The sequence below is a fragment of the Anser anser genome (genome assembly GCF_964211835.1).
Source record: "Anser anser genome assembly, chromosome: 1".
Lineage (NCBI taxonomy): Eukaryota > Metazoa > Chordata > Aves > Anseriformes > Anatidae > Anser > Anser anser.
The window spans coordinates 201,546,282-201,618,370 of NC_139720.1; the positions used below are offsets into that span (position 1 = coordinate 201,546,282).

At 38.9% G+C, this 72,089-nt stretch overlaps 1 protein-coding gene across 1 annotated transcript; it reads right to left on the reverse strand.

The window, feature by feature from the left end:
* Positions 1 to 1,975: 1,975 nt before the first annotated feature.
* MTNR1B (melatonin receptor 1B) lies at positions 1,976 to 29,851 on the reverse strand. The gene is made up of 2 exons (XM_083848749.1): positions 28,944 to 29,851; positions 1,976 to 6,160 (listed from the first exon to the last, which is right to left on the reverse strand). The coding sequence occupies exons 1-2, from the start codon at positions 29,158 to 29,160 to the stop codon at positions 5,292 to 5,294; spliced, it is 1,086 nt and encodes a 361-aa protein (XP_083704875.1). The 5' UTR covers positions 29,161 to 29,851; the 3' UTR covers positions 1,976 to 5,291.
* Positions 29,852 to 72,089: the final 42,238 nt, after the last annotated feature.

Below are 72,089 nucleotides of genomic sequence, written 5' to 3' on the forward strand. Positions count from 1 at the left end.
CTCTACAGCAGTATGATTTGTAGTGTCAGCAGATTTATAGAGAGCAGTGAAAAGAGAAAAAAAAGGCAGAAAATCGGCTTACCTGGGTTTCATTTTCAGCCTGCCATGTAGGGATAGTTTCAGTAAGAGATTCCTACCGCTCTGGAGTGTATTCAGTATGTGTAAGTAATAGCATGTGCATGGTGTGTAAGGTCTAGGAGGTTCCCATGCCATGGAGATGCCCTTCCCAGAAGGGTCTGAGTACCAGAGATGTAGTATTTAACAGGAACAAAAAAGATAAATGCCCTGTCTTTTGTATATTGTCCTGTTTGCTGCATACTGACTAAAGACAGATGGGATGGATTGAATCACAGAAGTGATTCCTGCACAACTATGGGGATTTTGAGGTATTATTGAGATTGAGAGGGAAAATTTACAGCTACTCATATACTGATTACCACAGAGATGTTAATGTTTCAAGCCATAGGTAGTCTTTATTTTAAAGTCTCTTATTTTTTTTTCTTTTAATAATAATTGTCCAAAAATATAGAAAAAGTGCTAACACTAAAAGCAAGAGGCTGAGAGAGAGGTTGTCCTTCCTAGAAAGCTGCTTGTATCAGGTGTAGAGACAGCTTTCAAGGCCCCTCAGCCATGTAAGCAATATGTCTTCCTCAAGGCTGAGGAAGCAAGGCTGGACCAAGTTATTACCGACATGAAGAATGGAGCAGCATGAGAAAAAGGTATAAGTGCAGGGAAGAGCCCTGGAAAAGAGCCCTGCAGGATAAAGCCCTGGAAGATTGCTGCCAGTAGAGGATTCTCATCCTCATCTTTTGGGTTCACAGTAATCAGGCAAGCTCTGTTCTGAGGAGAAAATAAAAAGCAGTGAAATTCTCCATATCTGGAGACTGTTGTGTGTCCTTGGGCAATCGTTCACATTTTAGTCTCATGTTAATTTCATGCATGTCTTCAGTGTTTTATGGGGACTTCTGAAGGTTAAAAATTCCAAAGTGCGGGTGTCTACGGTAGAGTACCTTCTGTCTTTCAGAAGGATTACATTATCTTATTGTGTGGACTTTTGCAAAACATTTTGGATTTTTTTCCATGATGAAATGGTTATGTTTACACTAAACGCATGCAAACAGGTGATTTGCCACAGGATTTCTTTGTAAAGCAATTTAAAATTATGGTCACATGGTTTGTTTTCACAGGCTTGGTTTTTGTTTTGTTTTGTTCTGTATTTTATTTTATTTTTTCTAGGGGAAAAACACCAATGTTCACTAGTTTGTAATTAAAAAACACAGCTGGCATCAATGGATCTCAGTTGTCACTACCTATAATTTCAGTTGACATGCATTTAGTTAATTTTATCACATGACTGTAGGTAGAACGGAACGTCAGCAAGTTTACAGAAGAGTAAAATTAATTGGTATGTATTTCAGACATAAAATACAATTTTTAAATGTTGTTTCTGTGGCAAGACCTTCTTTATTCTCGCAAAGAATAATTATTTATGCAGCAATTCCAGGATTTCCTTCTGCAGCCACTGAACAATTTGGAGTTTTGCCTACACAAGAACAAGAAATTAACTTGTTCTGTGAGTAGACGCCAAAAATATTCCATGGGATGGTCCCAACTGTCATAAAGGACTAAAGTCCTCAGGGCTGATCATGAGTCTCTGCAGTTAGAGTGTGACAGTCCCACCTCTGTGACCAGGTCCAGAGAGACACAGTTGGTTGTGTTCTTTGTGGTTTCAGCCTCCAAATCTAGCTGTTACTTTCCGAGTATCCTTTTTTTTTGACAAAGCAGTTAATGTGGTTTTTACCCCAAAATACATTATTTACAAAATTATTTAGAAAAAGATAGATTTAAAAAATATATATTTAGCTATTTTTCTTACTATGACTGAAGGTGTTACTAACAAGAGAATGAGCAGGAATCAGTTATACCTGCTACAACTGACATCCACAGCAGTCTCTATGCATGCTCATTATAACTGGATGCAAAATTTTGATTTATTATTATAGACCATGTGCAAGATACACATAAAATAGCAACATATCAACAGATGACTGAAAATAAATTGTCTTCCATAATTTCCATTAAGTCTGCAAATGTCTTTAAATGACAGAAATTGTTCAGATGATGAACATGTTGTTATATACATATAAAGAAATACATACAATCTTCCACAGGTATTCATTCATTGTGAAATTCCCAGACTTGTGCAGTTCTTTAAAAATAAGATCAGGAAATAAAAGTAAACATTTTTAATCCAAATATGTACTTAAAAGAAGTAATGGAGAGACTGGAGTGCGTTTCTACCCCTGAGAAAGAGCCAGATAGATTTGTTCTATTTAGCCAATAATTTGGTACGAAAACCTGATCTCACCGAAGTCAACACCACTATGATTGCATCCTTAGCCTTAGTTTTAATTCTTCCTTGAGCATGACATTTTCACTTGCACAGAGAGACAGCATAAAGCTATTGCATCTCTTCAATCTGATTTAGACTTTACCACATCTCCATTTCCCTCTTCACTGAAATAGGATTTAGGAGTGGTCTTCACCCACGTACATAAGGACAAGTTTTCTTCTAATAGAGCTCTATTGTAAGAAAAAAATCTAGAATACAAGTATTTATTTTAATAAACACAAAATACAGTGCTTTTTAATAAAGATAAAATTAAGTATTTGAAAACATACCACATTTTCTACAAACAGACTTTGTCCCTAAGGCCCTGGTTTTGCATTCACTAGTTAGCTGTGCAGAACATAGGGTCTATGACTTTCTTCCTTCTTTTGCTTAATGTATCTATGTCTGCTGGTAGAAATACTTCTTAGTCTTTATAACTGAAATAACAACTTCCTCAAAGATGCGTAAATCTGTACAAAGTTGATATATTTTTCCTGAGTATACTTTCAAACCATGTTATAAGCTTATCACCTATATTGATGGTTAGTTATATTTTAAATTGCATTTATAATTTTTTCTTTGAATATAAATTGAAGGAAAATGGATTTTAAATTGTAATAAGTGAAGGGAGAAAAATAATTTAAGGCATTTTATGTAGGTAAATGGATACATTACAGTATGAAAAAATACTGTTACATAAAGAGGTTTCAGCATGGAAGAGCTGTATTTAGTCATCTAAATTAATTTAAATTTTATAATTTTTTTTGATTTCCAGGTCAAATCAAATACAATTATTTGGAGTAATGCCTAATATAAAAACTTACTTTAAGCGGCATGAGTTATTGTCCACATGTCAGCACTCATTAGGTAGCAGTATCTGTCACACTACATTTACATTTATTTTGTGGCCACCAGGCAGAGCAGGATCCCATTCAGGCAATGTCGTGGTGTAGAATCCACATGTAATAATTTAGAATTGTTTCAACAATATCCTATCATTTGTGAAGAAGGATCAAATTTTCAAGCACTTCTTTCTCTGAACAATTATTTGTATAAGCTTCGTTTAGGATAGTTGAGGAAATACCAGCATAAGATTCATAGAATCATAGAATCATAAAATGGTTTGGGTCAGAAGGGACCTTAAAGCCCATCCAGTTCCAAACCCCTGCCATGGGCAGGGATACCACAGACTAGATTAGATTGCCCAGGGCCTCATCCAACTTGGCCTTGAACAGCTCCAGGGATGGGGCATCCACAACTTCTCTGAGCAACCTGTTCCAGGGCTTCACCACCCTCTGAGGGAAGAATTTTCTCCTAATCACTAATCTAAATCACCCTTCTTTTAGTTTAAAACCATTCCCCCATGTCCTACCATTATCTGCCTAAGAAAAAAGTTGCTCTCCGTATTTTTATAAGTTCCCTTTAAGTACTGAAAAGCTGCTATGAGATTGCCCTGGAGTCTTCTCTTCTTCAAGCTGAAGTTACCTGACAAATTGTCATAGGTCCTAATTAATAACTTCTTGTAGTGGATTGTAGATCTCTAGACCTTTAATCTAGAGAAAATAGTTACATTTCTTTATATATCTATTCACAGAGTTTGCATTACTCATTAGTCTACATTAGGTTACATTAGTTTAGACACCAAGGGTGGATTTTGTTCAAGATTACCTTTACATGTGAGGCAAGTATCTAAGTTGCAGTTATAATCAAAAGGATTTCCTCATTTGGCCACACACTGGAGTCTAGTGTCATCCAGGGTATCCTGCTTGGCATCCTGTTGCCATTCCAGATTATAATTTCCAGCATGTTGCAAATGTGTCAGGTATGTCAAAGTGCATCAGATGATATTAGTTGTATATTTTTAGGAAAAATAAATGGGGCAAAATGAAAATTAATTCTTCTCTAAAGGAAGAATTTTGCCTAAAGTATATGTTTAAGAAATCAAACACTTGTATTATATTCTCTCCCATAAAATAAACTACAGAAGATAAACAGTAAATACATTGAGATGGGGAATACAGTGTATGTAATTAAAACAAAGAAACAAACAAACAAAAAACTGTCAGGAAATGTTAATATTTGTGATCATACCAACATTCTTCTCTCCAATTCACAAGTTTGATTCAAAGATACAACTACTGCCACCAGTACATGCACAGAAATCTGATGTTTGGCTTACGCATGAAAATAGAGTATCTGTTTCACCCTTTCACAGAATCACAGAATGGTTGGGTTTGGAAGGGACCTCTGGGTTCATCTGGTCCAACCCTGGCTCAAGCAGGGACACCCAGAGCAGGCTGCCCAGCACCATGTCCAGGCAGCTTTTGAAGATCTTCAGCGAGGGAGATTCCACAACCTTTCTGGGGAACCTGTGCCTGTGCTCTGTCACCTGCACAGTAGAGAAATGCTTCCTGGTGGTCAGAGGGGAATCTCCTGTGTATCAGTTTGTGCCCATTGCCTCTTGTCCTGGCAATCGGCACCACTGAAAAGAGCCTGGCTCTGTTCAGTTAAAATAGTAAGGAGAATATTACTCTGCATCTTGGACAAGCTGGTATCCCTATAGACAAGTACCTTCACTGCACCTTGTAAGACCTGAATCCTGACCTTGGATAAACCACACAAAGCTCCTCCTGGAGAAAAAAATGCCTCATGTCTCGGAGCAGAATTCAGCTCTCAGAACTAAAACAGCTTGCACTCACTTGTTACTTTAATTTTGAAATGTATTTTCAATTGATATCCTGTATAAATTATGAGCTGAGAGCAATGTGCTTTATCAAGAAGACAATATTACAAAGTGCTATCCAAATGGAAAGCCCCCAAGCAAGCAAGAATGATGAGAACATTACAACTATATTATTGGAGATCTCCATGACAGACTCTTGCATTGACTATCACACACTTACAAAGTATCAGTTTTCATTTGGTCATTGTTATTTAAAGCAGGAGAAGGCTTGCTCTTCTGACCATCAGTTCCTCCTTTGGATGTGTCCTGGAAGAAAAGCCTTGGCATCCACAGTGACATTAAAATTCGTTTGTATTCGTTTCGAAAATTCTGGTTAAGAAGTCCATATATTATTGCATTAAGGCAGCTGTTGAAATAGGCCATGAAGTAGCTTATAATGAATAACCATTCAGGAACTTTTGGTGCCATTTCCAAAGGATCGATGGCTACAGCCAGTCCTATGAAGTTCAGAGGTGCCCAGCAAAAGGCAAAAATCACAAAAACCACAAACATGGTAAGAAAGTTTCTGAAGTCACTTGGCTTCAGTCTCGGCTTTGTTTCTGACTTGACTCGTCTTCTAACTTGAAGCACTAAAACCCAAATTCGAAGGTAGCAGAAACTCACAACGGTGATAGGGACGATGAAATGAATTACCACAACAGCTATTGTATAGTAGGAGCTTGCAGTCTGAACAAATGTGCATGAATAGATGCGTGGATCATACTTTAAAGAGCCAACAAAAAAATTTGGTACAGTTGCAATTACTGTTAATACCCAGACTAAGGAGACGTAGAGCATTGTGTTCCAACAGCTATACACTTTGTCATAGGCAAAGCTATGACATATATAGCAATATCGGTTTATTGCAATTGCAGTGATGTTGAAAATAGAGCCTATTACACTTAGTCCCATCACAAAACCACTCACTTTACAGTGCATTTCACCCAAAGTCCATCCATTGTGGAAAATAGCTAAGAGCACCAGTGGGTATGGATACAAGGCCACAACCAGATCAGCCAAAGCCAAGCTCACCACAAATGCGTTACCTAGGGGAAAAAGAAAAATACATAGACATAAGTCTGTAAGCAAGCGTAGTTGTGAACAAGAAAAACATGTATTACTTTATTTTGGATATCTGCAATATTAAATTATTGATGATGTCAGCAAGCAGCAGCTATATAGCACCAATAGGTCTGTAGGGGAAATAATTTTGTCATTCTACTTAGACCACCACAGAAATAGCTACAGCAACAGGATGTTTCAGATCTTTCGGTGACTGGATTATACTCTCCTTTCTATTTCGATCTTCAATCACAGAATCACAGAATCGTCTAGGTTGGAAAAGACCTCCAAGATCACCTAGTCCAACCTCTGACCTAACACTAACAAGTCCTCCACTAAACCATATCACTAAGCTCTACATCTAAACGTCTTTTAAAGACCTCCAGGGCTGGTGACTCAACCACTTCCCTGGGCAGCCCATTCCAATGCCTAACAACCCTTTCAGTAAAGAAGTTCTTCCTAATATCCAACCTAAACCTCCCCTGGCGCAACTTCAGCCCATTCCCCCTCGTCCTGTCACCAGGCACGTGGGAGAATAGACCAACCTCTACCTTGCTACAGCCTCCTTTAAGGTACCTATAGAGAGTAAGGTTGCCCCTGAGCCTCCTCTTCTCCAGGTTGAACAATCCCAGCTCCCTCAGCTGCTCCTCATAAGCCTTGTTCTCCAGAACACTCACCAGCTTCGTCACCCTTCTCTGGACTCTCTCGAACACCTCCGTGTCCTTCTTGTAGCGAGGGGCCCAAAACTGAACACAGTACTCGAGGTGCGGCCTCACCAGAGCCGAGTACAGGGGGACAGTCTCTTCCCTAGACCTGCTGGCCAAACTGCTTCTTAAACAATAAACATAACCATCAACGAGCCATTACATAAGCACGTGCTGAGGTGCTTCAGTATCACTAACTTTGCAGCTGGATGGAAAAGGAGAAAAAGAAAAAGGTCTAAATTGCTGCAGGTAGGAAGGCTACTATGTTGTTCTAATCTATAACTGGAAAACTAACATGCTTGACAGTTATCAAGGGCAAGGGTACATAAAGACGAGGCCTACAGGGATTAGAAGGATGCATTGTTTTAAGTATATCCTGAATTGCTACACAATAAACTGTAATAAAGAAATTTTCTGCATGAATGTCCTACCCTGCAGTTATTTTGCCGGTGGATTGACTAAGGAAAAGTGAATTGCCTTCATTACCTCCTGTAGAAAGGCATATTTAATTATATGCACATGGTAAAAATGTGCAATTACAAGAGAAAGAAAGTATTCAAATGCATAGAAGGAGCCTTCAGATCATTTTCTGCTGATTATGTTCAAAGAGATTTTAGTGATATGGTTGAAATTTACTGTCTCTCTTTAAATGGTGAGCTGTTAATCAGTTTGAAACTTCTGGATGCTGTACTTAAAGTAACTTTAATAAAACAGTGAGATATTAAACTATGTTCCTGAAAAATGAGGTTCTTACCATGGCAAGTAGTGTCCCCCTTGCTTTCTTGGAAAAATAGGAAATAACTCTCTAGGAACTTCCCAGGAGACAGAAAGGAGTGGTATGAACTTTAGATTCTTGGTAGCATTAAACATATTTCTGGTTCCCAAACTCACTTTTTTGCTTCAAATCCTTCACAGTATGAACTGAAGTGCAAAAGACACAACACCTTTTAAAACTGTGTGGGCAACACTATTTTTTGAAAAAGAGTAATTAGGTGATTAAACCTACAAATTCTGAGCTTTCTAGTCCTCATCAAACAAAATATTCTCCACACATTTAATTTTAAGCACATAAATACTGTTGTGGATAAGGAGGCCATTAGATGGGAGACAGAAAACGCAGAACCCGGTAGGATTGCTTTTTAAAAAATGGCAGAATTTCACTTGTATACTATTTTTTCCACTTGCTTGTGCATCTGTACATTGTTTAATCAAAATGAAAGAATAGGGAACCCTCTTTTCTCTCATACAGTTTAGGAAAGGGGTGAGCATCAGAATTTCCACACCAGATAGGGAGCTTAATGGAAAGCGGGATTATCAACGCATAGCCACAGAAACTCAGCTCATCTCAAGACAGGTGTACAGTTTTAGAAGTTTCCTTGTTATACATTTGGCAGCCTGTCTCTCACTCTCTTTATACTTCCAAGGCCACACGAGTGTTTTCACAGCTACAATTCACTGACATGGTAAATCCTAATTAGAGCTAATTTAGAGCAAAGCAAATATCTATTAGTTTTATGATCTGTGAGGAAAGATTGAACAAACTAGAGAGAAAAATGAGGGGTAGATGATAACAAACTTCAAGTAAGTGAAAAAGGAAGGATGTAATATATTCCTGTGTCTGCAGTGAGCACAATCTTCATTTACAACAAAGACACCTCAGTCTAGACATGGACAAAAACATTTTAATGGCATGAAGAAGGCGGTGCTGGAACATCTTTCTTTATGCCTGCTGTTGGAAGTTGTAAGAAAAAGTTAAATAAACAGTTCTCAGTACTGGCCTACTGGCCCAGCTGACCCCTGTTTCGAGCACAGGAACGATGAAACATGACTTTGAAGGTCTTTTCTAGCCATATGAAAACTATGGTAAAATACAAAACTAACAAAGGAACAGGGGTATCTTCACCAGCATCTACTTACATCACAGCAACAAGGATTACTCTTACCCTTTTTTCTTACTGTATCTGACAGTAGAAAATAGAGAAGTCAGGAGAAACAAACTTTTCTTTTCTTTTCTGTTTTTTTACAAGAATGAGTGATTAAATGAATATATCAAATCTCTCAGGCCTCCTAGCATCAGCTAATAGTTAAAATATAAGTATTCAGTCAAAATCAACTGAGCAGGCAGCTCCTTCAACCATATTTGGAAGGCAAGTGACTTTCCAAATTATGTATGTAGTTTAGAACTTCTTGAAAATTCCATCTAGCATGAATAGGGGCAGTTAGCAACGAACTTGTCAAAAATATAATATACCACTTTGCAACATAGAAGAAAGATATTGCAATATGTATAAAGTCCTCTAGCAATTTGTCACTTTTACAGCTGTTTACAAGTTTGGTTGTTCTCACTGTGCACCACAAAGTAAGGTCCAAAGTTTTTTTTTTTTTTTTCCATGTGTCTGACTGCAGAATGAAGTTTAATATTATATTACTGAAATGAATAATCTACAAAAAAAAAGCTAATTCATAAAAAATATGTCATCATCATTTTGGGAAATTAAAGGTCTTAGAGGCTTTTAAAGTGCTTAGAGAAAGTAAATATTCCTTGATATACCTAAGAAGCAGCATTTGGAATGACTTCAATGACATTGATAAGATAATCAGAGGAAACTTTTGGCTATCTCTCATAAAATAGAAACCACAGAATGCTCATCTCGTTGGAATGATTATCATTGTTTGTTAATTTACCCAATAGATTAAGCTCCTAGATTTCAGTTTCATCAGATAGAAGATTATATTCATTTATAAGAAACACATTTGCTCACTGGAATGGAAAGACCACTTAATTACAAGAACTAGCTAGCAGAAGCCAAATATCTAGCCAGGGACTCAAAAAGACACATATTTGTACTGTTCTAAATGTTGATAGCTGACTTGTCCGGATGGTTTGTAATTGTCTTTGATTTCTAATTTCTAATTGAAAAATCTACTGGTGTTCTGTCCACCAGGTTATACAAATGCCATGGAGCTCCTTTCTCTCCAACTGGGGAACCTGGGACAATGTAGCAACAAATAGAAGCAGTAGGGACAGGCAAGACAGAAAGTGAATGAATGTCTGTAAGGTAGTGGCACATTTTTTGACACACCAAGGATCGATGACTACAGATACTTCTTCTATCCCTCCATTTTCATATCTAAGCACTTTTCCCCTGGGAAAACTCAGAATTACTCTTGCAGACTTCTTACTTCATTATGTCTTCATGTGGAATGTTATTGGGAAAGCTTTTTGTTTGGACCTAGGTCTTAAAAACCTCTATAATAACCAGCACTGTGTCTATAATTAGCCTTTTATACTGGCTGAGAGTGATATAAACCAGAGCTTTTTGTGATATTACCCTGACAATTACCTAAAGGTATTTATCCATACTATTAAGAAGAACAGCAAGATCTTGACTTTAATGAAGTAAATAAGAGTTTCATCATTTTAACAAAAATCAGCCAATCATTCCTTGGCAAAGTTCACAGTAATAGATAGTCTCAAGAAAATGTTAGACTGACAGACTGTACAGGAATATCTCAAGTGCTAGCTCACTCTTCAACCCTCTTTTTTTTATTCATCTGCCAGACTCTCATAACATGTCCTCAAAATAATCTAAAAAAGAGAGTTCTGGAAGGCTTCTGATAGCTTTCTAGTTGTGGTTGGTGTATAAAGATAGCATCTGGGCTCAGTTTGCAGACAGCCTTCTAGTCAAAGGCACAAGGTGCCACTTCAGGGATGTGTGGTTTAATCCACCTTTAAGTTACTTATATATAAACATTAAGCATATACAGTATTTTTTTCCACTGTTTTTTGAAATGGTCACAAAATACACAAGGTGTGTCTAATCTTTTATTTCATTCCTGTAATTCATTAAAGGGGAAAAATATATTTTACAGTCTCAATCACAGTTCCAAAGTTCTGCAAAAGATATTCCACTTGCATACAAAATCCCTCCTCAGTTGTGACATCACCTCTTTCTAACGAAGATCCTGATATGAGGCACGGTATGAAAGTTGCTGGTTGCTTACAATTTTTGTTTCTGACTACCAGAAATGGAAACAAAATGTTATTTTGATAATGTTGAACTCAATGTTATTTCCTTTACTTAAATTATGTTGGTATAAATTATCTGCCTTTTAAGTATCCTTAATGACTGCTGAAGTTAATGGGAAAATTGCCATAGACTTAAAGGAGTCATTAATCATACCATTAAAGATATAATAAATAAAGACCTCTTATTAACAAGAATGTGAATCATTGAAACATTTGGTCCATATAACAAGAGCAATAGCAATAAAAAAGCAATTCCTAGAATTATGTTTGGATATAAAAGAAAAAAATAAATCAAAGTCTAACCCCCTTTCATAGCTCCTACAAGTTTTAAAGGAGCAGATTTTACCATCAGACAAAGAGAAATAGGAGTGTGTTAATCCCAAGGCATGTCAGCCAGGATCCATTACAGCAAGTGGCTGATTTGATCCGTTGTTTGAGTCTAAACCGACATGGATGGAGATCAAAGAGGCTTATGCAAAAACCTGAAAAAAGCAAGCAGTCCTTCAGCCAAGATGACTGTCCCTCCTTAATCTCCCCTTGTCTGTATTAATAATAGAAACTATGTAGCTCTATTGCATGGAATTTCTCTTGTGCAGGGTCATCTTTTTAGGCCCAAGCCTAAATACCTTTTCCATGCCCCAATGTGGAAAGAAAAACATGACTGGAGGGACTGAAGAACTGGCACCACGTAAGTAGTCAGAACTAAGGATTGGATAGATTTTTGTTTCTGTTTCCAGAGTGTCCCCAGTAAATTTGGATCAAACAGCATGCCAGAAGATGTTAGCTGCTCCTGGAAACAGGCTGATGCTTCTTACATCCCAGATGAAGGAAAAGAGAACAGGGACTGAGTGTTAACCCTACACCATGATTTCATTCTCTGTTGTTCATGGGATACTGCAGATACTAACAGCCCTGGATTAGCAAGTGCTAATCTGGGACATAACAAACCACAGAAGTCAGAGCATTACATAGTTAGTATCAAGAAAATTAAACTGGAACTTATAAACAGAATGTGGATGTCTCATCTTCCTCACTGATTTTTTTCCCCTCTACTTTTGGCTTATTTGATTAGTATTTTTAAATGTATTTAAGCTCTCGCAGTATATTTTTAAAAGCATTTAAGCACCAGCCTCTTAAACTGTTTAAAATCACCTGTGTCAACTTTTTTTTTTTTTTTTTTTTCTCACCATCTATTAGGAAGAATAAATCTTAGAACCATAGAAACATTTAGGTTGGAAAAGATCTCCAAGATCACCAAGTCCAACCATCAACCCAACCTCACAAGTCCCACCACTAAACCATGTCCCTTAGTGCCACATCTGCATATCTCTTAAACACCTCCAGGGATGGGGACTCCACCACTTCCCTAGGCAGCCTGTTCCAATGCCTAAACACCTTTTCCATGAATAAATTCTTCCTAATATCCAGCCTAAACCTCCCCTGGTGCAACTTGAAGTCATTGCCTTGCGTCCTATCACTTGTCACCCAAGAAAAGAAACCAACACCCTACTCACTGCAGCCTCCTTTCAGGTAGTTGTAGAGAGTGATTAGGTCTCCCTTCAGCCTTCTTTTCTACAGGTTAAACATCCCCAGTTCCCTCAGTCACTCCTCATAACTCTTGTTTTCTAGTCCTTTTACCAGCTTTGTTGCTTTTCTCTGCACACACTTAAGCAACTCAATATCTTTCTTGTAGTGAGGGGCCCAAATCCAAACACAGTACTCAAGATACATACAAGTACCCATGCCATGTACAAGGGGACAGTCACCTCCCCAGTCCTGCTGGCCACACTAGTTCTGATGCAGGCCAGGATGCCGTTGGCCTTCTGCCCACCTGAGCACACCACTGGCTCATGTTCAGTCGGCTGTCGACCAGCACAGCCAAGCCCTTTTCTGACAGGCAGCTTTCCAGCCTCTCTTCCCCAAGCCCATACCACTGCACGGGGTTATTGTGCCTCAGGAGCAGGACCCAGCTCTTACCCTTGTTGGATATCACACAACTGGGCTTGGACCATTGATTTAGCATACCCAGATCCTTCTGCAGAGCCTCCCTACACTCAAGCAAATCAACAGTGTTGGCTAACTTGGTATCATCCACAAACTTATGGAGGGTGCACTCAATTCCCTCATCCAGATCACTAATAAAAACGTTAAACAAAACTGTCTCCAATACTGAGCCCTTGGTAGCAACACTGGTGACCAGCTGCCAAGTGTACTGAACTCCATTCACAATGACACTTTGAGCCTGGCCATTCAGCCAGATCATAACCCTGTGAACTGTATAACCCTGACTGCCCAATGCAGATGAAACTCCACACATATCAGTGGGAATGAAGGCAGCAGAAGTGGACACCAGCAGCAGGCAAAGTAGTAGATTAAGTCTTTCACAGACTGACATTTGAATTCCCTGTGACACTACAAGTCACTATGGTGATCTTTGATTTACTGACAAGTGATAATAGTGCAGTGTTCAACAATGTGTTACTAACAGAAGGTTTACCATAATGCTCCAATAAAGTGTCAGACAGGTTTTTATTTTCTTTGAATATGACTTTTTGAAAGCAGTGACGCACTCCTTTGTAGTCTTTTTTCATGATTTCAGACATTTGTGGGATATACTGCAGATCTAAATGTAATGGGAAGGGACAGGTGATAAGTTTTCACTACAACTGCAGTATTTTGGAGATTCTGGCAAAACAAACAAACAAACAAATAAAAAAACATAAACAGTGAATCGAGGCTGGACCTTTGACCTATAGAACGTTCAGCTTATTTCTTTTTAGGAAATGCATGTTCTCTGAAACTGTTTAAAACACTTGATGAGTTTGGAGAATTTGAGTTATATTACGCTATGTGTAAGGGAATTTCTCTAACATTGCTAGGAGATGCAGAACAGAAGGAGAAAATTTACTGTAGGAGTTATCCTTTTCATGTGAAGCTACCTATGGGCTTTGAGAGAGCTTTCTTTTCAGAAGAAATTCAGGCTTAGATACCATGAAAGTCAGAAGTCTGTGTTCCCCAGTAGTTTTCACAGAAAAGTTTGGAATCTAGACCAAATAGGGTTTAAACCCTAGTCATCCACTTTCTGGATGATGTTTTTTTCCAATCTGATTCCACGCTGTTATGCAGAAGATGAGAAAGGCACTCCTCATTTTTAGATAAATAAACACCTGACTTTATTTTATTTTAGTGAAGAATGCTCTGCACGCTCCTTTTCAAACTGTGCGCCAATGTAAAGAATACAGGATTCAGAGGATTAGAAGCTCAGAATGTAAAAAGTAGTTTAAGATTGTAGGTTAGTGACCAGCAGACTGCTGGACTGGGACAGGCTGGTCTTGGCTCCACATTTGCAACTATGAGTTGAAGCTAGAAGCTACATTAGAAGGAGCTGAATTTTAGGCCAGTAAGTTGTAGGTCTCAGTTGTCAACATGGTCCTGATGAAAAGAGGCACCTAAGTTGCACTGCTGATTAGTATGCCTTTGAGATCATGACTTTGGCATGCTTGGCAGCTACGTGTTAATATAATTTAAGTGAGCAACGCTTCAGTTTTTTCTGTGTGCCCAGACTTCTCCCTGTGGTTAAACATGGGATCACTAGTACCTGTTCTGAGTTTGCCATCTGCAGGTTCAAAAAAATGTTTATAATGCTGTGCTGTTAAAAACTTAGTAAGCGCTTGAGTTTTGTAACCTGCAGGTTTGTAATTTTGCTAATCTGTGCTTTCTCTGGTGCAGTTATTCACAGCAAGTAGGGACGGTGGTGACTCTCTATTGCCACCTACTGCACCAGAGCTAGCCAAACCAGAGACAAGAAATTGTACCCATTAACACTGAAAAAAAAATTTTTTAAAAAATGTGTTTGTTCTTTCAGAGCAAAAATATGATCGCTACTCAGACAGTACATTTATGGGGTGACAAATATTTTTCTGAATTTCTGATACTTTCTGAGACTGAATGAACTTTCCTTTTTCTGAGAGAAAATGTGAAGCCAAAGATGCAAGACAGTCTCTTCTAGAGAATCCGCTATTACCTTAGTGGTTAGGACATTTCTATGGTAGAAGACCCTTTCTTTGTAAAAGGGCTTGAGACTATGTCTCCCATAGTCCCAAGAGAGTGCTCTACTCACCAGCCCAGCTGCTCTTCTGGTGTTAGCCTGCATGTCTCTCTCTAGGTTATAATCAAGAATTCCACCCTGGAACCATAACACACAGGTTATCGCTTATACTGTAGAGTGCTCTTTATCACTCTGTGTGAAAGCAAAAAAAAATTCTTATGATTTAACAGGTGGGAGACTGAGATGGACAGATGCAGGGACTCTCGCAAAACAGAACTTTGGAGGAACACTCAAGGTTCATGAGCCTTTTTCTTCTCTACTGGATAATACCACATCTATTAGGCACACCTTGCAAAAAAATGTGTGCCTGTCCAGCACACTGCTCCAAAATGACACCACAGTGGGTTACCGGTACTGAGGAATGGGGTGACAGAAGAGTCAGAGCTATTAAGTAACGTTAGTAGGATTCAAAGCAGACAAAAGGAGTGGTTGCTGCAATAGGTAGTAAACCTGTGGAACTCCTTAACAGTGGAACTTGCAGATGCAGAAAGTTTACTTAAATTCAAGGGAAGGCTGGAAAAGTACTTGAAAGAGATATAAATTGAAGGTCACTGAACAGATAGAACATACTAGGTTCAGTAAATCCTCTGAGCTGCAAGGAATCACAAACTGAGAGCATAGGGGTGGAAGTATTATTATGGTTGTTTTGTTCTTTTTTTTTCCCTGAGTATTTGGTTACATCTACAATTAAAGAAAACGTACAAGGCTAGCTATGACCCTGGTCTGTATCAATAGCCCTGCTTTTATGATGAGAACACTAGGTTTCAGTGACACTATTCAGAAACACAGCTCCTTTTAAGCCTCCATGTTTTGCCAATCTCAGTTGTATGGTGCAACATTCTCATTCAGATCCTTACCAGCCCCTCCTCTACACAACCAGCCCATTTTTTTTGACAAAATATTTGAAGGGGCAATACCCTTTTTTGTATCTCATCCATCTGCAATTGAGCTGCATTTTGCAGTGATCATAGGGGTGAAGTTCCCTTACACAACTGCCCTCACACTGCAGTTAGGATCTTGCCTTCATTGTAGTCTGCGAAGGTGAAAGGCCTTTCTTGTTACCAAGAGAATGTCTCTATCTAGGGGTACAGTTGCTTTTCAGGTAGGGGATGAAGGGAAGCTTACCACTGTGGGCACCCGTGATAGGCCCAACTTAAAAACCTCCAGTTGCTGAGTGCAGTAACTGAACAACAACAAAAGAGTGTTGTTTTTTTTTTCACTAATACATGAAAGAAGTTGTGTTTCCTGCATCTGTAAGTACATATCAGCTTAATTTTCTTCACTTGAAGTAATCACAGCTGTTGGTTGCTTCAACTGAGGAAGAATAGGAAACCTACAGGAAGAACAGCAAGTACGAAAACTCATTTGCTGCTGACAGAGTCCAATATGGAAAGGTGTAAAACACTATGGTGCAATCTAGTCAGACCCTATAAATTGCTAGATAACCTATTTTTCTTAATAATGTACATTTTTTTTAGTCTTCCAACTCTATGTTGTATTTCATATACAAAAAGTGAAATGTGTAGCATTTTGTAGTGCATTATTTTGTTAAAAAAATAAACAAAAACCCTGAAGCCTAAAACCTGATTCAGATCAAGACTTTCTGTGGTAATTTCCACAAAGATTTAGTCAACTGCTCTGCGGGACTCCTAATAATGATCAGGTTGTATGGGACTTTGAGAAACCTGGTCTAGTGGAAAGTGTCCATGCCCATGGCAGGGCGGTGGAACTAGATGATTTTCAAGGTCCCTTCCAAACCAAACCATTCTAGGATTCTATAACTTGCAGTATGTGGCAAACACACAACCAGTAACAAACACATGCAAGCCAGTTACAGCTGCAAAAAGAAATCAAATCTAAACTAGTTATTGCTGCTACATATTTTAGGGGTTTCCAGACATGGTGGGGGATTCTAAGGCAATCTTGGAATTATTAAAAATGGTATCTGATACACCGCAGTCAATATGGTGTCTAGAAACATCTAATATTAGGATCATGCAGGTGGAAAAGTTCCCAACACTTCTAACATTCTCTGGAGTCCCTTCATTATGATCTTGTTTTCCTATTTTTTTTTTAAATCCCCTTTTTTTTTTCTCTCCTGTTTCCTATTTTGCCAAGGAATAAAATCACAGAATCATAGAATCATTCAGGTTGGAAGAGACCTCTGAGATCATCTAGTCCAACCTTGAATAGATGACACTTGATTAACAGAGCCATTATAAACCTTTCAGTAAGGAAAACTCTTACCCTTTTCATTCTTAGCTTTTAGAAGGCCTCATCATTGCACATGCATATGGAGTTGAATATCTTCAGAAGCTGTTGTCAGTCTGTGCCATCTGCTTCTTTTGGGAAAAAGGTCTTAAAGTAAAGTACACTGACATGATTCATCTTATAATGATACTCATAGGTTTGTAAACAACATTTAAACTGATGAGTAAATAAAATGCTTTTATAAAAAGTGATCATATATTCTCTTCTAAAGCATTGGGTGGTTCGTGTTTCAACTCATTTTAAACAAAGTGTGTAATGATCACTTCCTCAATTAAGGTCTTTCCTCTGAGACACTAAAAGTGTTGTAAAAAGACTGGGAATATACTCAGTTTGTTCTGAGCCCATGAGTCATGATATTGGTAAGCTAGTTAAATGAAGGGTGGTAGACATCAGCGTATAACCAGAGAATCACTGAAGTTGGAAGAGATCTCTGGAGATCATCTAGTCCGAGCTGCCTTCTCAAAGAAGTGTTCCTAGAGCAGGTTGTTGAGGGCTCTGTCCCGTCAGGTTTTCACTGTCCCCAGTCATGGATACTCAACAGGCTCTCTGGATAACCTGCTCCAATAAGGTACCTGCTCCAGGTAGGAGTAGGTATACAGCGCATTTACTGTTCTCACTAGGGAATAGGGGAAAGACAAAAAGACTTGACCCACTAAATAGCAGAGGACACCTAAGAATCTACCAGTTACTATATAGGTAGAAAAAAGACATACTAAAAAAGATAGAGTTCCTTGGTCAGAACAACAGGTCCTAGTGCAGATTAGAGCAGGTAGGACTTTGTTTTGACTGTGCTTCTTTCCTCACATTCCTTATGACAGCAAAATCCGAACAGTCTCTGTCTGGATATAATGGTCTGAGCCAAACAGAGAATCTGTACCAAGAAAAATTTACAGACCTGGGAGGCTGGGGGTGGGGTGTGGTGAGGGCTGCATAGAAAGAGGGAAGAAGCACCAGATCCAAGCTAAAAGACTTTTGAAAACCAGTTCCCACTGGCTTGGGAAGGGCCAGAATTTCCCACCTCATCTAGATATTCAAATGCTAGGTTCAGCTTACCCAGTTTGCAGAACCCTTTCCCATATGCTACTTTGATCATCTTTGTGCACTGTGAACTTGCTGAGGGTACACTCTGCCTCATTTTCTAGGTCATTAATAAAGATATTAGTGAACCCCTGGGCACACCACTAGTGACTTGTCTCCAACTGGATTTTTTGCCAATGATCATGACCCTCTGGGTTCAGTCATTAAGCCAGTTTTCAATCCACCTCACTGTCCACTTATCTAACCCCAGCGAGTCTTAAGAATATGTTATCGAAGAATGTCAAAATCCTTACTAAAGTCAAGATAGACAACATCTAGCGCTCTCTCTTCATCCACCAAGCTGATCATGTGTTTGTAGAAGGCTATGAGGATTGGATAAGCATAATTAGGCACTTGTAAATCCAAGCTGGTTATTACCAATCATCTTCTTGTCCATCATATGTTTGGACATGTTTTCCAGGATTAGTTAATTTACTATTCTTTACCTTAATGCTGAATCAAAAGTGTTACCTTCTTACAGCATCCTGTAATTTTATTGACTGCTTGTCTTCCAAGAATTAATTAAGTCAAACTTTGCTTAGGTTATGATATAATTAACCTAAAAAATGACATCCAAGAACAGGAAAATAATTAGAAATGTCACGTATTCTCATAGGCTGATGCTACCCACAGATCTGTCTTGTAAATTATTATTACAAATAAAATTTCTGGAAGTGATATGGAAGTCATTTCAACTCTTCAAATAAGTTCTGTTGGCCTCAGTGGTACTGGCAGTGTTTGGGGGTAAAAGAGAATACACAGTTGCATTTCTTAGAGTTTCTGAAGTATTTCTCTCTCAATTCTTTGCAGATGATTTTTATTTACATTTCATGAAAGAAGCACAAAGAATCCAATAGTATAGCATTTTACTGAAAACAGAATGTATGATAAACTTTGATGGAGCTACTACATATTGGATAGTGTAATTATCTAGTTTCTGTAGGAAGGCTTTGGAAAAAGTAATCTGCTTCAGAATATATACAAGTATTCCTTTGTAAGGAGATTGACATCTGGGTTTTGTGAATTCTAAGTCTGTATATAATGGAGTTAAGCAATCTTGCATATAGCTGTAAAGTGGGGGCTACAGTTTCTGAACAGCTTGACATCCAACATTGGGAAATCTATTACATCATTTCATACTTATCCAGAAGTTGTGTACTGCTGACTCCTTGTGCAAACCTCTGTATTTGATATGGTGGGTAACACATGCCATTCTTAGCTCTTGGCTGTGTGAGATGAAGTCCTCAAGCCAGAACCCAGAATTGATAAGTCTCAATGAATGAGGCTAAAAACACCTGCAGTGATGAGTGGCTTTATTTCAGAGCAGCGTAGTAGTACATTTTACTACATCAGAACAGATTTGCTGAGATGCTTTTAAGAAAATATAGGAATTAACTATACCTGAGAATCTAAAAAGGATGGTCGTTTATTTTTAAAGGACAACATGGAAGAATGTACAAAGGTGTGTTAAAGTTGCATGCTGTTTTGCATTTGCAAACTCAGTCACAGGTGGTTTGTCTAAGTGGAGACAGAAATTCCAGTTTAGGTGCTGCGTGAAACTTTTCTTCTCTAACAATCCAAAGTTTGCACTCTGTGCATTCCAGTGGGTAACATCTGACTTCAAATGAATTTGCCGGAACACTCAATCTTCAACTTAGATTCCCAAGAGTGTTTCAGAACCACAAGTTGTAGTTCACGTAAATAACTCCCAGTTGGCACACAGTGATTACACCACCTATATATCTTGTCTGATCTTGAAGCGAAGCAACATGTCCTAATAGAACATTCTCTTATTTGTCAGTAGGAAAGCTGAATAGAGTTGGCTACTTATAAGAACATCCTAAAAATGAGCCCTAAAGACTACATTGCTGATGAACCTCACCACAGGCAGGATCACAGTGTGAGTAGATTAAATAGCCACATTCTTTTTAAACTATGCAGATAACATTCAGTAAAGTAGATTATTTTTACTTTAATGAAAAGGACTGTCCAAGCTATGAGTCAGAAGGAAATAAAAATGCCTAGATTGATCAGATAACAATATTCATAGGTGATAACCATAAGGTCCTTTTCACTATTTGAACTCAAATTAAATATTGTGTATACTGATATAATTGGAAAAAAAATAATTGTTTTTAGTATGAGAGGACACTGAGAATTTCAGGCAGGCTTTAAGCAACCTTTGGGATATGAGGATGTCCTTTATAGGTCTCTGTCCTTTATACAGGGATATATTTTACTCTTTAATGTTAGCTCTGAATTTATACTTTGTTAACATAATGATATTTACAAGGCCGATGTATTAAGCAGATATTTTTTGTTATTAGCTAGACTGCTAACTCCAGTGGCTGCATGTGATTTCCTGATAGCAGGTGTTGCCCTCACTGTGCAAATACAGCAGTCTAACAGAACAGATGAACAGATGTTGTTCTATAGCAGAAAGAATACGATGCCTGTGGAAGTGATGCAATATTGGTATAGACTTCATATGGGTATTTAAACACTGAAAATTAGTCCAGTTAAAGTCCATAAATAGTGGCTGAATAAAATTAGTATCTTTGTGAGAACTGGTATGTTTTTCTCTAGACATAGTGTAAGCAGAATTTATTAGACAGTATAATCAAACATCTCTATAACTAATAAATAATTAAGAAAGAATCACAGCAGTCCAGATACCAGTGATCAATAACGCCATTCAATGAATGTGTTTAGGCTAACATCATCGCTTGTCATACCAAGACATGACTGTCCCATACTCAGCTGTAATGTCAGGAAAACATTGATTGATACAGCTCACTTGCTACCAGTATCGAGACAAGCAGGACTCCAGAGCTACCAAAGCAGCTACTCTTGTTAAAGAGTCCAATGGAGCTACACCCACAGTGATTTAGACATATTTTTGTTAGCTTTTGCTGGAAATTTTTTTCATGTCCCTATGAAGGTGGAAGTTTAAAGACCAGAGCAACCACTCAGACTGATTTTTAGGAAGATGTATGCTACCATAGCCTTTCTTCCTCTCCACAAAGGAGAAAAATGGTTTTATCAGCCCAGGATAATATAGCTGTTCTCATAGGTATTCTTGCGAACAAGGTAATGTATTTGACACTCTAAATCTAGGTACCAGTATTTGCTTCTAAATGATAATTTAGAAGAAGCTAAAATCTGGAGCATATCTAAAGATAATGTTACTCAGAATAAGTCTGAGTTGGAGTAGGAGTAGGATTTACTCCTAGAGGCAGAGCACGGTTTGTCACTGATGTAATGAATTGACTATAGTCTCCCATAGCAACCTCAACATAATGGTTCAAGCCACCTGGTAAATATATGTCTCCTAAGAATACTTGAAAAATTATGGCCTTTTAAAATGAGCTGTGCTGGCTCTCTGTGAGTAGATTTGGTCTCTTAGCTCATTGGATAGTTGTGTCAAAGAGCACCATAAATCCTTGAAGATCTTCTGCTGGTCCATCCAAGAATAGAGCTTTCCTGCAGGGAGGTCACGCCTCATGCAGTCAGTGAGTCTTGAGAAGGAAAAGCCTGTCCAGAGTCCGGGAGAGAGCTGGCTGCACAGGGAGTACTGCTAAGAGACATAGGAATTTGCATTCTCAGCTGCCAAGAGGTCTTTCTAATTTCTTAACCCTGAGGGTATGTTTGCACTGTATGTTTCAGGGAGATTAAAGCAAGCTTACTCATACTGAGCTGATATTTAAAAAAAAAAGAAAAAAAGAAAAAAAAAGGCTGTGTGACTGTGTTAGAGCTGGATCTATGGAGAGCCTGGTTATGGTACTGCATGCAAAGCATCACGCTTACATCATCATTTGGCTTTCCTTCAGCTCAGAGTATGAGCAACGTAAACTTGTGCCAACTGAAATACACAGTGTAAATATATCCTTAGATTCTTCTCTTACAGGTTCAAGTAAACCCTTATACCTCTCCAGTCCAACTAAATGCTTATTATTCTGTTTCCTCTAAGGATAAGAAAACCAATAGCTCCATTTACCCAGTAGAATAGAACTTGACATTTTTTCCTAAAATAGAAGTATCTTGGAGTTGATCTTGGTGATATGTTTCCTATTCATTTATCAATAAATAGATCACTTTCTGTAGAGGATTAAAAAAAAAGAAAAAAAAAAAGATTTGGAGCTGTCATCTAATATGGTATTGCCAGGTGCTTTGAAAGAAGATACAAAGCACACTACAGTTGTACAATAACCTGCTTCAGATTAGAATTTTATCCCAATCCTTAGGTGCTAGAATTTGGTTTACACATTTTGTACTTTCTCTGTTGTTTTTGGTAGCGTTAGCTGCTTTAACTTTGAACACTCAAAATATCCAACAAAACTTCTTCTTAGTTATCTCTGTTAAAAACAAACAAACAAACAACACACATTTGGATAAATAAGCTATTTAAGAAAGAGAAGTCAAGTATTTTGAGGAGCTTAGGGACTTGAATGTGAAGGAAGCTTCTTGGCATTTCTTCATATTGAAGATACAAATAAATAAATATCTGGAACTTGCATCCAAAAGAAGGAAAAAAAAATATAAGGAAAAGTTCCGTGTCTAGATGCAGGAGAAGTTTTCTCAGCAGAGATATCATGTGCAAGAAAAGAAGACAGATGGAACAGAAAAAAATTTCCACCAAAGAAAACTGCTAGAGAGAGTAATACGGATAAAGTGGGAACTGGCAAAAACCTAAACTGAATTGGCTTTGCAAAGACTTGTAGAACAAATAAAGTGCCCTCTCACCACATTCATAAAAGGAAGGAGGACAGAGGACTTACTGGAGGAGGGGGAATCTGAACAGAGGCTTAAAATCAACTCAGACCAGCTGCTGGTCTGAAGAGAAATTTTGCTACAGTTTATAAAAGGACAGTAATGGTGGGCTTCGGGACAAGGGATTCTGTTAGGTGAGGAATTATCATATCTGCAATAAAGCAAAAGTGTCTGCAGGTCAGAAAGATTGATTATACTTGATAGCAAGAATTTTTTCATGTCTGTTATCTCAGAGATGGTGTCATGGGCTCTGACAGGACAGAGCTACTTGTGGGATGTTTGAAGCAGGGCTGAATGTGCTCTCTTGTTCTTCTTCCTGGTCGGGAAGTGCTGATTTCTGCCAGCCTGTGGCAGAGAGCTTTGCTCTGCATGCACCCTGACAGCAGCTTTGCCATGGCTTCCCTGCAGCCGTGGTGCTCCCGCACTTTAGTGCCCATCTCCCCCTTCCTTCCTTGGTGCTGGTACACTTGCTGTTCCGTTTTGCATGAATGGTGCTTGATGAGTTGGGAAAACAATTATCAGGGAGTAATGAGAAAACTAAAATACTATTAATCCCCCTAGAAGATCCATTTGATGATCATATCCTATGTGGTAACACAGCACCTGAAATAGGTGGGGAATTAGCTGGAGAGAAAGAACGGATTGAGAAATCTTTGGGCTTTTTAATCTCACTTTAACTGCAGACAAGGCTATAGAAACATTTGGAAGGAAGAAACAAAGATGCAGGTAAAAGCAAATGGTATAAAATTCAATGTAAGTTTATACAAGGAGGCTCTACTTACTAACCTGATCATCTTTACTTAATAAAAGCTGGACTTTCTGTACCTGGAAAATTGCTCTAAACTGATCTAGCTTTGGAAGCATATTTGCTATGTTACCACACATTCTGCTGCTACCACTGCCTGGATAGCAATGAAAGAAAATTGTTAGACCAGAGGGAGATAACCTACATTGCACTAACTTTGATTCAGAAGGGTTAGGCCACAGAACACAGAGAGAACCAATGAATTTTTGTTCTAACACAAAGTTTGGACCCCACATTGAAATAGGGAATTGTCAAGATCTGTTGTTTTTTTTTTTTTTTCTTGAGGATTAAAAGAGTAGAAAGTGGATAGAGTATAATAGTATGGGGTATGAGGTCAGATAAGAAATAATGATTGTGGGGACTGAAAATGCATAAGAAAAAGAAGACCTGTATTAGCAAGTTACTGCACCAAGAAGAGCCATCTATGATATTATCACATAAAAGTGGTCTCAAGACATATCAGGTCTATTCTGTCCATTCAGGGAAGGACAGAACAGAATGGGATGTCAATATTATTTTGGTGAAAGTATTGGTGGTACTTCATCTTTGTTATTTTTATCGGTTCTGTCTTCTCTTGTTCAATAAAGATAAATTCAGCTTGTATAGGCAAATTGAAATGTATAAGACAATCAGGGAAATGACGAGTCTGTTTAATTAAAGGAAAATAAAAGCATTTGGCTAGTTTACTGTGGAAAAACAAAGGTTGAGAGGGAAATAGTTGCTTGTTTTCTATTAAGACGGCATAAGAGTTCTCAATAGGGAGAGAAATTATATATCCAAGTTAAATGACAATTTTAGTTCTACAAATAAAGCCCACTATAAATTAGCAACTAATAAGCGAAAACTTAAAATTATATTAAAAAAAAAGCTTGAACCACAGAATTATTATAATGCGATAAGATGATAAGAGAGCTTTATTTAAGTGTTGGGTTCAATGAACTTTTGTGAACATAGAAGTCATGTTCCCATGAATTCCTCAGTATAGAGTAGCCTCAAGGCTAGAGATCCTGAATCTGAGAAAGAATGTGAAGGCTGGCTGACCACACACAGTCCCAGGGAAAAGAAGTCTACAAATCCAGGGTCCAAGAAGTCAGGAGTACAAAAGTTCTGCTTAGCATGGTCCTACCTGAAACCATTGTAAGTTGATTTCATTTCACCTAAAGGTAGATGTCTACACTGAAATAGTCTCTCTTGATTCTCTTTCTATTTAATGGAGAGAAATGAACAATATTGTGAGTTGAATCACGTTGTTCAAATGTAGATGTCAAAAAATAAGATGCCTGAACTGTGTACTAAAAATTCTGTTTCCTCTCCCCTGATTATAAGGTGATGCTAAAGGAAGAAGCTCAGAAACAGGTATCTCCACTGTAGTCTTCTAAAGTTACATAAGATAAATTCCTCCCCAGCAGACAGCTGTCCTCTATCCCATTGCACAGGAATAATAATAGGGAAGGCATACAGGAGGGAAAGAGAACTGGCGTAGTCAAAGATATGAAGAATAACTGGAAACAGAATGTAACAGTGGATAAAACTATATTACAGACAGAAATGTGGAGTGAAGACTACAGAGAGGGAAACAGACAGGAAAAAGAGTACAAGACTCGGTTATATTACTAAACATTTTTATTTAGTATAAAGACAAGTACAAAATTACAATTCTGTATGCAAAAATGTTTCATTTCATGCATATGTCTATGCATATGAGTACTGTGTCCATCTCTAACAGCCACATACACATGCAGTCATTATTTAATTAAACATGCAAATATAGCTGTGTTCATATGGGTGGGAACAAAACCCCATTAATTATTTATTTTCTATCGTAAGAGCATCTTGCCATTGAAAAGATATCAGTCTTATTTCACTGTGTTAGTTATTATATATAGAAAGGAAAATAGTGGAGGAAGAGAGTAAAAAGGGTTGACACAATGCACTAGAAATATCACTTTCCACTAATGCATTCTTTGGCAGCGCACCAAGGTTAATAAATATTGGTTCCCAGGTCTGCACAATTCTGTGAAATTATATTGGTGAATGTGCCTAATTCTCACCTCACCGTTTTCTGCTGGCTTTAAGGCCAATGAAATACAAACGGTTTGCTCTATCGCCCTCCCACAGGAGATGCCTGGTCAGTTCCTACTTTCTGAATTGCATCCTACTATATCCTACTATTGCATCCTACATCCTACTATGGGCTGCATCCCAGCCCATAATGTTCTATAGCTATGCTATACAATATATGCTACATGCATGTCCTGAAAGTCTTAAAATCATCTAGTGATTTTGAACTTGATACACCTTCAGGACACTTGACCATCCAGCAGTGACTGTTGCACAGGTGAACTTTAGCACTTGAAAAGTTTAGCACTTTAAAAGCTGTCTCCAATTAGGCATACTTAAATGAAGACACACAAAATCAATAGTCTCTTTTGAAAATTCAGTACACAACGTCAAATAGAAAGACAGGTTAATTTATTTCATCATTCTGATATACAAAGTTTTATTTAATTTTCTAATGTATTGGACCAAGTTACTTTCCCTCTAAAATTAGAAATGATAAAAGCACTACTTTATGTAAATTTGGTCACTTTTAGAGATCAGAAATTGCTCAGCCTCTCACAAGCAGGCTGGGTGCAGTTATGTAAGACAAGCATGTTGATTCATACCAATTATGCTGTGTGTTACTTAGAAAAGCCTGCACAAGTTCCCCCCTCCCCCTCCAAAAATACTGAAATGTGGGAAAGAGGCTTCCGTATGCTATGAAATGATCTTCCTGTTGTAAGGCTGGCAAAATTCCCACTGCTTAAGGAGTGAAGGAGCAATCTCTACAAACATCAGTCCTACCCATTCTCCATTTCTCACCTACTGAGCATAATACTTACCAACAGAAAGGGTAGCGGGTCATTTTATTTCACTCCATTCTTGTGTCCCATATTATATAACAGCATTAAAATAGATTAGCTTTTGACCATGCTTTGATTTTAAGGAGAGTGATGTATAATTAAATTGTTTGCAATTATCAGGTTTCTTTGGAAATCCTAGGAGAGAATAGTGTTGATAAGTCCTGGAAGTATGATAAAGCCCTGATTTGCTTTCTGAAGGGAAGGTTACTATTTGTACTACAGAAGTTGGCAGAGCTGCTTAATTTATTTCTTATAGAACATAGGCTTAATTGAAGTTCCATACTCTCATACCTATCCAAAAATCTCTGTCATTAACTTCTTCAAAGAGAATCAGGTGTTCATGGTGCCCCTCCTTGTTTCTGCAGTCATCCAGACCCTCTCTCTCCTCTCACAATCACTCCACTTGGCTTCACCTAGTCTCTCTCTGACACTGCTTCCTACAAGTCTAACCCCTTGTGTGTCATTTTCCCCCCACCATTTCATTTTCTCCCACATACCCTTCTCTTGCTAGTACTAACACATTGTTTCTCGTCTGCTCAGAAAGAAGCACCTCTAAGACCACCTGCGGGCCCATCTTCTTTCCTTGTCTGAGGCTAAGGGCTCCCAGGCACGGCCTTCGATTTCCACCACCTCCCCCTTCCCCCATCACTCCACCCACAGCCCTTAAAACAACTCTCTACCGCTCTGCTCCCTCCTTATGAATTTCTCTCTGGAAAGATCTCTGAACATTTACCAAACTATCCTCTTTCAGCTTTATCCCCAAGACCCATCTCTCCCTGATGGCGAGCTAAAAACTGGCAGTTTATTTGAGGTATTTAACTTTATGAAGATTACACAGAAGGGATTCCCTGATGTTTTTCATGATACTTATCAAAGACAAAGAGATGGTCGTGATAGGGTCAGCGGCATCACATGAGGGATGCCCCCAGAAGCAGTTCAATTAGTATATATTTGAATTACATAAGAAGACCATGTCTATTTCAAGAGTCTTAGGATGCCATGGAACACGTTGATCAGTCTTGAACCTTATTGTCCCAGGCAAACACTCCCAGCCCAACCCTCCCTCTGTTGTTGGTTTGAATGAAGGAAACTGCTCCAGAAGTCCCTCTTCTGCTCCCCCTCGGCCAGGATTTGATGCTGGGGACCAGTCTCCCTCTCCAGCAAGAGCATGAGCACACAGTCCTATTTAGCAGGAGCTCTAGTCACGCTGCACATGGAATTCTGGAGGAATTGGAACCCACTAAAAAAAAGAACTGGGAAATTCAAGCCCCCCATGCCTCCTCCCCCTCCATAAGGGAGCACCCAGCTGTTTAATTAGGCACAAAGTTGAACAGATGTAATGCAGAGCCCCCGTGCACCTGACTTTCCTCAGGCAAGGTTGTGTCACCCAGACCTGCATGCCCATCACCAGGCAAGGTCTCCAGGACCTGAAGCAGCGAGCACACATCAGCTGCTTGGTGCAACAAGACCTTAGGCAGGGACAGGACTCTTTGTTAGGGCACTGCACTTCGGGGGAAGCACCCTCACCCCACCAGCACCTGGCAGGTCGGTGAACCTAACAAGATAAGGTGGTGGAGGGCAAGGAAAATCCAAGAATTTGCTACTATGTACAGAGTTTGGTCATCTGAGGCACGTGTAGCTAGCCCGGCAAGGATGGGAAGCAAAAAGTTCAGCAAATGAAACACACAGAGCCACATTTCAGAGCACGCACACACAAATTATAGACACGAGTGAGAAAAAAAAACCACTTTATTTCTGATTGTAGGGCATCGGGTGAGCAGCCGATAGAGGACGGTGCCCTGAGGAGCGCTGTGAGCTCCCACGGGCTCGGGCTGACACCTCACAGGCACGCTTTGTGCAACTTCTTTCTTCCTCCGATACTTTCGGGCACTCTTTGCTTCACTTCAGCTCCACAAAGACTACATAACGCCTCATTAAGAGGCGCTTAATGACCTGCAATCCCTCCTTAAGTGCCAGGGCACGGCACAGCTAGGCAGGGCTGAGCGCCGGCAGGACCCTGCACATATCAGCCCCAATATAGGGGGGTTTTGGGGGCCCCTGGGCTCCCGCTACCCCCTGCCGGGGGCTCGACCCCTTACCTGAGTTCCTGAGCTTGCGGTTCTTGAACACGGAGACGATGACCAGCAGGTTGCCCAAGATGTCCACCACCGTGGTGAAGATCAGCACGCTGGAGAGAGCCGACACCACCCAGGCGGGCCGCGGGGAGCCCGCCGCATCCTCCTCCCGCTCGGCCGAGCCGAAGCGACCCCTCCCGCCCGGGTCGCAGCAGTTCCTCAGGGAGCCATTCTCCAGCATCGCCGCCCGGCGCGCAACAACCCGCCCACCCCGCACCGCCCTCCCTCCGCTGACTGGGCAGGCGGCGGGGCGGCAAGGCTTTTAACGGCCGCGCCGCGCGCACGGCCCCGCCCCGCCCCGCCCCTCCCGGGACTCGGGGCAGGCGGGGGGCGGGCACTTCGCTGGGCCACGGCCCCGGCTGCTGAGGGAGGAGGGGGAGAGGAGATGGATGCTGGGATGGGTCGCCCAGGGAGGTGGTGGAGTTACCATTTCTGGGGGTGTTTGAGGAAAGGTTGGACCAGATGATCTTAGAATCGCAGAATCGTTAGGGTTGGAAATGATCTGCAAGACCATCTGGTCCAACCATCCCCCTACCACCAGTGTCACCCACTAAACCACGTCCCTCAGCACCACGTCCAACCTTTCCTTGACCACCCCCAGGGACGGTGACCCCACCACCTCCCTGGGCAACACATTCCAATGCCTGACTGCTCTTTCTGAGAAGAAATGTTTCCTCATTTCCAACCTAATCCTCCCCTGGCACAACTTGAGGCCGTTCCCTCTAGTCCTATCACTAGTTACCTGTGAGAAGAGGCCGACCCCCAGCTCCCCACACCTTCCTTTCAGGTAGTTGTAGAGAGCAATAAGGTCTCCCCTGAGCCTCCTCTTCTCCAGACTAAACAACCCCAGTTCCCTCAGCTGCTCCTCACAGGACTTGTGTTACGGAGGTCTTCTCCAACCTTCATGATTCTCTGAGACAACTACAAAAGTCACAGACAGGACATGCTATGTAACAGCTCCAAATGTATCAGCTTTGAAAAATACATGCATTTCAGTTTTTCCTTTCAAGCTGCAGGGATAGACAGTGAAGTGTGAACGAACTTTTTTCAGAAATTAAGTTTGAGATGTACAACTTGGTTTGAGATCCTGCACTGGCAGATGCCATGTGCTTATTTTCATCAAAGAAGACCTCTGGAGGTCCTTTCCAACCTCAGCCATTCTGTGACTCTGTGCGGTTCTGTAATACAAGGAAGATGCGGGGGACAGAGGAGGACAGGCCCTGCATGTCCCTGTGCCTGGCTTCCAGCACGGCAAGCACAGTTACAAGGTGCCACTGATGGTGTATCAGCGGGTTCACATGGCACATGCTGACAATTAGGGCTGCTCACAGCAGACTTAACTCCGATGGGTCTTGTGCCCCACTTTGTATTGCTTTCAGGGCCAGGCTAACCAGACTACATTGGGTCCTTCTCCTGCTTCAAGGTTTTGCCCCACTTTTGAAAATGATGTTGAAGCTACATCTTCAGAAGAGGTTACCGTGAAGCTACATTCTTCCTTTCCATGTTTCCTCAACTCAGAGGGAGGAGTATGCCCCATAGTTTTTCAGGAATTAGGTCTTGAGTTAACCTGCCTATGTTAACTTAGTCTGCAAAAATTGTGGAGCAAGTTTCTGTCTATTCTAGCAGTACATATATGGCATATTGCTGCTTTGAGACTTACCTCTACGCAGATATGCACTGGTTTATTTAAAATACTATAAATTATTCCAGGGACTTCTTTTTCCAGTTTAAAATAGTTTATAGGTGTCCAATTTAAATGTATTCCTAATCAATTTTAGATACACTAAAGTAATCTTCAGATTACTTGAATTCTTGAAGAATCTTCAAGAATTCTTGGAATCTTCATAAAAGTGCACATGTCGATTTTTGCACCAGTCTTATCTGCACCAGTTAAAAAAAAAATCATACCTCAGATACTTTTTTTAATGTAGAAAAGTATGTAAGGTATGTGAGGTATCCTGTTTCTTTTCAAACTACAGATGATTCATGTCTTGAACCAAAGAAGGGCTGTCTTCTGAGAAATATCACTTCTGAATGGTTATTTTGCAGTTCTGTCATTGCCGTAGGAAAGTATTTCACATTTGCAGAGCAGGCTCTTTCTTGATGTAGGCAGAAGTTTACTTGATTTTTCTTTTCCTTCCTCCAGAAATTTAAAGGAAGTTTATCCAAGGAAATGCCCATTTTCTGTACACATCAGTGCAAAAACAAGTTTTTTTGTTTGTTTGTTTGTTTCCCAGTGAATAATAATCCACCTGTAAGAAGAGTTTTTACATTATAGTGTCTTCCTTTATCTGCCTGTGTTCCAATTTCTCTTTTCAGAAAGTTGTTATCCTCAGTGCCCATTATCTATGTACTACTCTAGTCTTATTAATGAGACAGTACAGGCACTGTCTTATTTTGAAGAACATATAAATATTATCATTGGTTTACATGCCTCGGGCTCTTTCTGGGCATCTTTGGAGGGTCTACATAAGTGCTTTTAGGAAAAATGTACCATATTTGTTGTCTTTGTGTTATTACTACAGGATTTATCTTTAACTGTTTGTTAAAGGCTTAAACTGTCCCTGAGCATAAATGTGACTTTTGAAGATAGGCTGTACTCCTGGCAATCTCCAGGTTTTTAGTTTATCCACCCAAGAGGAGTGCTGTACATTTTTGCCTGCTACACACAGTTGTTACATATCATCACTCATTTTGTTTTATAGCTCCCCAAAGTGTGCCAAGTGATTTAGAGAAAAATTAGAAAGCTAAAACCTGAACTTGGCCTGAAGTACAAGCCTGTTGCAAAATATGAGATGAAGTAAGTGTTGCTGGCTTTGTAACAGCAGCCTGTCTTCTATGGTTGCCCTGCCATTTGACAGTGAGAAAACGAGTAGATTGGAACCAAAATGGTAGCCCTTCTGCCTCAGCAACCTGTAAAGAGCAGGTTCTTCATCTCATATGAATTCTCACTCTGTTCATTTGTATCAGTAGCATAAGTCGGAATTCTTATTTAGGGTTATCTGTACAAGGATATGTTATAAAAGTTAATTGGATTTGCTTTTTTAAATGATTGATTAAACTGCATTAAACACTGTGAATGTTCTTAGTCAGCATTTTAGTAACCTTATTTCAAATTAGTTAAATTCTCTTCAAAAGTGAAATGTGTGTTTAAACATATTATTACAGTTAATATCATCATAGAATCGTAGAATGGCCTGGGTTGAAGAGGACCTTAAAGATCATCTAGTTTCACCCCCCCGGCCCTGAGCAGGGTTGCCGACCACTAGAGCAGGCTGCCCAGAGCCGCATCCAGCCTGGCCTTGAATGCCTTCAGGGATGGGGCATCCACAGCCTCTCTGGGCATCCTGTGCCAGTGCCTCACAACCCAATATGATTTATTTCATTGCAGAAAGCACTCCATGTCAAAGAAAGGGGTAGAATTTTAAGGCCCTTCTAAGTTTTGGGAGATTTTCATATAATTCTTTTTCTAGGAAAAGTAACTGTGTTTTGTGTTTATTTCTGAAAGCAATCCCAAAAGTTTCCTAAAGCAAACTGTACTTGTGCTGTAGGCTAAGACCGGGAATTGCCTAGATGGTGGCACAATCAACTATTCCATACTTCACTCTGTGGCCAGAGGCTGTGCTCTCATTTGTCTTTTTTTTTTTTTTCCCATTCTGAACACAAGTGGCTGCTTCCTAGAGATACGTTCATGCTCTATGTTTTCTGGGTTTTGTTGATTTGATTTTTTGAAGAGACTTATCTTTAATTGGTTACAGAAGACAAAACTCTTCATGAACATGAATGAAATTTCAGAAGACAGAAGTGCCTATTGGCAACATCTCTTGAATTTTGAGCAGCGGAAGAAATTACATCTCTGCTATGCTTATGTTATCACACATTTCAAGAAAACCAAAGGGCACTCAGAGCTAAAAAGCATATTCTAAACAGTGTTTGTACTTTTAATTTTATCAGCTTGAATTAACTAATTTTGTAGTGTACACCATGGCTGAGGCTGGAGTCTAGGCTCCTGTACTACTTTCATTTCTATCCATTTTTTTTAATAGTTCTATGTAGATGTTTGAGTGAATTCAAGCCAAAGTACCATTGTTTAAACAAAAGCCTGTTTCCTGTCCATTGCTGGCTTACTGATCATGAGCCTGAACAGAAAATTTGTATCTCCTTTAAGAAAGGAGTGGCTGTCTTTGTAGAAACAGAAGATTCACTTGACAACATTTTCCACTCCGAGCTTAATTTTTTTCACTGTGCAATGTTAATATTTTTAGGTAGAAATCTAAATCTTAGTGGGGGAAGGCTTATTTTGTTGTCCATAAATTTCCATCCCTTTTTTTCCTGCTAGAAATTTCCTGCCATAAAATGAGATCTGTTATCTAATTCTCAATAATTTGTTGGTATTTTAGTCAGATTGATTTTCCATTGCCCATATCAGGATCCTTTTGCTGTGAAATGTCAATAGAGTTTCCTAGTTTTGAAACTTTCATCTAAATAGTTTGGGCAAAAGAAAGATGGGGAGAGTGAAGGGGTTCAGGATGGGTATATCTCATCACTTCTCTTTAGCCATTTAGTAGTAAATTTGTCATCTGTCTTGTAAGTCAGCTTGAGAGAGTTGTGGGGGTGAGGAGAGAGTAGGAGAGAGAGAGTTGGGGGAATGAGAGAGAGAGGTGAGGGGGCTAGTCAGAGGGACGGGGAGAGAGTGGGGGAGAGAGAAAAAGAGACTTCCAAAGGGAAGTGCATGTCTGTCACTGCTGGATAAGTGTTGAAGGCAGTTGGAATGGAGTGTTGGAGGCACAACCTTGTGCCTGCCTTTCTGCAGAAACTGAAGAGGCGCTCTGATGACCAACTTTGACTAGATACCTCGCTGTTGGGTGTTTAGAGATAAGTCTTTCTTTCTGAAGATTAAGGAGTCTTATCAGGGCTAAAACAAAAACGTGGTCTCCTGATTCTGATCCAGTGTCAACATTTCAAATATGCTCATCTATTCTGCCTTGCCTATTCTTTAGTGTAAGCATATATATATATATATATATATATATATACACACACATCCTCTGTATACTTGTATACAAGCTACTATTTCTCTTCCACTCCCAGGACTCTTCTGCCAGATTGTGTGGTGCTTTTCCAACGTGCAAGCATTAGGCTTGGAATGAAAGAAACTGATTTTAATTTCTGACCCAACCTCATATTCAAGCTTATATTTTGTGGGGGTGAGAGGCTGATTCCATAATCCCGCATAACCCTTTGGCTAATCCCATTTCAGATGGAAAATAGAGGCAGAAGAAATTAATTGGTTTATATTATTAAAGTGAGCTACCACAATCCCTTGTTTGTATAGCATTCAGGAGTTGTTATCTCTATCCTTCAGCTTATTTTGCAAGCAGCTGCTAGTTTTTCACAGCCAGCAGGCCAAGATAGGCTGGAGAGTGCTTTGCACCAGCAGCCAGGAGGTTCTGAAGTCCTAGCGGTGAGTGTCCCATGGATTTGCCACAGCAGTGGGGCTTACTGTTTTCATTTCTTTGTCTCTTTTGTTGCATTAAAATGAGGCTAAGGAAACACTGTAATGTATGTCTCAGAAGGGAATTGAGAGTTAATTAGTTAATTACTTAAAATGTACTTAATTTTGCTATGCAGTGTATTGTATTTTGCTTAAGTTAATGCAGAGCAGTCATGAATGACCTACACTGCATTAAAAATAGGCTGTCTTTCTCTGCCAGTACGAGCAGGAACAGATGATTTTGTTTCACAAGTTTGACCGTGAGTTCAACAACAGCTGAAATTTCCAACCAGGGAAGAACTGGGTTTGGTGAATCAAACTAGGTCACAACTAATAAAACTTTTTTTATAAGGAGGTGGGTCAACTTTCATCCTTCACAACCTGTTTCCATCAATGTTGTCCCAAAGACAGTATGAACTGTGCTGTCTTGAGCTCTGCAATGGTGGCAAGGTATCGGCTGAGAGAATGGAATGAAGTGCTCACCCATCTGGGTGTGTGTGAGACTCCTTTTTATTGGGCAGTGAGTTTAACCCTTCAATTCATGCTGTTGAATATGGGAGAAATAACCATCAGCTAAGGATTAAATGTAGATATGACCTCAGGAGTTATAATAGTAATCAAGCTGGACAATGCTTCAGTCAGGTATTTGATCCCAGATCTCCCTAACAGGAAGAAAGAAGAGTAAGAGAAATTTCATGCAAAGTCTTTATCAAGTACAAGCTTGGGGAAAACAATAGCAAGTAACTGTATTCAAGATTTTATTCAACACTAAAAATGTATTGTTTAGAACATAGAGTGAGCATATGAATTGTATGCTGATGACAGCAAGAAGGACTGAGGTGCAGGAAATTTCCTGGGGCTTAAGGGTCCCTAGGGCTGAATGGACTCAGTTGCAGCCTGGGGCCATTGATTCCAAGGACTTTTTAATCCCCAAGAAATACTCTGCCCATCATTCCTTATTGTTTTTGTTAACATGCAGGCTGAAAGTTTCATCTTCATTCTTAAGGATAAAATGTTTTTTAAAAAAGAAAAACAAAACACAAAAATGTGACATGTTGAATTTTATCATTGTGTCAGAAAGCAGGGGTGCAGATTTCTTTCATTTGAAGAATATGGGAAGTATCTATGGAACTACTATTCCGTATATTTCCTCGTCAGGACCCTTAATGTCATCGTCCAGTATTTTTAAATGGAACTGTTATGCATTGTGAAGCATCAGTTAAGAAATTCAGCAAAAGATTAGCTGCTGTATCCACAGAAAAAGTCATCCACATCACACTTTCTATTGTTAAAATTCAGGATAAAATGAAATGGGGAGAGGCAAGAATAGGATTACAGATCCCTCTCCTTCTAACCAACTTTTAATGCAAAACAATGCAAAAGGCTGTTCCAAGGCTGTTCCACAATCTACTTTTTTACTGTGTCTTTCCTATGTGTTTCTTTATCCCATGGTTTTCTATTCCATATCCCCTAATCTAAGGATAGCTCCTTCTTTTATCCACAAATCCTTTTCCTGTTCCCTCTCCACTTGTCATGGCAAACAGGACTTTCTATAGGCTTTGTAAGTTCAGGTTGGTCTGGCAGTGTGCAATGTAGACTGATCAGATGGCAACAAAAACAAGGCATAGAGTTATAACTCCCTTTTTCTCAAAGAAGTGGAATTCTGTCTCTTTCACCTCTAGCCAGCTCCTGATCTTCACAAAACTGCTTGGAATATGATAACCTTGAGTCCTTAAACCATGACTCAAATCTGGTGTACTTTAGCTAATGTTTAAAAGTGACTGGGAAAGACTAACAAAAGAACAGATGTGTTAATAGAAGGCTTGATTATCATAAATCCCATTTCCTTAGGAAGTTCAGGTTACATGTGATCTGTTACTTAGAGTACTTCTATGCAGATTACCGGGTGCTGTATCAACTTGGTTCTTGTATGCCAGGGAAATAAGGACTGGAATTGGAGTGGGAACACAGTGGACTATTGGGAATAAAAAGTAAGCCAGACTTGGCAATTGCTTGATTAGAACAGATCATTATCTGACAACCAGCTTCACACTGACCAGATAACATGCTTAGCTGGGCTTGTATTTTTTTCACTGTTACCGTATGAGTCAGAGGCAACAGTCTGCGCTTTCACTTTGATAAATAACTAGAGTACCAGTGAGTCAGCAATGGATGATGGTACGGTGCTATTCAGTTGAAGTAAAAGATGACAACTCTCAGGGTTGGGAAACAGAACAACAGATTGTGTAAATTGAAAATTATTGTCTGGATTAATTACTTTCCTTGAATAACAAAAGCTGAGCCACTAAATTATCTGCCACTGTTTGTGGGAAATGCATTGAGTCATGTGACACTTTCCAATGGAAGTTAACATAAAGTCTAAACACCACTTCAGTTACTATAATAGTGTTTCAGACAGAAAGAGAGACTACTAAGGTTTCTCTCTCAAGCACTATTATAGTGACTGAAGTGGGGTAGTGCTTTTGTGATGGCTTTCATTCCAGGTCAGTGTCATCTACTAAAGTGGTTGAGGTGGGGTGTGGTTTTTTGGGTATGGAGTCATTCACTACACTAGACACTTTCTACTTACTGTTGAAATTATACATCTAATTTAGGATTTTAGTATGTCAGTTTCAGAAAGGATTGAACAGAATCTCAAACTATTTTTTCATCTAGGGTGCAGAAATAATTATGTGTTTCTTCTGGCACTCTCATAGCACAGAGGACAAAATCAAATTAGAGGACAAAGTTATATTTATGGTAGATGTTAACTATTTATGCAATATTATTGCATAAATATTGACTGGAATTCATTAACTGGACAAAAGGCCTGGAGGCACGTTTGTGGAAGTGGTTCAGAATTGGTTTTTTAACTCAGAATGATTATTAATTCAATAAGAAATGAAGTACTTCCAGACTTGGTATTCTTGACATGGAGGATATGATTGAAAGTAAAATATCAAATGAAGATAGAATCATAGAATGCAGAATCCATTTGGAACATGGTATAATGGCACTATGTTTAAAACTAACAAAAAGGAAAAAGTCAGAATAGCGAGCTTTATAATGTGAAGCTTGGCTGGCAGAACATGAGGGTTGAATGGGTTACAGAGAAATGGTACAGGATGTGGATGAAAGACAGGAAAGGAACAGATGACAAAACTACTTTTCCAGTTTTAAAATTTAATTAGTACATTATTGAAAGCAGGATACTTGAAAAATCATAGGATCGTAAAGTGGTTTGGGTTGGAAGAGACCTTTAAAGATCACCCTGTTCCAACTGGGAGTGGGACTGTATCAAAGGCTTTGCACAAATCAAGGTATCTGACATAAGTTGCTCTTCCTTTATCCACCAATGCTGTCACTCTGTCATAGCAGTCCGCCAGGTCAGTCAGGCACAATTTGCTCTTAGTGAAGTTATGTTGGCTCTCCCCAGCCACCTTTCAGTCTTCCATATGCCTTAACACAATTTCCAGGAGAGTCTTCTCCATGATCTTACCAGGCACAGAGGTAAAGCTGGCAGGTCTGTAGTTCCCCAGGTTCTCTTCTTAACCTTTAAAAAAAGTGTGTTATGTCTCCTCTTTTACAGGCACTGGGGACTAAGATAAACTCTTATTCATCAAAATAGGATCTTCTTGTCTTCAGTGAGACTGGAAAGACCTCAAAAGGAAAAGTAGCCCCGCACTGCTGTGTCATGGGACTTTCCCATTTTTGTAACTCCTGCAGAAATACTGAAAGATCACTCCACCCTTACTGTTGTTGTGATGAGTTTTCAGTGCTTAGAGTGCAATAGTGCCCATGACCCATAACTTGCGCTTTGCTGTGTGCTGCCTGCTTGAACTTAAGGTATTTAAAAGTGGATTGTTACAAGCTTTATTTATTTGGAAAAAAAAATAAATCAAATATAGTACTGAAATAAAGTATGTCTGTCTAAAATTTGTTTTTAAGCCAGCAAAGCCTTTCTGAAATTCATGTTTATATAAAACAAAGTTGTTTTTTTTTGAGAAGATTCTGCTAATAGTTTAAAATACTATCTGTAGCTTGAACTATTTTTTTCCATGTTAATTTTACTTCACTTGTCCAGCTTGTTCTTCAGTTTTAAATGCTTTACCTCTTCTTAGTTTAGGTATTCTCTTTTTATTCCCAAACCTTCTGGAATGCATATTAGAGGTGCCTCAAAACTGATGCTGCCCTTTTCTCCCTTTTTTCTCATACTTAAACCCTGCTTTACTCTTATCCCTCTTTCTCAGGTCTGATTGCTGCAGCTAATTATCACTGTTAGTTAAAACCTGGACTCATTCCCGTGTCTATTATCCTTTTGAGTCCTGTTCATCTCTCAGAATTATCCTTGCTTGCTGGAACCTCTGTGCTAAGTCAACCAAAGAAATGGTTACCAATCTGATTCAGAGGTTGCTGCTCAAGCTAGGTTCCCATACTGTTGCCTCAAGTTTTTTTTTTTTTTTTTCCTCTAGTTTAACCTGTCACTCCATAGAGGTATCCCTGTTTAAGAGCCCTGTCATTTTTGTTACTGCTTTAATTTGTCTGGGACTTCAGTCCTTTGTGATGATGATTTGCTTTTACATCTCTAGCCCTTCCATTTTTACTACAGTCTTGATAAGTCAAGGAGCTGTTGGTTTTCTCTGCATGGCTGTCTGTATTGCAGAACTGTTTTTTCAATACTGCATATTGTGGTTCAACACTCTTCTGTTCCAGATTCCCCAGCACAATCATCATTATCAGCACCCAGTGTGGATGGGTCTGGATCATTCTAAGATGTTGATAAGTTTCAGGCAGCTCTATTCAGTCCTGCCTGCACTTAGTCTCACAGTCAGAACAAGCAAATGCTACTATCTTGCACTTGCACCCTTTCAAATATTTAGATTTCAGTTTTGGCTCTTAAAAATACATTCCAACAGAAATGGCTGTGTGGAGTAACACAAGGTGTGCAAAAAGGAGCTAGCATTTGGTCTAAGAGAAATGATGTAAATGTGAGCAAAGTGCTGTTTCTGTCTCCATCAGGTTTCTGACTTGCTTCTTTTCAGTCAGTGAGGTCAGCAGTGGACTGTCAGGATGTGAGTGGGGGGAGAGATTGCCAAGTTTTGGCAACTGATTATAAATGGAATGCTTTCACACATTAATATTAATGCACCACAAATAGCAAAGGAAGGTTAATTTTAGATGACTAAGTCCTATTGAGTGGAATACAAATCTGAAGAGGTGTTGTATGACTTAAGCAGCACAACAGATATGAAAAAATGAGTTTTGTGTCTGACCAATTGGCCAGGACATTTTATCATATTAAACCTGTAGGTTTTCATGAATGGCTGAAGGTACATGAATTCCTTCATCAGTTTCACAGCAGTTTCATATTCCTTCCTAATGAATTCCCTCATCAGTTTCGCAGCAGTTTCAAATCTGTTGCAGACAGATTTTAGTGAAGCTGGTTACTTTGCTATTAATTATTAAGTGAGACTATATTATCCCTAATGGGCTACTGAGCCACAGTTTCATCACCAAAAAATGTTTTGGCTTCCATTTTGACCATGCTAATAATAGTCTCACCTGTCTTGTTGCGTGCTACAATTACTGTAGTGTTTTACTTGCTGATTACTCTAGAGGCAACAAAACTTATTTCGGTAGCATTGTGGTAGAATATATACAGTAGGAGTACAATTTTGTTCTTTATTGCCTTTTCAATGCCATCACATGAAACCTATTAAGTGCTTACAGTGGAAAAAAATAAGTAGTGACATATTCATATGTCTCAGTGACTCAGCGGCAGGTGTATTGATTTCACTGAAAAAATCTAATTTTTAATCCTGCAAAATCAGTTTTGATTGTGATCATTAACTGTGTTCTTGACTTCCCTATTATCTCCATAATTAATAAAGAAAACATTTTGAAGTGAACACACTATGCTTTGTTCTTTTTGTCACCTATGAAATTGTTCTGACAGCCTCCTATCTTCCCCATGAAGGTATTTCTGAATTGATTGTGAGACTATAATTAGAAGAGACAAACTTTACATTGATTTCCAGAACCCCTGCTGAATAAACAGGATTTACAATTCAACAAACAACCACCAACAAAACAACTATGCTTTTTAAAATTTGAAACTAAACAAATTTGATACTGAAATCAGTGAAAGAGTAAACAGAGAACTCCAAATCACCTTGTAGAGTTTTAGAATACTTTAGTTGTTTTAGCACTAATTCTGTTCCAGAAAAGAAGTATTTAAGTTTGAATGTGCTTTAGTTTGACTGTGTGACTGACTACCTTGACAAAAGGCAAGTGGTAATCTTGGTAGTGATCTGAATTTGTCAAAGCAGAAACAAGAACTCCAAGACCTCTCCCTTCATGAAGTTGTTTCATGCTAAGTTTCAAATCACGTATTCTGAATTGGTCTCATATATTTCAATAAATTAAAAGGATTTTTTTCTTTAATAAGCTAATTACCTTCAAGCAAGGGATCAATCAATATTGTTAATAGTAGAATCCTTGCAATACATCTACTTAATCATACCCATTTTCACGTAACGATGCATCTACATGCAGTTGGTTTAATAAGACCTTTTCTCTGTCTGCTACCTATCTGCTAGATTAAACAGTAGCTGAGTAAGAGCTGTGTCAGAGGAAAAGCGCTTTTCAATTGCTATTTCTTCAGAAGCTTCCCTTCCACTAAGGATTAGGAGGCTGAACTCTGAATGGCAATGAATTAGATAAAAATTTGGAAAGGGCACTGCATGGTGGTAGAGTTTGCTACTGCATGTGGATTTCTTCCTAGTTTTAATTTTCTTAACAAAGAACATAAAGATCACAAGGGTATCATAAGGACTGTGTTGAATTCTCTGTAAATGGCTGAATAACTCTATTTGCTCTTCTGTTACTAGAATTTACTAATCTGTACGTAGTCATGATGTAGAAGGAATTGCTCCCACAGGGCATTCACAAAATACAGATTAATTTTTATTTTACGCAGCCAACTCACCTTGATAAAACATTTTTCTTCTGGTGATTTCATCAGAGAGAGTAAAGTCATTAAGGGTAACAAGCAGCACTTTTTCAGGATTTTAAAAATTCTTCCTCAACTAATCAAAAAGAGAAAAAAGGAAGCTTTTAATTGACCATAAGTTTAGGTGCATCATAATTAAGATTAGAGGACCTGTTATGCTTTTTGAATATTGTGCACAGCTTCCATTAGAGTGACTATGAGAATATCCTACAGTTGTGGTTGCCAAAGTCTTAGCTCAGAATATGTCAGACTTTCTTGTGACCTCCCCACATTGCAACATGCATCAGATCCATAAACCCTACTCTTTTATACAGTTTGCAGGGTTACTTAGACGACACGCTACAGCTTCAAGGTTTTTAAAAAAACTGGGAATCCAAATTGATAGCAATTTCCCCTCCGTAGGATTATGGATTATGGATTGTAAAACTGCTCCCATGGTCATATGCATATTGATAGGTTATAGCTGTGCTCTCATTGTGAAGGGTTCAAAAAACTGTTAGTTCTGCTTTATAACCATGTGATGTATCACACAGTTACAGCCATATATTTTTATTGTCAGCACTATGTGCAGTGTGCCTGTGACATTATCTCAGACAGATTCAAAGATGTTTCTCCAGGTAGTGAGCTTTTTTTATTATTTTATTTTTATGCCAGCAAGCTGGAATATAATAAATTGGTGTAATTTACACAACAGAGCAAGTGTGATGAAAGATGGTTAAAGCAGGAAAACTAGCCAACAGGAAAGTACATACAAAATAATTCAAGACAGCAACGAGACACAAAAAATGACTTTACAAATGTTCCTTTCATCACCCACCATTTCTAATTTTTGGTCAGTTTCTTTCTTCACCAGTAGCAAATAAGCAACTTTTCCTCCAGTTAAGCTGTATTGGCTCTTTGGTACTTTGAATGAATGAGCTGGGTCATCTTGCTATGTCAATGGGAAAACAATGAGATTTTAATTGTTGAATCTTCATTGCTGATAGTAAGGAAAGAAGAATAAAGAGCACGTGTGTTTTTCAGATTCCAGATCTGTAGTTGTTGACAGTTACACAAGTCATATTCTAACTTCTAAAGTATAACTGCATAGTTATCTGTGAAATCCTGATTTATCTTTCTTCCTTTTTATTACATTAAGGCCGTTCCTATTTATACCTTGAAGATCCTGCGTCATAATGTCACTTCTTTATATTTCCTCTCTTCAGCTGTTAAATTTTGCTTTTTCTGTTCACAAAGCAGACATGGTTGTGAAATATTACTTCTCTCGACCTAGGAATGCTTTTCTGAGGTTATCTACCAACCTACAGTCTCTTCTCATTCAAATACATCTCTAAAAGCTATTTCCATTCTTACAGAAAGTCAACCAACAGTGAGTGGGAGACACTGAACAGTCACTCCATATAACAAAAAGATCTGAATAAGCAAAAAAATTGTTTTGGTCATTACACACACACACCATTCCTTTTCCTTATTGTCTTGCTTTTAGAGTAGTGATCACTATGAATTCTTTACAGAGATTACAGTGAGCAGCTGGACATCCCACCCCTTCACAAGGAAGCCTCAATAAGAATGGCTTCTTACAAAGGGAGTGGCATCTTACAAAGGGAGACGTCACTGGAGGAGAAACATGAGGGCAAGGTGCAAACTATAGTCATCTTGAAGAAAGACTTTCAACACTCTCTTCCATCCTCATGGAGACACTGATGAAGTATGGGCTGGATGAGCAGACAATGTGGTGGATTGAAAAATGGCTGAATGTCTGAACTCTGAGGGAAGCAATGATGGCAGGAAGTCTAGTTGGAGACCAGTAACTACTGGTGATACCCAGGGCTCAATACTGGATCCAGTCCTGCTCAACATCTTCATTACTGATCTGGATCTGGGCAGAGTGTAACCCCATTGAGTTTGCTCATGACACAAAACCGGGAAAAGTGGTTGATATGCCATGCTGCCATCCAGAGGGACCTCAAGAGGCTGGGGAAATGGACTGACAGGAACCTCATGAAGTTCAACGAGGAGAAGTAAAAAGTCCAGCACCTGAGGAGGAACAACCCTAGGGACTAGGACATGCTATGAGCCACCTGGATGGAAAGCAGCTCAGCAGAAAAGGACCTGGTTGTCCTGATGGACACCAAGTTGAACATGAGTCTGTAAAGTGCCCTTGATTCTAAGAAGATTAACAATATTCTTGGCTGCTATAGGCAAAGTATTGACAGCAGGTCAAGGGAAGTGATCCTCCCCTCTGTTCAGCACTGGTGGAGGCCACACCTGGAGTGGTGTGTCCAGGTCTGGGCTCCTCAGTATAAGAGAGACCTGGGCATACTGAAGAGAGTCCAGCTTAGGGCCACCGAGATGATGAAGGGACTGGAGCACCTCTTTTATGATGGAAGGCTTAGACAGCTGGGACTGCTAAACAGGACCAGAGGATGTTTGTGGGGAGCACATCAATGTGTATAAATATCTGAATGGAGGGTGCAAAGAGGATGGATCGGGTCCTTTATGGAAATGCCTGGTGCCAGGATAAGAGACAATGGGCACAGACTGGAACACAGGAGGCTCTTTCAGAACATAAGGAAATACTGCACTGGAACAGGCCACCCTGAGAAATTGTGGAAACCAAGGATGGGGTTTGTTGGAAGTTTTCAGGATTCAGAGGGATAAAGGTCTAAATAACCTAGTCTAATCTTGTAGGTGATGCTGCTTTGAGCAGGAGATTGGACTAGAAACCTACTGAGGTCCATTCCAGTCTGGATTCTGTGATTCTCTAAGGCTCTCTGGTCTTTGAACTTCTCAGAGAGAATTCTTGGATTTGTTGTTCTAGCCTAGGGATACTTTCCATGTTATGAATATTTTTCAAGTACAAAAATTCACCCATAATTCATTGCAGAACCAGGACAGCAATTAGCATAAAACCCCAAACATATGAAATGATATTTTCAGGCTGTTCCATATTTCTTCTACATTTTCAAGATTTCAAAAGATTTATCTGCCAGCTACAAACCCAAAATCTATGAAAGAAAAAATAAGGCTGTGCTCTTTTTAACCATTTAATTATCTTCATTAAAAGAAAGAGAGAGAGAGAGAGAGAGAGAGAGAAAGAGAAAGAAAAAAAGAAAGAAAAAAGAAAAACAAATAACAACAAACCCAAACCAACCAACCAACCAAAAAAAACCCAACCAACCAACCAAACAAACAAAATAAAACCAAACCACCAAAACAAACAAACAAACAAATCCACCAAGATTTTTTCATTAGAATACTGGAATATTGCTTACAATCCAGGAGAGCTGAGTGTGGCTCCCTGCTCCTTAGCACACCAGAGCCAATGTAACTTGATTAGAAGAGGAACTTGTTTTGCTTAGTTAAGTACTCCACCATCTCAGAAACATGGGGGGAACAACTCTGAAAAAAAGAAAGCGACATAATAACATATCTGCTTGCCTGATGTTGGTTGCATTTTAAGCATGCTAGAGATGAGATATATGTTTTAGCTGGTTACTGTTTCATTGTGATAACAGAGCTAAATTTCATTTTAAAAGCCTGGGAGTGATGCTCTGAGTGTGTCCTTGTTATCTGTATTGGTATTTTCCACAGAGTAACAGTGGATTAAAGGACCAATGAAGAGGCACATATAATTGATACTGCAAAATGACTGAGGTACATAGTGCTTTGAGTCAATTAAAAAATAAAAATAATAAAAAAAAAAAGGAATGTTAACTGTGACCAGATACTTAGATGAATTTTAATGAAGAGATAGAGGTGCAGAACAAGATAGAGCAGGGAGGCATTTAAGACCATTTAGATAAATTAGATGGATTCAATTTCTTGAGATCTGCTGAATTTCATTCTGATGTCAAAAATAATTCAACTATTAAAAACTACCTCCAAGGATTTCCATAAGGGAAGAGATCTGGACAGGCTGCAGAAAGCAAAATTTAAAATCAACAAGGCAAAATTCAATAGAGACTGTTAGAAAGAGGAAATTTTAAAAGGTGAATAACTCAGTTGAAGAGCTGCAGAAAGTGGTACAATAATTCAGAGAAAAACCCCACAAGTTAACATGTCAGAGAAACTGAGGTACAGTGCAATGTTGTTTCCAGAAATAAAAGTTCTGTGATGCATTAGCAAGGCCAGATTGTATTGGTCTTTGAGCAACCTAAGAGGAGATGCCCCTGCCTACCGCAGGGGTGTTGGAACTAGTTGATCTTTGACAGTTCCTTCCAATACAAACCATTCTATGATTCTATGAACAGAAGACTGCATAAGATAAATATAATTTTTACAGTCTACTAAGCATTTAACTAAGCCTTCCTGAAATACTGTGTCCAGTCTGAACATCATAGTTAAAGTAAAATATAGACAAATTTTTATTGCTCTCAGAGCTCCCTCCAAGAATAACAAAAGGATTGGATAATATGATGTAAGAGAAAGGTCTAAAGGAACTGAGTATATTTAGTCAAGTAAAGAAAGCAGGAGAACAAGTATAAAAATAGTATTTTGGAATGTAACAATTTGTTATAAACAATGAGCAATTGTTCCCCACATTCACCATGATTCTGGGAGACAAGAAGAAGAATTCTGATTAATTGCAATAAAGAAAACTGAGTTTCTAATTTAAAAATTTTTCTAATTTAAAAAAATAGTTTTCTAATTTAAAAATTTTTAACTGGAGGTTGGAAGTAGCTTTTTGTGGGAAGATAATGAAACATCTAGTTTAAGAGAGGAAAACCGAGCTCAGAGAAGAGGCTTAAGGTTTGTTGCCAGAGAACTAGGTCCTAGGAACAAGGTGAATGCACCAAATTCTAATGCAGAATTTGTGGAATTTCTTGAATATAAATCAAAGAAAGTCATAACTCATTCATGTCCTCCCATAGACAGACCTGTGAAATAGGTAATTAATTATTGAAGTGCCATGCAATGCTGTTATTATATAGTGTCTGTACAGGACATGACATACTGTGTGAAATGTGCAGTCTTGATATGGAGCAGAGTACGTCTTAACCAATGAATGAAAATAGCGAATGCAAGACACTACATCACTTCTGAAAGACAATAAAGATATTTTAACATCACTGCTTCTCATTTCTGCATTGTAACTGTGTTCCCATTTTTTCTATTACCAGTTTACACCAGAAGTAGGAAGGAGAAAAAGGTGGAGAAGCAGGAAGAGAAACTATTGGAGAATTTGACATTGTATTTAAGGTTACTTTCAATGGCAGTGTGTATGCCTGTGAAGGGAGGAAGGACTACAAAGCCATTACAGTGTTTTTTAATTGGAAGTGATAACAATACAGCTGCTGTCAAACTGAACACCCAACCCACCCCTTGTGCCTGTGTATGAATGCCAGTAGGGATGAAATATTACTAATGATGAGGTTTGTGTGACAAAAGATGCCTGCTTTTATCAAGGAACGCAGGGATGTAGGAGCAAAGAAGAAAGGAATAGGATCTATGTCTTAACAGCTGGCTACACTTCTATTCTTTAAGGATGGATTATGCTCTACGTAGGTGAAAAATGCTAAGGGAGGGGGTGGGTGGGGTGGGGTTATTATCATCTGAAGACGAGGCCTTGTGATCTCTGTGGAGGTTTACAATAGGCCACTGTGTCTGTATGTCCCAAAGTCTGTATTCCAATGTCAAGCTGCTTGAATGCCCATACATCTAGAATGGATGACCAGTACATCTGAGGTCAGTGTAAGTAATCTCTTTCCCTTAATGAACTTTAAGGTTATGAACTCAGAGTTAAGCTGAGGAACAGAATAATTCTTCAATTACATTAGAGGTGGATGAATTTTCTCATTCTTTTCTTCTTTTCTTTCTTTCCTTTTTTTTTCTTTTTTTCTCATCTGCTTTTACCTTTTACCAATACAGGCAACAGGTTTTACATGGCATGCTGTACATAAACACAGAGAATAAGCCAGGAGGCATTTTTGTTAATTCATCACTCCTGCTCAAGATAATTCTTTGCTGCCTTTAGTGGCTGTTATTCCAGAATATCTGCAATGTGATGTAGAGTATTTATGAATATTTGCAGAAGGTATCTTGCTCACTGTAATTATTCTTACACTAAACAGCTGAGAGAAGCAGATTAGTCTTCAGTATCATCACTGTGCTGATGAGTCACTCAACTATTATTCCAAAGGAGACTGGGCAGTTTTTTTGTTGTCCCATTGTCTTCCAAAGGCTATCAATATTACATGGTGTCTGTTGAGCATTGATAGTATTTAGTGTTTTTTGAGATATAAAACACAGTTCTTCCTGTTAGAAGTTAAAATCCTACAGGAATCTGGTATTCGGTATGCAATCTCACTGTGAACCTGCAAAATAAAATTGATTACAATTTTTAATCATTAATTGTTATAGATTTAATTGACCCTTTTCTTGAGGGCAGTTTGGAGAAATATAATGAAGCTAGGATAAAGCTTAAGTGAACTGTATAATTCCATATATATATATGTATACATTTTTATAAGGTCATTCTTAAGCATGGCAGGTTAGTGTCTTCCACAATGAAAACAATGTGTCAGGGAAATAGGGCTGATTCTTCTGAATGAGTGTGGGATATTTTCAACTACTTGTTCATAATCCCATTAACTTTAAATTAATGAAGTGAGAATTTATTTGGTAAAATTTATTTCTTGCTGAAAGAGATATTTAAAATAGCTCATAAGAAACACATTTCACGAGTTCTTCCACCATAAATATTTGCAGTTGAGCTGAATTAGATCCTTGGTCAGTTTCTCATGATGACTGCTTGCTTGCTCAGCCTGGGCCAAGAAGAGGTTTTCTGGCCAGACCTTCAAAGAAGCAGATAAATTTGAAAACTGGGAAACAGGCTGGCTTTTTAACAATAGTTACATATGGGATATTGCTAAAATCAATGATATACATTTAATTACTTTCAAACTGTGTTATGGAGGTACTATATAAGAAGCCAAGAATAGTTGGTCTCTGATAGGGCAGCAATATAGTTTGGAGAACATTTTGCCTAGATTAGCATCTGCCATTGAAAATTCACTTCGTCTCTTAAAAGGAAACCTAACCTCACTAGCTCAGAGGTGGATATCTAAAGTTAGGCAAGATGAGTGGCTCAGAGTGTACTAAGAGATTACTGCAAATTTGTAAGCTCTGCATGACTGCAATGATTAAATCCAAGTTAGATAAGGCAGGACTGAAGTGGAAGCAGTGAGAAAGGCAGTATCTGGACAAGTCAAGGGGGAACCTCCACTGAGTGGAAAAAAATGCACTTATCTTTGCTAGGTCAGTCCAGTGTTCTAGTTGCAGCCCTTCTTGTGTGATCTGAGGACACAGGTTCAACCACCAAGGAGTTTTTTTCTTTCTTTTTTCTTAATGCTTCTTCTTTCTGGAAGCATATTGCCCCAGACATTTCTTGCTCCAGCAAAAGAAGCATTTTTTTTTTTCACATAACACAGCATGCAACAAATTATCAGTCCCCACTTTTTTGTTTGTTTGTTTGTTTGTTTTCTGGAGTGTAAAATAAAACACTGACACAACTCTGTGCAGTTGCCCTCTTCCTGTACAGACTACAGCCATGGTCTGGAGGTGGATAATTCTCAACCTTAGAGCATCTTAGCCAGATTGATGGCGTGCACTCTTGCCTTCAGGCATGCTCACACAGCGGCTGTTTTTACTTCTCAACTCTCTCCAGTGGGGTTGAGAATTTTTGGTGCTCTACCTCATAGACATAGAGCAGAAATTAAAAAAATATATTATGGTCAGAGCCCAAACATTGATCAGTAGATATGCTCAGGCTCTACCATTGTGTAGGAACACAGAACTGGGGTAATGAAATCCCATCCACTTGTAACTGAGGGCAACCATGTACAGAAGTTAAACTCAGAAGTTGCCACAACATTGGTTCGTCCCACAGCGTTCCTCTCTCGCACTGCAAAGATCTGATAGTAGATTGAATGCCCAGAATAAATACAGTGTGTCCAGAATGATTCACTAGAACAGGAACAGTTTGCCAATATACACCTGACACAAATCAGGAAGTGTTTTCACCATGGTCCATGTGATTTGGCAGTTAGAGCTCCAGTAACATTTGCTCCTTGAAACGATGAGAAAAGCCTCTCACACAACATAACTTGCTTTATCATAAATATGCATGAATTGAAGTCCATTCTGTCAAATTATAATTATAATTCCAGCTATGTGGAAGATGAAAAGTTATTTTCTTTCATGAATTACTAATTAACTAAGTTGACAGATATGTACTACAGTGAAGAGGGTATCTGACTCGCAATTTATTCTTGTCAAATAGAAATGTTTCTCACTCTCTTTCTTTTTCATACCTTTTAGTAGAAATGAATTTTCTAGTCAGAACAACAGCTAAACAATGCAGTTTGCAGTAGATAGGGAATAAAGCTCATGTACTGTCTTCACCAAGGTCTAATGACTCATACAGGTGTTAACGATGAGTGAGACATGACTCTTAATGCAAGATCACTAGGTCATTGGGTTCACTTACTTCACATTGTCTTCCTCAGGCTGTCAGCAAGAGCTTGGCCACGAAGTGCAGTCACCACTGCTCATTCCACTGAGTGTCATTGCTCCTCATTATACCATATAATGGGTATGAGGGTAACATTGTCTCCCTTGTACAGCTGTTACTTTTACTTTCTTTAAGCATCATTGATTGTTTTGGGTCACTCCACAGTTTTCTGAAGTTGGCTGATCTCATTTGTGGCATTTGAATATACCAAGCTTGGTAAAACACACACCAGAATTACTACAAAACTGTGACAGATTCGGTTTGAAATTAAGATCTTTAAATCAGGGTGTCTCCTGTAACATATGTACTATGTTTATTCCTCTCCATTTCTTAGGAAAAATTGGTTCAGTGATGATGTGCTCCTTATAATTTCTGGTGTGAACTCCACCAGGTCTCGCTGACTCAAATTCATAATTTGATGTGTCCTTTTTGTGTTCCAGCCTGCATTTGTAACTCCCTGTTGAAGTTCATGTGAATCATTAATAAGCTTTTTTTTCCAAATAAAAATCTAAGAAGCTACTGAATACTTGACTATTCTCTATATTATCTCTCATTTGCTCTGCAAATAATATCAGGTGTTACTAGACCTGTCCTATCCTTTCTTCTTCTAATTTTCAAACATTATTTGAAGGAATATATTCTTATTGCTTTTATGTTACCCACTAAGTGAAACTCATTTTTAACCCTTTTATTATTACTATTATTCACATAAGCTTATGGCATTCTTTATATCTTTCCATAGTCGTGCTCACTATTTCCCATGTGGTATGATTCTCTATTTATTTTCAATTCTCTAAAGACCTCTGATGCAGTCACAACAGCCTCTAGCTATATTTTTCTTCTTCAGTAGGATGGTTTGCTATGTTACATCTATTTCAATAACTTTCAGATCTTCTGGTCTCATATTTCTCTAGAATTATCCCAGAAAGTTCTCCTAGTTTCCAGCTAGTTGTACAAATTTCTCACTCTTTGAATTTGACAAAGCGTGATTTTCTGAAGTTGATTGTTGATTGCAAGAAAACATGACAGAATCATTCTGGTTTGGAGGAACGTAAGGAAATATCTTATCCAACCTCCTGGTAAAGCAGGGTCAGCTATGAGATCAGACCAAGTTATTCAGAGTTTTGTCCAGCTGGGTCTTGAAAACCTTCAAGGACAGAGATTCCACAACCTTTATGGACCATTAAAATATGATAAGCCCCTTATTGAAAAAGCATGTCTGAGAGCTTCACTGCCTGGCAGGAAAACAGTAATGCAAAACCACTGAGAATTAGGGTGTCATGTTGTCTGATGGAGTCATGTCCACATCACAGATGTCACCTTGAGGGAACTTTTCCAAAACAATAGCTATGAGAACTATATTATTGCAATTCAAATGCATCCAGAATAGGAGGGAAGGGAACTGGAAAGTCATCTTGAGTGATCTCTGGTCTTTCTTCTTTCACAGCTGGTTCAAATGCAAGAGTTGGGCACACCCAAGGAGGGATCCATGACTTCCAGCAAGGTTTAATTGGTGGAAAGTGACATTAATGACTGAAGAAGCATGAATTAAAAATGAGAGAAGCTTTAATGCTAACTACTGGGACCTACAATAGCAGACAGAGAGATCCCAATTTTAGGTGCAAAATTAACCCAGTTTTCCTATGTCATACAACACTGTGCTTCTCTTTAAAACAGCTCTGTAGATTCTTACAAAATATGTTTTCTCATTTACAAAAAGAAATAAGAAATGATGTATCATAGGGGGCGTAAAAAGGATAAACTCTTTTTCCCAAATGACACTCTATAAAAAATGCAACAATCATGATTGAATTTAAACTTTCCACTCACCTCTTCCTTAGTGTAGTTGATGATAAAAAACAGACTTGGGAAAATGGTAATAGGGCACTGAGAAAAGGCAGAGGCATAATACTTCCCAGTGACATTGGGAAGGAAGCAGCTCAGTAGATAGGGAATGTGAAGGTGAACTGGGATATATACATTCGCCTATATATCACTCTCAGTGAGAATACAAGTTTTGTGGAAAGATTATGGGAGACAGAGTTTATCTGAACAATGAACAAGGCAATCTGATGGAGACAGTGTGAGTTTCAAAACCAAGGGAGAAACTTCCATTTTGAGGTTCCTACCCAAGTGAATAAACACAGCTTGCAAGATACATACTTCACATAATTTGCAGCAAACAGCTCCACAGTAGCAAGCATTCTTAAATCTGTGTGTCTCTGTATTTGATAGGTGTTTCATCAAGCCAGACTGATTTTGAATAGAAAATAAAAATACATTTTGATAAAACTTGTTCTCGTGCAGTTGCTGGAACATGTAGACAATGTGTTAAATCGGAGTTAAGAAAAACACATGTAACTTCAGACATGTAGGGGTCCACAGAACCACAGAGATGCTCCCATACTGGGTAAGACCCAAATTTGTTTGAGATGAAAAAGTGTTCAGTGGGTTCGTCCATGAACATGGACAATAAAATAGGCAAATAGTCCTTCTGAATTATTTTGTGATATTTTGATCAAAGCAGAGGCTGTGGCTTTAGCTGAGCTTTGATGTACATTGGTATTAGCAAAAAGAAAATTTGGCTGTTACTCTTATATGCAGTGATTTTGGTACACCGTCATTTTTTTGCATGTAATTTACCGATTTGAGATTAGGATTACAAGGCTTTATTAGGTCAAGTCTGTTGGAATGAATCAAAGTCTTAGACATGTGCTTTCTTGGTGAAAGAAAGAGGAAATCGACTTTACAAAGCTCTGCAAATCCTAGATAAAAAAGAATGACTGAGAAGTTACGAAATACCATTTCTTACAGAATCTTAAAATTTCTTACAGGATTCCTGAGACATGAAAAACCTGTTCCTGACCTTGCTGAACATGCTAAAGAACATGAGTGACAGATTTTTCATTGTACAGCCAGGAAGAACAGGAAGCATTGACAAGCTGATTTTGTCTGCTAAAACCTCACAGAACAGAGCAATGTTCTGTGCAAACAGGGAGACAGACAAGACACGTTAGCATCCTTACTCTTACCTGATGATCATAGAATTCACAGCAACAGTAGCCACAAATAGACTTGCACTCTGATGAATGAAAATACTAAAGCAAACTTGCAAACAAGGGATGGGTTTAACTTTATGTGGGTGTTATGTAGGTACACAATTTGAATACTCAAGACAAATGTTTGACCTGTTAGAAAAGCCTTCTAGAAATGTGAATATAGACTTTATCAGATGAGAAGTACAGTTTTGGGGAATAAGTATAAATGAACAGAAATACTGCAATAAATAAATACATTTAAATTTATAAATTTAAAATAAATAAGCAAATAGATAAATACTCTGACAAAATCAGCATTTTTATAAGGTCTGGTGAGTCAAAATGTGATGATAGCTTCTAAATTCATTCTCTCCCTTTTTGGGTTGCCATTCGTCAGAATAAATGAATGAGCAATAAAGACTGTACTAGATTTATCTCTGAAAATGACTGGTTTTCAGTGTGTATATAGTGTTGCTTTGCTTCTTTTGCTTCTTTTAAACCTCATATTAAAAAGAATCACTTAGTCTCCCATCTTCTTGTTTCTCTTAAGAAACACAAGAGTCATGCAGTCCTTGGTTATAATGTGTAGTGTCTGCCTTAAACTATTCCATAAAAGAGATGGATTCCTTCAAGAGTGTGCAATTCTAAAAGACTTACCTAAACAATTCCTGTACAATTCCTGTAACTGTAACTCTTGTTAATACATCTGCAGTATCTTACTCTGATGAAAAATAGAAGGAATTTTAGTTTGTCTAGATCAAATGATACATGAATAGACAGACAGGTAGATAACCAAACAGACGTATGATCCTGAAAGCTCTGTTGTAATCAAGACTCTGATATTTTGATCTCTCTTCTGTCTTCAGTCACAACAATAATAAAAAGAAAAAAAGAAAAAAAGCGTAACATTTAAGAAGTAACTAAGGTGTTAAAGGCATGTTAATACCAGACTTTGATATGTTTAGCTGATGGTTCTTCCAAGACTTCCAAAACAGACCACCCTTGGTGTAGAACTCTGCACCCTTACTTTATCACATGACCCTAGAAAACAAGGGCAGGACCATTCTGTTGTCACAGCAAAACCCACCCAGAGAAGAACCCCAGGGTGAGCTGTTGTCTAATGCAACTCACGATAAGAATATGTCAAATGTGTCTGCACAAGGTATTTTGAGAAGAAATAACAGATTATAAATTAATACTGAGATTACTGAACCATTCAGTTATACAAAACCTTTTATTCTCCTGCATAAGCATGTACTCAACAGTTGTACAAATTATATGCAATAGTCTATAGTTCAGCTTAGTCAAAATACAGCAACTTGTTGAATCTCCAATTTCCGTGAGTTTGTCAGAAACAGTGGAATGAGGTCTGAGGTGAAAGAAACTTGGCATCCCTTCTTCACATGGGATATAGCACATTGTCCACTGCACTGCAAGGTCATTCAGTTCTCCCAAAAGACTGGAGGACTCTAGACAGAAAGGGACTGCCAGATTTCAACAACATTTGATTATTCAATTAATCCCTAGCACAGCCACTTCCTTTCCAGTATTTGTTGACAGAATGGTTGGCAGCAATGGAAGAAACAACTGCAGCACATTTAACATTCTCAAAGTCTTTATCAGGTTAGGGTTTTTAGCTAAAAGGTGAGAAATAGTCTGCTGCTGAGTGGATTGGTGCCCCTAAGCAAAATGCTGAGGTGCATGTATTGCTGCTCAAGACAGCATTTCCTTGATAGTTGCTTTGGACTTTCGCAGTTTCCTTGTTCTCCAGATGTTGTAGGCAATTCAGAATTCTCTTAATTGAAACCTTAAGGTATTGTGGGAAGATAGCAAACACATGAAGAACATTACCAGATATTTTTGTACCATACCTTTAATGAAAGGCATAACATAAAATAACGTCAGTAAGAGAAAAGCTTTTTCATTACCTATGAAGTTTAGAAGCAATGAGTAATAGTTTCAGGCCTTTGTCCAATAGACTATAAACATTAATTTACATAAAGTTTTATAATTTATATAAGCTTTCTGTGTAAGTATATTATGTATATGTAATAGTGTTTATTCTTTTTGTTGGATCTACCCACACTATTCTCCAAAAATATATTATTTGGAGAAGTATCCAATCAAAATCAAAAATCAAAATTAAAAATTCAGTCTTCTAATCTTTTCAACATATAGAATCTATGAATAATGATTCTACGATTCTAAAAGTAAAAAGAGTAGAAGACTGAATTATTAAAGCTCACCCTCCTTGCATCTTGCTTTTCTCCTCCCTCTCTTGTTGTTTTTGGGCAAGGAACTTCTTTTATGATACCTACAGTGTAGGGGACATGACATAAATGGAGCTCCATGAGATAGTTTATTGAGTGAAAGAATAGAGTGAAAACAAATCTGACTCTCCTCCAAGCAAATGAAAAATTGGCTAGACATTCTACAACACAAAGATACTTCCTGAAAATTAAGACAGATCCAGAGGATAAGGATATATAAGAAAATCCATATACAGCTTTCAAAAAATGACCTGGCACTATATGCAAACATAATTATTTATTTGTTCTAGCATTACAAGGTACCAGATCCAGGAAATATGAAATTCCAGGTTATGGAATAAAATAAATTTTATTTATCCCCTTCAAGAAAGTGTTGGATACTAATGAGGCCCAGTGAAACCAGCACAGAGATAATGCAAATCTCTGAATAAGTGATGTGTATATTCCTAACTCAATAAATATAGTTTAAAATGTGTGGGTATTAGCTACAGGATCAAAGAAGAGCTTAGTCTTGTTTGGCCTTTCTACAATCAAAATAAATAGTTCTCTTAAAGTTGTGTATATTACCAGTAAAAATATTACACGTTCCAGAAGAGTAACTAACAACAGTAATTATCTTGTCAGATATAAAGGTTTCAGAGAAATGAGTGCCGGTACATATTGATTCTGATGGAAAACATCCAAAATCTGCCATGCAGTTGCTACAGCAGGCAGTGCAGAAGCAAGGCACCATAAGCTTATGACTCATCTGTGCCCTTTAAGAGGTCAGAGTGTGTAGGACAGAACTGTCTGTGGGTTTCATTTCTTCTTAGCAGGAATGGAGCCACAGGACATGATCAGCTGACGCAACAATACAAATAATCTCCCAGACTTCATTAACAATTGCATACTCCAAAGAGACAGTGTCAGAATAGATGAGAACCCACCAAATCCTGGAAAAAACGTATTGTCAAAGCTGGCACACAATTTCATGGCGACTTTCTGTTTCAGCTTAATTTGCTATATTACACTGGTATTACAGCAGTTTCAAAAAGGAACATGCCAATGAATAGCTAGACTACAAAGCAATCTTTATGACCCTATGCTAATATAGGAAAGATATGCCAATGAAAGAATAAAAGTGGTACAATGAATATTTGTCTAAAAGTATGTATACAGTCAAAATGTGATGTAATTTACATGTAGCACATAATTTACACACTTTGCTAAGTGTGAGAACATGACTGGTTCTGTTAACTTGGTGACCAAACACTCTTCAGAACCATTTGGCTTGAAATAAAAATTTTGTTAATGGTTTTCCTCAGTATCACTTTATTGAGATCAATGAGTCTATCAGGAATCGTCCACTTGAACATGACCCATTTAATATTCTCTAACAGTCTTTCACACAATATCGCCTTGGAATGGGAAATCTGCAAATCAAGCATCGGTGGCTTTCTCCTATTATTATTTGAATCACTATACAGTAGAGTCATGTGAACATATTATAAGCCTGAGAAATCACTTTGAATGATTAATTTTACAGAGTGTTTTTGTAATTAGCATCTATGACCTTGTGATAAAGTCTATGGTGACTATGAGTCAAGCACAGTCTCAGATACAGACATTATTGGGTCGTGTCTATGGTCTCTGTTTCTCTGATGTTCTTTGTTTGTTTGTTTTTCTTGACTCTGTATATGATTATAAAGGAGGTAGTGACAAATTCCAGATGTCCTCATTTTTGTCCTATTTCATTCTCCATTGGATGCTCTCTTCATCTTTCTTAGGTGGACCCCATTTCAGTTAAAATCTCTGCTAACTGCAACATTCTTACTGCAAGCGAGCAAGCTTAAATCTGAAAACAACATGCAGTCTGTATGAAACCATATGACTGCAGTCTGACATAGACTCCTCTTTGTGTACATATGGCTTTGTTACATGCTCATCCTTGTAATGTGAAAAGTTTTGCTCCCATTCAATGAAAAACAAAACAAAACAAAACAATTTTCAGACTGTATGGTTCTTTCTGTGGTGATTTCTCTCTCCCTCTTTTTCTTATCATATCCAAGCAAAAAAAAAAGAGCTATGAAAATCTGAAGTAGATTGCCTGAGAACCAGTCTAATAAAATTGTCGTGTTATTTTAATAATATAAGGAAATAACAAGAGTCTTTCAGCAGAAGATGATGGAAGTGCAATTAGGAGGGAAAGTGCTTAATCTCCCCATTATATCAAATTTTCATGTTCTATTTCCTCCTCTAGAGTAAGGACCTTAACCTTGATGTGGTGATAAAAGTAGAAAATCTTTCAGCAAGGAATCATATTGATTTTTTTCATTAACCATGCGTGCTGAATGATATATATATCATATCGTAAGTATATATGTATATATACGTATATATATATATACACTCCACGTCTTGAAAAATCAAGAAAAAATCTCCCAAACTGCGTGCTGTGATTGCATGGGAAACATTATCCAACTGATCACCGCTTAGGGTGGTGTCACAAGTTAGGGTGGTGCGGCTGTGCACAGTTCCACAAGGCACCTGGCCAAGTCCTGGAAACTACAGGAAATTGGAAAGAGGAATTGGACAGTCAGACAGACTGTCTGATCCATCCCCAATCCCATCTATTCTCAAGAAAGGGATTCCAGTGACTTCTGTATGTTACAGACATTTGTAGATTATCTCATCCTATAAAACCTATGAGCACTCCTGAACAGTGAATTTACTGAATACAAGATGCCTAAATTAATTTTGCTCTTCAGCTGCTCAGAGCACTCATGGTACCATGACACCACTACTTCTTATGTGTTAACGACCATATCCCACAGTGCCACTGATAACGGGCAACAATTACTATCTTCATCTATACTTGGGGAAATGCATTACACAGAAATGAAACAGGATGCAGATCCAGAGGCAGAGATCTAAATGTAGGTGTAGAGGTAAGCTAAGTGTCTGAACTCCTGCAGAAATTAAAGCCCAGAGAGCAGTGAAGCTCACCCTGCAGCAGGTATCACTAAATTGCAATGTAGCCTCCATTTACAGTACTGTTCATTCACTAATTATAACCATTGCTTAATTTCTTGATTATAATTGGAACTTAGACACTTAACGCCTGTTCACTTATTTCAACACAGGTGTCTAGGGTCATCTGAGGTCCCCTTTGACTTCCAGCTACTTCAGCAGAAGCACATGGGTCTGATATGCTAACCCTGCGTAAATGTGTCAGTTCCCCCAGAAGATTCAGTTGGACAAGACTCCTGTCTAGGAGCAGAAGAACGAGGAGCCATGTTCTTCTATCGACACTCTGCAATTAGGTGCCCCAGTCTCAAGATTAATTCCCACATAACCTTCCTGTGATCATGAGGAAAATGAATCACAGCCAAGAATTAAACCCAGCTATTGAAGAATTGAACCCATTTTAACACTTTGACCAAAAGACCATCTATCTCATTTCATCGACCTCACTGGAGTTTCCTGCAGCAACCACAACCTGGTTTCCCTGTGTGCTTTACCTGAATACTTAACTTGAGTGATGTCTATGCAGCTGTAGTTCATGTCATGTCCATAAAACAGTTCTTCTTTCCCCAAGGAACACTGATAATAAGAAAGAATTGTTTTAAATCCCTAATACACTTTGCACTTTTGACTACTGCGTCATTCCTCATGCCACTGCTTCTGATGAGACAAGTGAACCAAGCCAAAACTAGGTGCTTGGAAGTCACAGCTGCCCAACATGAGAGAGACACTGAGAGATAAGGAGGACCTCCTGTAGCACATGGGCTAATGCTTCACCGTCTTTTTTCCTAGGTATCCCCAAGTCTAACAGAGGGAGCCAGGGCACATCATTTGGGGTTTCAGTTCTGCTTTTAGCTGCCTGAAAATAAATCACTGCAATGTGATGTATTTGTTTGTAGGAGGAAGCTTCACTTATTAAGAATTAGTTTAGCTCTATAGCAACAACTATAGTAGCGTTTGAGATGCTGTAAGATCTGCCTAACTTCTGCATGCAGGCATCTTTCAGGTTCTGTGCCAGCCTTGGGTGGCTGCACTGGGTGATGTCACAGGGTGACATCCTTAAATGACATCAGATGTCTCTATGGGGCATCTGAATCAAGTTCTTCTTGTTGACTAAGACATTAGTTTATTTTTATTGATAAACACTCCGGCAGCCACATACTGTGTTTGCAAACCCCCAGATCCCTGAGGTTCTGCTTTACACTGCTTGCTCATTAAATACAATTTTATTTTTCGACTGTAAATATTAAATAAGAGCCCATTTTCATTGTTAGTGGTTTTAAGCTAATTCAGTCAGAAGCAGAAACCCTGCACATTCTTTTGATTTTCTTTGGCTGATGCATTTATGCATAACTGAGCTGGCTGAGCAGAGCAAAAGCAACTTCTTTTTGTTTCTGAAATGGCAATGTTGGTATGCTGGGCACTTGGTATTTGAGTCTTGAGAGAAGAAACTAAGAAAGTGAAATGAGTAAATTTATTTTGTGCGGAAGTGAAGTTGCACCCATTGGCTAGATGTGTATGATGCGCTCTCCACATTCCTTATAACGCATGCTTTCGTTGGTGATGGGACAGAAATGACTCACTAGTGTGTGGGTGGGCTACCAGCTCAACTGAGATTTCTAACTTTGACACTGCTTCTTAACTGAATCTGACAAGCCCATATCTATCTTTTATATAATATTTTATAAAGCCCTAAGGTCAAAATGCAAGTTCTGTTCCTCTTGCTTATCTTCTCTTACAGAACATTAAATAAATAAATAAATAAGTAAATAAATAAATGGACTAAACCAGCTGGAACTATGTATTATTTAGGTGAAGGTAGTGTGAAGTAATATTTTTTTCCTTCCCAATTAAACTCTGTAAATATCAGCAAACCTGAGTTGTTTGTTATTGAATGTAAAGCTAGTCAGATACTATTCCCCCAGTGGCTGGAAGGCTGCATTGATTATTGGCTGGAGAAGTCACTGTGTGTATGCATGTGAAACACCCAACACCCACGACTGAGGGTGATTGCTCTGCAGTGCAGGGTAACTCTCAACATTATGGGGTACCGTAGCTATAAGGAATGCTAATGCTTAGAGTTAGGGAGTCAACAATAAAATGATGATTTTAAAATAAAATCTTCTTTACTAATATGACCCTGTTCTAAATAACTAGAAGAATTGTTTACAAGGAGCTCCTCTATGTATGGTTCTGTTCCTCTACCAACAAGAGAAAGCTGATTATCAAGAGTCCTCTGTCTTTATACTGGATTACAGGAAGCACAAAATTTGGCAGATGCAACGTTATAAAAATATTAACTAGTGAATGCTAAGGATGTCAAATACCTAGGCCCTTGAGATAGCGTTCATCTATCTAATTTTACCCATTTTGGTCTCAAGTGTTCAGGCTAGTCATCTATCATCCATAGGGAAAGAGAGTGACCTGTGTGGTCCCTCACAGCTGATTCATCTCTCCTCAGCCATCTCTTTCAGAATAGGATTAACTGTCCTCTGGATGCTAATCTCTCTCTTACTATCTTAGTCTCAGGCTTAGTTTTTAGATGACTGGTGCTAGAGGGGATGAATCCCAATCTTAGCTTTTGTTTTGGGGAGGCAGGTACTAGGGCTTTTTTGTACAATGACTGGCCATCAGTTTTGACAAGCAGGTCATGCTTTGTGGTGGAAACTTCCAAGTGCTACTGCAAAAACTCCCCAAAATATCATTTTCTCTTAGTCACTTCATTGGGTATTATGATAATTCAGTTCTTTGGGCTGATGTTAAGTACTGTCTAGCCCCAAATGATTACGTAGATAGATAATCAGAAAGACAAAAAGTCAGAAAAATTTTTAACAACTGAAATTGAGGGTCATACAGGTTATTCACTGAAACCCAGATAGACAGGTTGGTAAGTAGAAAGATAGCTAAAGCAAAACAGAAGAGGTAGACTTTGTGTTGCCTATGTATATTTACCATGTGCTTCAGTTGCTGCAGCCCAAAAATGAATTCACTTGCTTTAAAAGTAGTGTGGTAACATCAGCAAAACTGCTCCTGAAGAAAAAGAAGTCAAAATTGAAGCCAGTAAGACCACAGCAATTTATAAGTTTGAATGAGAGGGAAAAGAATTGCTTTCAAGGAGTCTCCCAGCAGCTTAGTGGAAGGCTTGCATGGTGCACTGCAAACAAAGTGAACAGCTGTGTGCGCTGGAGAGTTTATCAGTCCTGAGGCTTGCTGTGCCACCCCATTGTACACCACCATCTGTGCAGATTAGGGTGTATAATTCTGCTAAGATACAACATGACCACCCAGCACAGGGAAGAGCATGGGAAGGGACATAGGAGTGTTGGCAATAGCCGTGAGTCAGCAGGAGATATGCCTGCTGCTGGTGGTACACCTCGTTCTTCGGAGTTCTGGCTTGCAGTTCCCATGAGGAAATGAGGGGTTTCAACTGCAGGGAAAAAAAAAAAAAGGAAAAAAAAAAAAAGGAGATGGGGGCAGTATCAAAAACATTGAATCCTGGTGAGAATGCAGGAGGGAGATGAAGCAGTGCAGCCCACAGGCTCAACAAAGATTCAGCACTTGGTGGGGAGCATGAAGAAGCTCATCACACAAATAAAAGCTACCTGCTCTCCAACCACATCCCCTGCCCTATTCCTCCCATTACCCAAACGCACACCTCCAACCACCATTTCCCACCCACTCCTTGACCTATTTGCTTTGTCTGACCACACTGATGGGTTTTGTTCTTAACTGAATGGGAGGCCTGCACTGCCTTAACCATATCTCCCTATTGAAGAGTTGACTAGGTTTCTTGGCTTCAACGAGTAATTAGTATTCTACGACAATTCACTACTTCCCATGGGGAATGGAGGATTTCTGGCTACCTCCTAGGCCCCCTAAGTGGTTAACGCAGGGCTCCTAACGCTCCTGCGAGATGCTGTGCTAACACCAGTGAGAAGGAGGCAGGCTCAGAAATCCTCCTGCTGAGAGCTATCACCAAAACCAGGACCTCAGACAACAGAGCACCTGGTCCTATAAATCTATCTACAAAAAAATATGAAATTGACATAGTTTGACTGTCTCTCTATATTGACGTACATGAACAGTCTTTGTAATTTGAATATCTTATGTCTTAATACAGACTTCAGAATACTTTTAAATCTCAAGTTGATGACAGTCATCAGGCAATAAAAGTACTGTTCTGTTTTTTAATACATCTGGTAATCAAACATTAAAAATTCCCAGCCAAGCTGTGAGGCCCAGGAGAACATGACAGTACACAGCCTGAGAGGTACTGGAAACATCAGATGAGTGTATGAGACAAGTAGGATTGTGTGGGCTGGCAAGTTTTTAATAAGCATCGCAATACTCTGTAAGTTTCCATGATCGCTAGCAGTTTCTTTCTCACGTATCCAGGAGAGTCTGTCATGATGCTGAAGTACAAATTTGTTTCAATCTTCTTCCATTCTAGTTGTATATTCTCCTGTTCTGAGTGCTCTGGAACACACACTCTTGCAGCATGCCTCTTTCTGAAGATCTCTGATCATTGCATGTTCAGCCATCTTACCCTGGCAATTTGTGGCCTACTTCAATCAAAAAGTTGTTTCCAAATTTGCCAGGAATTAGTATGAATTTATTTTATTTTATTTTTCTAATACATATAATTAAATCTACCTACATGGTTTGATTATTTTCATTTTTAAAAAACAACAACAGCAACAATAACAAATGTCCTTGCAATTTTCCATTGATTCTAAATATGCATTAAGTTAGTGGCTGTCCAGCAAAGTATGAGACAATTCTTCACCTAGATTTTATCTGAAGTCTAACTTCCATGTGACTGCAGCAGATAAGAGGAAGGAGCAAAGGATCTTGGAGTTTCTCTGGTAAGGAGACGCTGGATGTAAAAGTAAGTGTAAAACATTTTGAACATTCCTCCATCTTGAAGGAACTGCAAAGCTATGGAGTATGGAACTTTGCAGAAATAATACCTGGAAAGAGGAATGTCTGTGCCTCTTCTAAACTGCGTAGAAATAAATGCACCCCAGAACCTGCTATAGTCTACAACTTCCTCGTGAGGGGGAGTGGAGGGGCAGGAGAACTATTCTCCGTAAACACCAGTGACAGGACCCGTGGGAACGGTGTGAAGCTGAGGCAGGGGAAGTTTAGGCTGGACATTAGGAAGAGGTTCTTCACCGAGAGGGTGGTTGCACACTGGAACGGGCTCCCCAGTGAAGTAGTCACTGCACCAAACCTGTCTGAATTTAAGAAGCGATTGGACTGTGCACTTAGTCACATGGTCTAAACTTTTGGGTAGACCTGTGTGGTGCCAGGAGTTGGACTTGATGATCCTTATGGGTCCCTTCCAACTCAGGATATTCTATGATATAATTCATTAAAACTAAAATTTAAATTAACCTTGCAACATCTCTTTGTGCCTTCAGATATTCAGCCACTTCTTGGAAACCAGGCCTACTCAGCGATGAAGAAAATACTGCTAACTCTAACAGTGATTTCAGTAGGTGCATTACGAATACAGCCCTGCACTTTGCAATTACAGAATGAAAATTAATTCTAGGTAGTTTTATTATGGCATCAAAGCAGTCATTTCAGAGATGTTGGGAACTTGATTGCCCTAAGCAGACACTACATGTTGTCCAGGAATGTTTATTTACATGAATATGCATCTAACTTTCACTTTCTTGCCTTCATTCATGATGCGATAGTGATGAAATGCTCTGTTTCTTTAGCCTATTCTCTGCTGTAAACTGTAGTACTTTAGACTTAAGCAAGTTAATCAGGATCTTCTGACTAGAATAACTGTAAAAGAAATAGCATGGACTAAGTAGCGGGTTTGAAAAAAGACTGTCCACAACCAGGATTATGCACTTGTTGCCAAGAACGAAGATAAAGATTCGTTTTTTAACTCTTGTAATTGCTAATGCTTATAATTTTTTTTACGAGCAAAGATGATGCACAGCTTATATAAATATGTATATATATATCCAAGAATTTATTTTTAGTATGCTTGAAATTTTATCAGTCAAGTCATTATTCGTCCAGGTATAATTGTTACAGAAAAAAAAAAAAAAAAAAGACTAATAATGCAGTTACACCACAACCACATTTGAGTCTACAAGACCCAAAATCTACAGTTGGAAGCTTCTCCATCATTTTGTGTCTGTGAGTCAAAGTTGCACAATTTTCTAAAACTGTTCTGCAGGAAGGAAGGAAGGAAGAAAGGAAGGATGCAGTAATACCTGTTATCATATATGACATGGTAAAATCATAGAAGTTAAAGTTCTGCAGGAGGACAAACAAAATTGTCTATCAAAATTATGCTGTCACCCAAAGCAGAAGCAGCTCTTTGATGTCAGCGGTGAGGGAAAGCTGTCCTCAGTTGCTCCCTAAGAAGGATCCTTAGACATCCCTTTTCCTCAGAGATGAGGTGGGACAGGCATGCAGAGCCTTACTGACAGCTTTTGTTTCCTCATGCCTCCCTTAAAAAGCAAACGTACCTGAGAACCCACACCATGTACTGGCCACTTTCCCTCATCTCCACCTCAACCCCATCCGTATCTGCTTTACTCGCCTCATTTTTCAACCACAGCATCCTACGCTCCTCTTCCAAACCTTCCCCCCCTCTCCCCAAACACCTGTGGTCTCTGCCCTCTGCAGACTTCCCAGGGACAGGGCTTCCATCCTGCCGAGGGAAGAACAATTTCTGTCTGTGTCATTTGAAGCCTGGATGAAGTCCTGGATTTAGCCGTCACTGCTGATATTGGGAGATACCCTGTATCTCTACCTACTTTGTCACCGTTTTCTGTGTACCCTATCATACACCTTTGGGCCTGTCACACTGTTGGCTTCAGGAGCAGACCATGGAACAACAGGAGAGGCCATGCGATGTCCTGGTTCAGCTGTAGCTTGCTTATTTGCAGTCCTTGGTACTTAAGCAATTTGTTACGTTGCATTACTAGAAGCTAGTATATTTCAAATAAATATAAACTTTAAAACTAGCACTGCAGAGCAAAATTTCAAGCACGGGATGGTATCCATGGGATGCAATAAATGGAGTTAAATAGATTTTTTTTTTTTTAATTTAAAATTGCTCTGAAATCTGTGAAGGGAAATGGGCTCATAGCATACTATAAAGTTTTATAAAGAAAAATAATGAGAAAACTTTCCACTGAAGAAAAGGGAAAGAAAACCTAGTCCCTATAAAATGATGTAATTGACAAAAAGTGTTTGCTTTTTACTGTTGTTTCAGTAATGTGTTTATAGACCCTTTGATTGCTAATCCTTCCCATGGGTCTGGGATGTTTCATATACACCCCACTGAGTGGTAAAACCAGACATTAATGCTGTGGGCTTAACTATCCCTCTTGGTCAATCAGACTTGTGTCCTCCTGGCATTTCTGAGTGGTACTTTCTCCCAGATTATATAGCATTTTCTCTCCTCTCTTGCAATTTGGACCCATTTTGAAATTATCCTCTTCCACTGCTCAGAATCTCATTTGAATCTCAACAGTCCTCGGGGTTTCATAGATGAACACACATCTGGTATAAATCTAGAAGCACATTCTGCTTACAAACGAGTTTCTGTGCAGTGAATGTCTGCAATAGCAGCAAACTGGACCAAAGTCTGAAAATGTCTCTTGCTGCCACATTCATGCTGGTAGGAACCGTTATGAACAAAACATTAAATTCACCCTAACAAGTTACTATCTGTCAGCTTAGCAAAAGCTACTCATAATAACTGGTATAGTGATACAAACCCAAATTCAAACAGATTAGCTTAAACTGCCACAAAAATGGGCCTCTGTCCATAGCTTAGCTACTCTCTGACCTTTGAACACCCCATGTGTCGTTGAAATTACTTGAATACAGGCATACAGGTTTACTATGCTGAAACTCTTCTCACTGTAGTCATGAGTTCTGCTATTTTACTAAAATACCTAGGTCTTGGGGTCAGGTAAATGCCAACAGCATCTTAGTTCCCTTATCAGAATGTTTTGAAGTCATTATGTGAAAACAAGAAAGTAAACAAAAATCCTTCAACTCATAACCCAATTATTTTCAAAAGTGGGAAATCAGGTATATTAAATTTTGACTATATTATTTTTAAGTGCAAAAAATTTGGTCAATTCTCAAGATTTTGCAGTGCTCTACTTAGAAATCATTTGGATGTCTCATTGCCGTGGCTATTTCTAGTTTGGAAAACATTAACATTGAAGCAGTGAAGTCATGTTCTATGACAATTATTAATCCCATCACTCAGGTATGTTGGGTTCATTTATGCTGCTCTGTTGGTACAAGCTGATCCTGCCCAGGAGCACATGCTGAAGGAACACAAGCCAGCCCCAGAGATGGGCTTTGAAGACCTGGTTGCGGGGCAAATGGCAAAGAGCCACCAGAGATCTGCATCTACACAAACACATGCAGACCAGGTTGGACTTGATGATATTAGGGGTCTTTTCAAACCTAAATGATTCTATAATTCTATGGTAGACTGGTTGGAACTTTGGAGTCCGTGTCTGAATAAGAAGGAGGGAAAACCATCCCCTGAGGTGGGGTGCAAATGGGTACAGTTCTTGGGAGACAGCCACGGTGGTGGGTCAGTCCTTGCTAAAGGCATTTTTTGTAACTTGAGCTACTGGCTGTGCTTCACCTGCCCTGAGACCAACCAATCCCCCTTCATTTAGGCAAACAAAGGGTCAGTCACCTCCAGGTGCATGTTTGGGATATGTCCTTGAGATTTTTGCCGTAACGAAGAAACTGCTCTGACCACTGCCGCTGACTGCTGCCCCCCAGAAGAAAGACTTGCTAGAGGAAAGGAGGGCAGGATGGGCTCAGCTGGGGACACACGTGCTGGACACATTTGCTCTGCTCACAGCTGTTCAGCAGGCAGTGTGGTGGCAGTTCAAATTTCTCTTTTCATTCATATTTTACTGCAAAATCTTCCCTTTCATCAGAATGGCAGAGAAAGCTCTATGCCTATGAGATTCCCCATTTAGAGATTATTTTCTTTACAAACTACAATGTCACAGTGTACTTTATGCTCTCTGCCTGCCCTTACTCTCATGCAGCCCTCTCATCCTGCCAGAACTTCCTTCACCATAGCTACAAATCGCATTAGGCAAGGTTACCAGCTTGAATGAAGGAAAATGTTATCTTTTCTACATTTCTCAGTGTCACTTCAAGCAAAGAATTATTATGGCAGCCATCTAGGTGGTCTCCAGGAAAAGAAACTGTCAATTTTGAGTACTTTTTGCAAAAAAAAAGAAAAAACAACTAGCAAAACATTACAGGCCACAGAGCTGTACTCCACTGTTACTGAAAAGCTATCATGTTATAACAGAAGCCATCAGCTGCTGCTGCTGAAATTCAACTTAATGGTCACCTTGCCATGGGAAGCTGATCATTTTTTTGAGCCAGAAGCAAGTTTTGAGCAGGCATAACAAGAAGAAAGGTAAAGCATTAGTGTTAATATTATTATTATTTTACTTAAGGAACACATCTTGTTGTGAATTAGAGGCAATAATTTTCACTGAAAAAAATGTCTCTTTAAAAAAAAAAAATCATAGAGGCCTTACTTAAAAAGATAGCTTTTAAAAATGTAATAAAACTTATCCTCTCTTCAACCCCTCCTGATGAAAGCGGTGATTCAGAACCTGACTGAACAGTCACTCTTTGAACAGTGACACATCTTTCCTACTGTTGACATTTACAACATCTAGCTTTCGGATTCCTTCCTGTCCTTTGAAAGCAACATACAACTAGAAAGCCTCCCTAATATATATCCATTTAGTAGCAGGGACACCTTTTGGTTTTAACAGCAATTATTGGCCAGGCTTATGAGTTTGATCTGCATAAATGTATCTGCATCCTTTTTCTTTGCTTATGTGCAAAGTTGTCTAAGACATTAAATGCTAATTACGTTGAAACATCAGTGTGTTCTGTAAGCACTTATGTGACTTCAAATGCTTGCACATTTGGATGCAATGCTGCCAACAATGCCTTTCATAGACAGTAGATTCACTCTCACTTGATTTTTTTTCCTTAGCATTTTTGCAGTGTCCATTTGCATTACTTTCCTTTTTTTTGGTAGATTTCAGCAAGGAACTTTTCCTAGAACCAGAGGACAGAAGCAGAAGAACTCTCTAAGGTGTTGCACAGCAGGAATTTTCCAAGAAAAATGAGCAGTAATGCGTCAAACTGGAAAGCTACATTGCACATAAAGTGGAATAGTAGTGTATTCCTTTTGATTCTAGTCACGTTTGCTTGATAATCCATTCCTGTCTGGATATTCCAGTCCCCTGAGCATGATCAAAATCCCGTATTTTTAAAATCTTCTATCAGAAAGATGTATTCTGTTTGTCCTTGTAGATACAGGAGTTCTCCCTACATTGAATTATTTCTTAGATTAACTTCACTGCAGGATGATCAAGATCCATTTCTGAGCCAGGAACATGTTTCCAGTATACCAGTTCCAATAACTGAAATATCATCATCCCATAAGGACAGAGATTGCATTGCATTATAGGGAAGCACAGAGTTTGAGTTTCCTAAGGGGACATATTTGAAGGTATCAGACTATCATTCCTTATAGAGGGGTCACTTTGGAGGAGCTTTTATGCATTATTTTACATGTAACTTTTAGGGTTAATGATAGCCGAGGCATCTAATAGCAGAAAAATAACTTGAATATTTGTAGCATGAAAAATACCTGTAAAACATCTAAAACAGTATTTCCTATGTAGCATGTGCAACAACTTAAAAGTTATTTGGCTGGCTGAGATTTGCTTCATAGGCTTTAAAACTTTGTTCCCAAAATGTTTGAAGGTAGACTTTCTTGGTGTGCGCTTATTCAGCAAAATTCCAGAAAACCTCAGCTATCATATTCTGTGAGAAAATGCTAGTGGATTTTGCCTGACATAAATGACGTTCTTCATGCAAAGAAGGTAAGACAAGAAACCAATGAAAAGCAAACCCACTGAGCAGGTATTTTCAAACATCACTGATGTATAATATTTGCTTTACTCTAAGTTTTTAGGTAAAAAAACATCAATTGGACATACAGAAAATAATGCACAGTATATGTGTGACAATAAGGCTATAACTGCCTTGTAATTAATTTGCTTTCAAACTTGTGCACTTCAGGCTTTTTTATCAGGACAATTCTCTGAAACTCAGATGATTACTAGTTTCATATTTTGTTATTTTTAAATCTAGATAAAGTTTTGCTGGTGTTCATCTTTGCCATACATTTTCTACATAAGAATGAATTAAGGCCCAAGGAAAGTGCTAGTAATTATGCCTGGCCACATCACATTGTGGGGAAAACGTATTCGTGGAACTCAGACTAAGATTTATGACTTCATAAAACACAGCATTTAGGTGACTAGATGTTCTGGAGAGACATTGGTGTAACATTTGCAAACAATCGTGGCTATCCGCATGCAGCACATCACTGATGACATCTCATGGAACAAAAGTACTGTAATTGAATGGATTTCACTGCAAATGTATTTCCCCCAAAGAATTTTCTGCTGAATCATCTCATGAGCTGTAAACTGAAATAAATGCAATGCATGGGCCTCCCCAGTCACAGCAATTCAGTATCAGAAGCTATCTGTGCTTTATAAAGGCAAGAAGCGAAACATGCCTTAACTGTACAAAATGCATCTGTTTCCTTTTCAGCTGAGGTTTACAGGAAGGAAGAAAAAGTATTCAGATAAATACAGTCTTTTAGAACTCAAATGCATTAAAACATAAAAAATTTTGAAGAGCAGTTTGGGATATATCTAGTACCTTCACGTAACCAAGATAAGGAAGAACCTGGAAGTTAAACAATTTAAATGCTTATCAAGAAACAATAGTTTTAAAGCCAGCTCTGCTGTACCTTGTATGAATGTGGGACATGTGGGAACCCGGAGAGTAAAGTTGCACCAGGGGAGGTTTAGGTTGGATATTAGGAAGAACTTCTTTACTGAAAGGGTTGTTAGGCATTGGAATGGGCTGCCCAGGGAAGTGGTTGAGTCACCATCCCTGGAGGTCTTTAAAAGACGTTTAGATGTAGAGCTTAGTGATATGGTTTAGTGGAGGACTTGGTAGTGTTAGGTTAGAAGTTGGACTCAGTGATCTTGGAAGTCTCTTCCAACCTAGATGATTCTGTGAATCTGTGATTCTGTGGCTTTCAGCAAGCTAAGTGTGTATCTCTGTAAGTGATGTGCTGGGAAGCTGTCCAGGGAATATTGACTTCTGGTCTTCTGGATCCAGGAAATAGTACTGTGAAGTCCTGAGGGACAAAACTAATCCTTATTTAATTAAAAATTCTGAATAACTGACTTTGGGTAAACAGGGCGGTAAAGTAACCGAAATATCTTCAAAGCAAAATAAGGGAACTGAGAGGCATGTCATTGTTCAGCCACTCATCAGTAAGCACACCTTCTGTCTCCCTGCCTTTGCACATGCTGGGGATAAAACTGCAGGCTGTGGTGGGATCAGTGGGAAGAGTTGTCAGCTGGCTTTGGTGGATTCATGAAAGGCATCTGTCAGCAGTGTCTTATAGCATTCCCTGTGCTACCAACTGTGTTACAAGAAAAAATGAACCTTTTTCTTGTGTCTGTTTGGGATGGAGTTAATGTTCTTCACAGCATCCAGTATGGCACTGTGCTTTGGATTTGTGACTGAAACAGTGTTGATAACACATCAGTGTTTTAGCTATTGCTGAACAATGTCTGCAGAATGTCAAGGTTCTTTCTTTTACCCACTCTTTCTTTTACCCTTCTGTATGCTGGGGGTGCACAAGACGTTGAGAGGAGACACAGTCAAGAAAGACAGTGGGCCCAAAATGACCAAAGGGCTAATCCATACCATATGATGTCATGTTCAGCTACAAAAGCTGGGAAAAAGAAGGAGCGTAAGACGTTCAGAGTGATGGCATTTGACTACCCAAGGAACTGTTACACATGATCATAGAATCATAGAATCATTCAGGTTGGAAAAGACCTCTAAGATCATCTAGTTCAACCTTTAGCCTAGTACTGACAAGTTCACCACTAAACCATGCTACTAAGTTCTACATCTACATGTTTCTTGAAGACCTCTAGGAATGGTGAAAACCACTTCCCTGGGCAGCCTATTCCAATGCTGCACAACCCTTTCAGTAATTTCTCTTAATATCAAATCTAAACCTCTCCTGGCACAACTTGAGGCCATTTCTCCTCATCCTATTGCTTGGAGCTTCGGAAAAGAGCCTGATCCCCACCTAGCTACAACCTCCTTTAAGGTGATTGTAAAGTACAATAAGGTCTCCCCTGAGCCTTCTTTCCTCCGAGCTAAACAACCCCACCTCCCTCCAACCCCCAGCCTTCACCTTTACATGCTTTTCCCTTTTAACTTATTCAAAACATGCTCAAGAGACTATAATTGACCTATGTAAGAAATATGTAAATACACAGTTACACACTTAATTCTTGTGAACAATTGCAAGGACATATGCAAAAAAGGCATGAAGTCCAGCACCTTCTGAGTCAGCTGCTCATTTGATTCTGGAACAATCATTTTCCAAGAGTTATTTAATACGAGTGATGTAACTGCTCTGTTGTGTGACTGACCTCTAGTTTAACTCCCCTCAGAACACCACGCCAAAGGCTGTCCTCAGTTGTAGCCACGCAACTGCATTGATTTCAGTGATGTTGCACAGGAATGGCTGCAGACAGAAGCTCGCCTGGGTGGCATACCTTCCTCCACTGCACAATCAATCCCTGTCTAAGTCTTATTTTTGCCATCTT

Coding starts and splice junctions, on each gene's coding strand:
- MTNR1B (XM_083848749.1), bottom strand. CDS start 29,160: ATGCTGGAGAATGGCTCCCTGAGGAACTGCTGCGACCCGGGCGGGAGG. Junction 6,161..28,943: donor CCGCAAGCTCAGGAACTCAG/GTAAGGGGTCGA, acceptor TTTTTCCCCTAG/GTAACGCATTTGTGGTGAGC.